At 54.3% G+C, this 71544-nt stretch overlaps 2 protein-coding genes across 2 annotated transcripts; one reads left to right on the top strand and one right to left on the bottom strand.

Moving 5' to 3' along the window:
• Positions 1 to 16875: 16875 nt before the first annotated feature.
• LOC119114905 (uncharacterized) lies at positions 16876 to 24525 on the bottom strand (the record flags this gene model as incomplete). The annotated part of the gene is made up of 8 exons (XM_037238966.1): positions 24364 to 24525; positions 22263 to 22467; positions 19649 to 19826; positions 18862 to 18946; positions 18339 to 18402; positions 17864 to 17977; positions 17448 to 17612; positions 16876 to 16968 (listed from the first exon to the last, which is right to left on the bottom strand). Coding segments are annotated over exons 2-8 (900 nt in total), but the record flags the coding sequence as incomplete, so codon positions are not given.
• Positions 24526 to 39504: 14979 nt separating this feature from the next.
• On the top strand, positions 39505 to 51885 carry LOC119090315 (uncharacterized). The gene is made up of 9 exons (XM_037213100.1): positions 39505 to 39636; positions 42137 to 42341; positions 45918 to 46095; positions 47596 to 47680; positions 48318 to 48381; positions 49289 to 49402; positions 49621 to 49779; positions 51014 to 51193; positions 51414 to 51885. The coding sequence occupies exons 2-8, from the start codon at positions 42141 to 42143 to the stop codon at positions 51155 to 51157; spliced, it is 945 nt and encodes a 314-aa protein (XP_037068995.1). The 5' UTR covers positions 39505 to 39636; positions 42137 to 42140; the 3' UTR covers positions 51158 to 51193; positions 51414 to 51885.
• Positions 51886 to 71544: the final 19659 nt, after the last annotated feature.

Consider the following 71544-nt stretch of genomic DNA (forward strand, 5'->3'; position numbering starts at 1 on the left):
AGAAGGTGTGCTGCCGGCGCCCTCGCTCCTGTCGCGTAATGCACACAAGCCTCACAAAAGGTCGGGGGCGTGGCGCCCGCCGGACGAGGGTGCCCGCCTGGCCGGAACGGCGCGGCGCGGGGCGGCTGGCGGCCGAGCGTGGCCCGCCGCCACCGCTGGGCTGGGGTGGAGGGGAGGCCTAGCGGATTGACCATGGACCGCCACCGCCCGTGAGCTGGGGTGGAGGGGGACCTAGCGGATTGACCATGGACCGCCACCGCCCGTGAGCTGGGGTGGAGGGGAGACCTAGCGGACTGACCATAGACCGCCACCGCCGGTGAGCTGGGGTGGAGAGGGAACCCGGCAGCTTGACCAAGGTCCACCGCCATCGGTGAGCTGGGGTGGAGAGGGGACCTAGCGGATTGACCACAGACCGCCACCGCCCGTGAGCTGGGGTGGAGAGGGGACCTAGCGGATCGACCATAGACCGCCACCGCCGGTGAGCTGGAGTGGAGAGGGAACCCGGCAGCTTGACCAAGGTCCACCGCCATCGGTGGGCTGGAATGGAGAGGGGACCTAGTGGATTGACCATGGACCGCCACCGCCCGTGAGCTGGGGTGGAGGAGGACCTAGCGGACTGACCATGGACCGCCACCGCCCGTGAGCTGGGGTGGAGGAGGACCTAGCGGATTGACCATGGACCGCCACCGCCCGTGAGGTGGGGTGGAGGGAGACCTGGAAGCTTGACCATGGACCGCCACCGCCGGTGAGGTAGGGTGGAGAGGGGATCCGGCAGCTTGACTATAGACCGTCACCATCGGTGAGCTGGAGCGGAGAGGGGACCCGGCAAATTGGGGACTGGACGATCGGGCGGCACTAAGGGGCTTTGTTGCTGCCCTGAGCTCTCCAATGAACAGGACGAGTCTAACCGGACCTTATCGTGAGTACAGCTATTTTTCACTTTCCATTGTCGTTACAATGGCCTTTAAAACATAATGATGTGAGAAAGGGCGCAAAACCGGAATGTGCTTGGATTTTAGTGTCAATCGCGGAATGCATGCAAATACAAAGAAATCAAATACAAACTGCTCAAAAGCCCACGGCGTCATCAGTAAACGGGCCGGACAGGTGGTCAGGTGAGCAGGATGTCGCGCACCCATCCGTGCTGCGGCCGGCCTTCCGACGCCGGGGCGTAACGGTCGGGCGCCGCCGCCCGCTGCCGGACGGGCCGCCGCCTGCCGCTGATGACCTCGGCACCTGCACCGGCGCCCACCCAATCGGAGGTGGCACTGTCAGCTGCGCGTCGCTGCGGAGAAAGTCCGCCGTGAGCGCCGCTCAGTAATGAGTGCGGCGGTAAAAAGCGCGCCTGGGACGGTCGGCGCCGCCAGCGGAGCTGACGCGCGCCTTCCGCGGACCTGGGTCACGGCGCGCCCCCGTCCCGTGCCGCCGTCACAGCACGTGGCTCGCCGCAAGATTACCTCGAGTTATAATTAGCCAGGCGGCGGGGCAGCTGGCAGGTGACAGGGGACGATTCGGCTGCTCCCGTGGTACGGAATCGGGTAGTTTGATGTAGCAGCCCTCACGAGTGCACTCGTGAAAATGTGTAAACGTGCGGATACCGGCTTCCCAACATACCTCTAAAAAGCCGAAGAGTGCTTAGCAGCCCTGGCTTCTGATCCCAGCACTGTAGCTGTGGGGCACTGACCGCGAAATCTTAACAGCGAGCTACTGTTCCAGCCACCACTTGTGGCATTCTCACGCAGCGTAGATTCGCCACGAGCCTCAACGGTGCACGGTATGATGATGGTGACCGTCACTGCGAAGTAGAAGTCCACGACATTCGGACGAGTCACGTGTTGGTGCCGGGGCGCCAGTCGAGTGCGGTGCGCACGCATGCGTGCATCGTAAGACTCACGCACCTCGGCATTGTTGCGCGCCTGATGACACCAGGTGATGTCAGCCGACCGAAAACAACATCCGCTCGGCGGGCTTGGTTTGCCTGTGATGTGGGTAAAGGTGCATGCACTTATATTGCAGTCGTGTGTGTCTCAAGCTGATAAGAGTACAGAGCTGAGGCTCGAGCTTAAGGCTGGTGCAAAAAACTGACCAACAGTTTCATGGTATGTCATGAATCGTGGCAAGCACAGAACAGTCTCGTTCTGTTTTTGGGCCCCAGAATGCAGAGTTGTTTCCAGTTTAGACCACCAGCTTTGATCTTATCCACAGGGCTCATCGTTGATGTCAGTTTCGGTCTCCCGGCGATACAAGTTTTATTTGAACTCAAATGCAAATTTCGACTGTTCTGTCAGTGCCCCTGAATGGTAAGCCGGGTTCGGAAATGAATGGTGAACCGTGCAAGAGGCTGTCTGAACGCAAGTAAAAAGCAACCCATCAGATCACTGGTAGATACATTTAACATCGGTCAGCGGCAAACACGACAGAACAAATCGAGACAGTTTATGTTTTTACCACTATGTTCACAGCGATGACAGTTCAGCATGCGCAAAAGCTACTTTTATCGCGTGATTCTGTTTTATGGCACGTGTAGCTACCGCGCCCTCTGCTACCCTAATCACGGAGGAGTCTGACGTCATCATGATGTATGATGATTGGTGAACACCCATTCATCATTCTCGCCATTATGCACAGCAAAGAGAAAACGGCAGCGAAGCAAATGGGTGGCAATAGGGCGGACATGTGTAAAGGCATGCGATGCGAGAAACATGCCTGCCGCATTATTTATCGGGGGACTTCTTCCCAGCTGATCCTAGGCCGGTGTATAGAAAGATAACAGGACCGCGCGTCACACGATGCATCAGAACCGCGTGCCAGATTTTAAAAACACTAAATTTTAAGCTTCTCTTGTTGTTGTTGATTGGAGTTTTAGGGCGCGCCGACTGCTGTGGTCATTTTGCGCCCTAAGCTTCTCTTAATGCCTGTTTGGGACACTTGGAATATAGTAGGCTACCAAAAGGAACGCGTAGACTAGCCTCGGTTGGCCAAAAGGCCTCTCATCCGATACGAAGCTAAGTAGGCACTATTTAATTGCACCCACCATTCTGCACGGATATAGCGCCCAGAGGCACAACACTTCTGATAACCATTCTGACGATGATATATGTTCCTGGTGCTGCTGTGCCCGTGGTGTTTCAGGCTAGCGTGGCGCGGTGAAGGTTTCTGTCCCAAAGCAGGCATGGCAGATGAGTGCTGGGGTCGTGTCTTCTATGCGATGCGTCACGGGCAGTGTAAAATAAAGGTGTCTGGTGAAAGCAACTTGAATACGCAGGCCTTTACAGGACCATGCTGCGTATGACAAAATAATGTGCGTCCTTAAATAAGTTCCTGAGGTAAAAAGCGTGGCGTGCCATTTCACTCCATGCGTCGCTGTTCGGCCTCTGATGGCTGGAGAGCGTGCGATCAGGTTCAGCGGTCTGCAGTACTGCAGCCGCAGGCAGCAGAAGCCGTCCGGGCGCGCTCTCCTCCAGCTCTGACAGTGATGCCCGCGTGCTGGCCGACCGAGGAGCGTGCGTGCCGCGCCCCCCCCCCCCCCCGCCCTGCACGGCTGGCGGCGGCGTCACGCCACGGCAGCGCCCCCTAGCGGCAGACGGCTCGCCGGTGTCGGCCGCTGCCGCGCGGAACCGGCCGGCCGGACGGGACTGACCTTGTCCAACTGGGCAGAACGCTTGAGCATGCGCCAGTGCACCTGGACGGCCCGCGGAGAGCACACCTGACACCTGACATGCAGACCTCGACTGACCTGCGATCTTAGACTGGGTGGGGATGGCGGACCTCCTGATCGGGGACCTCGACTGATCTGCGATCCTAAAGCTGGGCCGCGGTCTGGGGGCTGGGCAGAAACTGATCGGGGGACGCGTTTGACCGCATCATATTTAGTGGAGTCTGAATATGCGGCAGCGAGGAAGGGGGGGGCGGTTGAAAAACCGTCTGAGAACTCAGCGATAGGTGGTTAGATGTTGAGGGGTCTGGGGGGGGGGGGGGGCTACTGGACTCGGGAATAACCTATCATGGGGCTGACTGGCAAACTGAGGCAGCGGGCGGATGTTTTCAGCAGACAGTTCGTATGAACCTTCACATGGCATGCGGCATGCGGACACAAACTGCATCCTCTTCAAAAGTAAATTGTTCTGCATGCGGCGCTGACCAGCAGGAACGCCAGCTGCATGATACGGACTTTCAAAGTTTGTGCATACAAGTGCTTCATCTAAGCAGGGTAAAAGCTTACAAATATACTGTCCTGTTGAGCAATATTATTGAACTTATTGAACTTACACAGAATGCCACACTGTTGGACTCACAGCTGCTTCGTGGCCACAACATGGAGATTGGTGGCAAATCAGCCATTAAAATACAACGCGCCCTTCCGCTCATGGCTGTCCGTAGACACTGCCAGATAGACCAGCTGCCTTTTCCAATGGACGTTTGGGGCGATGCCAATTGGTATGGGCCGGATGCCGAGTCGGGTCCTGTTTTATTCCGCTGATTGAAGACGAACCTGTGCGCCTCGGGCCACCCTAACTGCCGATAATTGGGACTTGAGATTGCGCGCCATGTAGGTTAATGCCCTGGTGGGAGAGAGGCGGCCGCCTGCCCCCGACCACAAGGTACAGGGTGGTCACTTCAACTGACCTGTATTCGCTAAAGCTATGGCAGCAGCCCGGCTTCTGTTCGAACACCATGCGCTAATCGTCTCGGCGAACAGCTGCCTCGTTACGGCATATCCCCGGAGGTAAACGAGGGTATCTCAATATTTTATAGATTGGTCACACGGCTTCAGCAAATTCCCAGCCGGCTGTTATTGGGAGACTGCAGGTGTAAATCTGATGCAAGATTGAGTTAAAAAAAAAATACACTGATCATAAAACAAGTCCTCATCTCCTACTCCACTATTGTCTGCCATCGCTCATTTGCTTTCAGATCAGTGCGGAATAACTGACACATCTGTCACTCCTTGTTGAATTTATAGAGCCGCCAAGGTGATAAGTATGCCACACTGGTTTTACTGACATAGTGATCTGATTAAAGACTAGAGTTAGTGAGGCCATTTGATCATTTTCGAAATGGACAGCTTAGGGAAGTGGCGGGAGGTGCGGCAACGTCGCAGTGCAGCCTCTTTCGTCAGCTCAGGCTCGTCGGTCAAGTTAGGCCGGAGGAGAGGGGAGTCGGGCGGGATCCGGGACGGTGTCTCTCTCGTCAGCTCAGGCTCGTCTGTCGGGTTAGTATGGAGAAGACAGGCGAGGCCGAGGACAGCGAAACGGGGAGTCGGGCGGGATCCGGGACGGTGTCTCTCTCGTCAGCTCAGGCTCGTCTGTCGGGTTAGTATGGAGAAGACAGGCGAGGCCGAGGACAGAGAAACGGGGAGTCGGGCGGGATCCGGGACGGTGTCTCTCTCGTCAGCTCAGGCTCGTCTGTCGGGTTAGTATGGAGAAGACAGGCGAGGCCGAGGACAGAGAAACGGGGAGTCGGGCGGGATCCGGGACGGTGTCTCTCTCGTCAGCTCAGGCTCGTCTGTCGGGTTAGTATGGAGAAGACAGGCGAGGCCGAGGACAGAGAAACGGGGAGTCGGGCGGGATCCGGGACGGTGTCTCTCTCGTCACCTCAGGCTCGTCTGTCGGGTTAGTATGGAGAAGGCAGGCGAGGCCGAGGACAGAGAAACGGGGAGTCGGGCGGGATCCGGGACGGTGTCTCTCTCGTCAGCTCAGGCTCGTCTGTCGGGTTAGGATGGAGAAGACAGGCGAGGCCGAGGACAGAGAAACGGGGAGTCGGGCGGGATCCGGGACGGGGTCTCCTCGTCGGCTCAGACTCGTCCGTCAGGCTAGGGACGGAGAAGCGGGGAGCCGGGCGGGATCCGGGACGGGGTCTCCTCGTCGGCTCAGACTCGTCCGTCAGGCTAGGACGGAGATGCGGGGAGCCAGGCGGGATCCGGGACGGGGTCTCCCCGTCGGCTCAAGCCCGTCCGTCGGGTTAGGACGGAGAAGACAGGTGAAGTCCAGGACAGAGAAGTGGGGAGCCAGGTGGGACCGGAGTCCCGCTCCGTGACCGGATGGCGACAGCCGGACGACCCGGGCGGTGCAGCGGGCGCTGCAGCCAGGCGCGACGCGGCCACGTGCCGCGCGGAGACCGAGGTCCGAGGTCTTCCTCCGAAGTGCGGAGAGAAGACCGCCGGAGGCCGGCGGGGCGTTTTATCTCGAGTTATGAAGCCACGCGGTAAGGCGTCCCAGTGAGAGCACGTCTTGATCGCGTACGAGACCTCCCGCTGACAAACAACGCCGGCCGTCCTGTGTGATTACGGTTCCTGTGGAGACGAACGGCAGCGGCTTCCCCTGCTTCAGGCGCCGGCCGTCCCCCGCTCAGCCGCCTTAATGAACATCTGGCCATCCGATAATTGGGGTCCTTGTCCCTGACGTAACAGCGAAAACATCGCGGAAAGATGTGTGTGGGGATTGAAGGAGGAAGCGGCGTGTATTTCACGCCAATCAAAGGCTCATTTGTTCATGGTGGCTTACCAGTCGAAGGGGCACCCAAGCGCCGGCGGGGACGGCGTCGTGACGAATCCTCTCGTCATTTAGCACCTGGTGAACAGGGGCGCCAGTCCTTGATTAAGCCGAGGTCGGCTGCCCGCCCCCCCCCCCCCCCTCCCTCCCCAGCTCATCATCAGTGGTATCAAAATAATAGCAAAAATGTGCATTTAAATGGCTAACCCATGCTCGTGTGGCAATGTTCATCCCTGAGTCAAAACCGAAGAGTGAAAAACATTATACAACATAGCTTGTGCATGCGCGCTCGTAAGTTTGAGAAATAAAAACCCTGACGCCCGGCGTTGCACTCTCCGCGGGCCGTGCGGATTCGGGCTCGTGGTAAACATTAGGCGGCGGCGAACGAATAGACAATATTAATGAAGTATCTGAGGTAAGCACGTTTAAACTCTTTGTGGTGTCAATTCGTAACTCATTTGTTGTAATTAACTTTTTTTGTAATCGTAATCGTAACTCATTGTATGTCATGTCAATTCGTTTGGCAAACATGTCAATTCGTAACTCAGTGTAATTTGTGGATGAGAGGGCAGTCCGGACGTATGTTTCATTTATGCCTTTTTCGGCTGATGGTGGGAACGGATCAGCATTCACAGCGTCGCGATCTGGATCTGGAATCTGATAGTGGAACTAGACAAGTAAACGAAAAATATCTCTAATTTTCTTGGTGTTGTAGTTGTTTATCTGCTCAGAGGACAACATCAAAATTCTAAATGTGAAATACATACCCCAGTCTAAAATTTTACGCGGTACAAATTTATTTTAGAAAACTGCCGGAAGCATTATTTGCCCATGATCGTTCTCACGCGCCCGGCGCTCGCCGATTGGCGTGATTTGCAGCGGCCAACGTCGCTCGGCTGTACAGAAACTGCAACCCGGACATACTCGGGCTGTTATTGCTCCTAAGACTGCGAGCGCCACTGATCGAAGCTTGTTTGTACATTGCCCTTCTGGTCGATTCTGCAAAAGGACAAACGTTCTCAGGCAAATATGGGTAGTTATATAAATAACAATTGATTAATATATCATATAAACAAATATATCATACATTAATATCTATTATGAATATACCAGATATTAGATATAAGTCGTAAATAATAAATGGCAAATGCGTCAATTCTTTTTTGTTTTGAGCTTATTGTAATCCACACTTTTAAACGCTGATCAGACCCCTCGCGTTTTTCGGAGCATTGGGCCACCGTGCGTAAAAGCCTAGAGGGCACATTATCGTTTTCGGCCGAGGGCTGAGCGGCCCTTCCGTCCCAGCACGGGGTGCCTGCCGGCTGCTATTCTGGCAACACGGGGCGGAGTTCCCTAGTCGATCCGGAGGCCTTCAGAGGAATATATCATATATTGGTCCACTCCCTGACACGGGAGTCCCTCGACCCGGCAGTTGCCCCCACATCGACGCAGGAAACGTTGTTGACGCATTAAGATCCCGTGCCGCCGCATGTGGTCCAATAATTGCAATAGGGACTCCATTTTAGTTTATCGGGCTCTTGGCTGAAATGGAATGGAGGGCCCCACCGGTACCGGAACCCTGGCCGGCAGGACTCATGTCTCCTTTTAATATCAGAGGGCCCCGCCCAACGCGAGAGGCCTCCGGTATGTCTCTGTTTAGCAAATGTTCATCTGGCCGACTTGGGACCTCTTGCCGATACAGAACCCCCTGTGGGGCACTGTACGTCCCTAGCCAACCCAGAAGCTTTTTGCTGTTGCATGCCCCTGAGCAATACAAATCGCGGGCCCGGGCCTCGTTTCTGCCTGGGAAATAGAGTCTCAGGCCTGCCTTGGAAATAGAGTCTCAGGCCCAGACTGACACGGAGCCGAATGTTCGGTACTGGTTGTGCTTGACCGATATTGGATATTGGAGCCCTCATTGACTCAGGGGACCCAATCGGCGGAAAGGGCCATCTGACTGGCACGTGGGGGCCAGGCCCTTTAACGTGACTCACTGTCAGCCCTTTGGGCATTTGAGTCGGGTCCTCAATTGCCGGCCCCGGCCGGTGTCATTTTTTGTGTCATTACCCCTTGTGCTAAATTCGTCCACCACCCTACGCATAGGTGTAGATACCTGGCAGTTGTTGCAGCCGTAATGGGTACAGAAGGGCGGGAGGGGAGGGAGGGGCAGAGGGCACAGCAGCATGTTTTGGCAGCTCATACCTTTTCCCAAACTATGGACTTTGTAGCTACTCGCAAATTACAAAAACTCAGATCAACGAAACTCCAAAACTGAGCTAGAGAGCAATGAATCGGGCTCAGACGTTTTTTTACCATGAGACCACTTTTATGAATAAGATAGCCTAAGCCTTCAGGAGGGCACATGTGCTGTTAAGGAGGCGCCTTTGCTGGTCCGTGTGTCCCCTGTTATGACCTAAAAGGCCGTTGTGTTGGGTTAGGGGACATTTCTACATTCAGGACGCCCGTTTAGCGGAACAGGAGATCACTTTGGTGTATCAGATGGCGGCGGCTCCGGATCAGGATACGCTGTTTTGGAATAACGAGACCCATTTTCTAGCTCTGGTATCTCCCTTGTGAGTTGGGAGGATCCCCTCTTGAATAAGGAGGCCCCACTTTGCATCCAGAGGCCCTTTCTGAAGTAGGTGGTCCTATTTTGGGATAGCCAGAAGGCCTTTGCTGGATGATCAGAACCACGATCTTCCGGATTCTGTTACTGTCGGCATCAACTTACCTGGATATGACATGTGTAACAATTTGATAGTGGTGCACGTGGCCCCCGTGGCCCCATTAAATACGACCCTTCCGGGAGACCCCCTGTGAGGACAGAAGACTTCCTGGAAAACCCTGGACCCCCCAACTCAAAATCCATGGCGTCGCCCGTGGTTGCAGCTAAGCAGATGCTTGGCAGCTGTTGCAGTCTTAGACCGCGTGCTATTCACGCTGGCGACGGCCACTGCGCCAGTAACGTTCCCACACCAGCGTGGCGCCTGGAGAGAGTGCTCCTGGGAGGACAGGGCCGAATGCCTGGCGTGGCAAGGCGACCCGACCGCGTTATACGAACTTTCCCTCTCTTGCGACCGTAGCCGAGCAGCTGCGTCCAGCCGGTAACGCCCGGCAGGTGAAACTGACGTCACAAGATCAGGCTCGCAGCGGGCGGTCGGCGTCTGACACGCAGCAGAAATCGGCGGCGATGAACGCGGCGCAGGAGCACGCGGCGCTAACGGCCGCCCGAGCCGCGGCGTCTCTGCCCGCGCGGGAAAGATATAGGCCATGAAATTATAAATTACAGGTCGACCCTGATAAATCTCACTCCACTACAAAACATTAATTCAATGGCGCTTCCATTCAACGAGATGAATGTGGTATAGCGCCATATAAATGGTGCTTGTGCCAGCCCTGGAGCCATGGGCAGGGGAAAATCGGTTAATTACGCTACCTGCTCAGGCACCTGCACTAATGAGGCGCCTCCCGCCGCCTGTGCTTTATCAAACAGTATGTAAAACATCGACAAGCGCCTGTCGTGATCTCCAGCAGCATCCGCGTTGGTAACATTCTCGTTCCCGTGACTATCTCAAGTTACGCTGTCAGCCGCGCCAGGCAGCTCGTAAGCCGCCTCACTGGGCCAGATTTGCTTATCGCCCAGACTGTTAGCACGACTTAGCGAGCATAAACAGGCTACGAATAGGGCTAGTTTGGTCCGGAAATAGATCGTCAGCCTGGTAACTTTGCACCGCCAATCCCACGCACCGCCAGCCTGGTAACTGCACCGCCAATCCCACGCACTGCCAGCCTGGTAACTGCACCGCCAATCCCACGCACCGCCAGCCTGGTAACTGCACCGCCAATCCCACGCACTGCCAGCCTGGTAACTACACCGCCAATCCCATGCACCGCCAGCCTGGTAACTACACCGCCAATCCCACGCACTGCCAGCCTGGTAACTACACCGCCAATCCCACGCACCGCCCAGCCTGGTAACTACACCGCCAATCCCACGCACCGCCAGCCTGGTAACTACACCGCCAATCCCATGCACCGCCAGCCTGGTAACTACACCGCCAATCCCACGCACTGCCAGCCTGGTAACTACACCGCCAATCCCATGCACCGCCAGCCTGGTAACTACACCGCCAATCCCATGCACCGCCAGCCTGGTAACTACACCGCCAATCCCACGCACTGCCAGCCTGGTAACTACACCGCCAATCCCATGCACCGCCAGCCTGGTAACTACACCGCCAATCCCACGCACTGCCAGCCTGGTAGCTACACCGCCAATCCCATGCACCGCCAGCCTGGTAACTACACCGCCAATCCCACGCACCGCCAGCCTGGTAACTTTGCACCGCCAATCCCATGCACCGCCAGCCTGGTAACTACACCGCCAATCCCATGCACCGCCAGCCTGGTAACTTTGCATCGCCAATCCCATGCGCGAACTGCTCAAGTGCTCAACATAGAGGAGGAATGACTTCATACAGAGAGGAGATGAAGGATAGAGGGAGAGGAACAGGGAGAGGGATAGAGAGAGAAAGCAGGAGATAGAAGACAGATCATCCGTGTTTGTGTCGGGAGAAATACTTCATCGCGGTATTTTCTCTGCCTCCAGACGGAGGACTCACCTTGCCAGACAGCCCCGATTACACCGTCGGTGTCCCTGTGAACGTGACTGACACATGGTGGTCCAGCGCCTGATCACGATCTCTCCACCATAGGCGTGGGAATAGATCGGTCTAGGAGACCACAGTACCCACTTTTGATTAAGTTTTAAATTACTCTGAGGTGGGCTTATAGAAAGACACTGTTCAAGAGCCGGTGTAAAAAGAAGAGTTCGCCCCGACCCCACCGCAAACACACCCACACCCACGCCCACGCCCACGCCCACGCCCACGCACCCACACCCACACCCACACACCCACGCGCACGCGCACGCGCACGCGCACGCGCACGCACACGCACACACACACACACACACACACACACAACACACACACACACACACACACACACACACACACACACACACACACACACACACACACACACACACACACACACACACACACCAGTGCACGTTATGCCGCTTTCCTACGCCGCTGTTCGGCGGAGGGCGAAGCGCGCTGTTTCGTCACCTCTGCGGGGTGCACAGCCGTTACCAGAGCCAGATCAACGACATGTCAAGGTGTGACCGTGCCGGGGTTGCCGAGGACGCGACGCCGGCACTAAACAGCCGCCGGCCATCGCACCTACAGCCCTCTGATGAGGCTCCGCTCGTGACCGGCACCGGAGCCCCGCACCTACAGCCCTCTGATGAGGCTCCGCTCGTGACCGGCAACGGAGCCCCACATCGGACCCACGTGGTCGGGCGTCCTGCTGGTCTGACAGAGCTGTGGCGAGGCCCACCAGCTCTATGCAACTGTGTCAAACTCGGACCAGTGTCGTGGAGCTGTGTCGGCTTCCCAACCTGCCTAATAAAGCTGTGCCCTGCCCCCGTCCAGTCTGACGGAGCTGTGTCAGGATCCCGTCCAGTCTGACGAAGCTGTGTCAAGTTCCCAGCCAGTCTGACGGAACCGTTACAGGTTTCCGGCCAGTCTGACGGAGCTGTGTCAGGTTCCCGGCCAGTCTGACGGAGCTGTGTCAGGTTCCCGGCCAGTCTGACGGAGCTGTGTCAGGTTCCCGGCCAGTCTGATGGAGTTGTGTCAGGTTTCCGGCCAGTCTGACGGAGCTGTGTCAGGTTTCCGGCCAGTCTGACGGAGCTGTGTCAGGCTCCCGTCCAGTCTGATGCAGCTATGTCAAGTTCCCGACCAGTCTGACGGAGCTGTGTCGGGTTCCCGACCAGTCTGACGGAGCTGTGTCAGGTTCCCGGCCCGTCTGACGGAGCTGTGTCAGGTTCCCAGCCAGTCTGACGGAGCTGTGTGGGGCGCCAGCGGGCAGCCGGGGCCGTGTCGCCCAAGCCGCGTCTCCACGCTCCACTTGCCGACCGTGTCGGACGCCGCATTAGCTGCAGCGTGCTGGTCACCGTCCGACGTCCGGTCACGGCCGACCTGACGCCGCCGCCGGTCAGCGGCGCCGCCCTGCAGCCCGCGGCCGCAAGCACCGGACATCGGCGCCGTCCCAGCAGCCTTCCTCGCTTCGCCTCGAGCCACCACGTGGCCGTAATTGACCGCACGCGGAGTCGCTGACGCGGTGTTCTGCCGTAGCCCGCCTGGTGCAGTTACGCCACGTTGGAATGCGGCTGGCGCGAGTGTAGCTTATATACATCAGATTCAGGGTATGCACGGGTGGCATGAGGCCTAACCTAGGCTCAGCATAACTGAAGTCCTCCGCGGATGACATCAGCCTCAAGTTCAACGTTGGTGATACTGACAGGAAATTTGGGAAGGAACGGAATATTGGTCAGGGTAGGGAGGGAAATGGGCGAGGGAGACGGGCTGTACCCCACACCTTGGAGCAAGGCTGCAAGTGCGTCAGAAACCCGGCCCCTGCTGGCCGGCTCCGTGCCGTTCGAACGCTCGCTCAGCGTCGTTCGCGGCGAAAGCGTGGGCGAGCGCATGCCAGAGGTCGGGCAGCGAGCGGGAAGCCGACTGCACCTGCCCGGTAATTCGCGGCCTCCGGCAGGAAGGAAAGTCGAATGCTGTGATGTCAAATGGTGCGCCGGTGACTGGTCTTCATTAAACACACCTCGTCAGCACATGAGGCCAGACAACGGTGATCGGGGATGAAATAATCATATTGATCAAATAGAACATTAGGCTGTAAGCGCTTTCCTCAAACGTCAAAGAAACGGCACACTCAGAAAACCGAAATGTCGCTATAAATATTTTAAAAAATTGTTTCACGTCTTCTTCCAATGTTAGTACACCTGCAGCGAGTGACGCACCAAATGCGTATGCTCCGTAACACCACGCCACGAGCCACGAGCGTGTTCGGCCTCGGTGAGAGAGGTTCTCCGGGTATCCCAGAGCGTGCGCGCGGCTGCTGGCGGGCCTGGTGCGTCAGAGGCGGCGCCTCGCCGTCCCCAGCCGGGACTTCCGGCGGCAGCTCGCCGGCGTGTTTGTTTGCTCGTATCGGCGGGCCATTTGTAGCTGTGACGGACGTGCGGCGCGGCGAGCCTCAGCCGCCAGCCAGAGCAGCCACCGGAACCGCTGCAGCCAAGCTGGTCTGGTCGCGCGGGAAGCCGCACTGCACTGTGCTGGAGCCAAGTTGACGAGTTGTCAAGAACGCAGTGAATCTTGTGGTAAAGAAAGGCTTATCCGGCAAGTGCCGAAGAGAAATTCGCTTCATTATTGAATGTCCGCGACTTGGACTTGTCACCATTACCTAGTTGCTTATTTGTGGCTGTTGTTCAACATTAACACATGCACGAATAAGCAATGGACGGAATTAGTAGCCCTTTGTTTGCGTGCAGCTGTTCCGTTGTTTGTCAACCGGACTGGTGATCTTCAAATCGCTGTCCGCAAACACAACGGCATCGCTGTCCAGGACGTTCGGAGCACGGATAGCGCGCCACAGACCAGCAAACCAGTCCTCTGTCATCGCCGGCGAGACTGAGCACCTCCCTCCGCCATGGACCGTGCACACGTGAACATAGCGCCAAGATGACGCCGCCACACATCACGCGTGCGTCAAGATGTCGCGGCCACGCATCACGCGTGCGTCAAGATATCGCGGCCACGCATCACGCGTGCGTCAAGATGTCGCGGCCACGCATCACGCGTGCGTCAAGATGTCGCGGCCACACATCACGCGTGCGTCAAGATGTCGCGGCCACGCATCACGCGTGCGTCAAGATGTCGCGGCCACACATCACGCGTGCGTCAAGATGTCGCGGCCACGCATCACGCGTGCCTCAAGATGTCGCGGCCACACATCACGCGTGCGTCAGGATGTCGCGGCCACGCATCACGCGTGCGTCAAGATGTCGCGGCCACGCATCACGCATGCGTCAAGATGTCGCGGCCACACATCACGCGTGCGTCAAGATGACGCCGCCACACATCACGCGTGCGTCAAGATGTCGCGGCCACGCATCACGCGTGCGTCAAGATGACGCCGCCACACATCACGCGTGCGTCAAGATGTCGCGGCCACGCATCACGCGTGCGTCAAGATGACGCCGCCACACATCACGCGTGCGTCAAGATGTCGCGGCCACGCATCACGCGTGCGTCAAGATGTCGCGGCCACACATCACGCGTACGAGCACACATCACGTGTGCGACAAGACAACGTTGCCACACATCACGTATACGTTAAGATGGCGCCGCCACACATCACGTGTGCGTCAAGGTGACGCCGCGACATTCCGCCACACTCACGCGAGCGAAGCACCGAGATGACGCCGCCGCTGCCCGCTCTGGGCGGCCGCCTGGCTGTACAGCAGGGATCTCGGCAAGGCCGGGGAGAGCAGTCCGTCCTACATGAGCCCGGGAGTCAGCGGGAACAGAAAACATCCGGCCGTGCGGAGAGACGGATCAGATGACGCCAATGGCGCCCCGACCAGCTGCTCCGTTTCCGTCGACGTGTTTTTCTCTCCAATAGAAGGCATGCGCCAGAATCTGGAAGACCGTTACGCCGCTCTGTGAATGGACCATTCAGCTGTCGGGGCTGTCCTTGGGGCGTGCTGCGCTGTTTTTGGTGTGTCGACGTTTATTGGGCTGTAATTTCAATGGCAGCATTGATCTTTTCGTGTTCTGGTGCGTCATGCTCGGTGAGCACATTGCTCCCCCAAGACGATGAAATGCGAGATGGAATTTAATTCTCGGTGCTTGGATTTGCTGCATTCTTTCGAAGGCTTCTGAACTGTACAGTCTTCAAGTTGTGCTTTGGACTTTCCGAAGTCTGTGAACTGTGACGTAGACTGCTGTACTGTGCTCAGGTATCACGTTATTGATCGACGAATTCAGTTACGCTTGTATTCGCAGGCTACTGCTGACCGTTCCGTACCAAAGACCACCTCGCTACATTTGTGAATATGAAGGAGACCTCAGAAGAAGACAACGTATCGTCGCGTAGTCTCAAACCATTGCCACGTGGCCAGTTTTCCGCCCGGAAGAATGCCTGTCTATGGAACCCGATCAAAGTCGATGACGTTCATTTCTGGTAGGGATTACGCATTCCAGGAAAACGCCTCTCAATAAGCGCTCGCAGTGCGCGTCCGCCCCGCGGCGCCTCGTCCGGGGTCTGTTTTCCTACGCGTCGAGCCCGTCGTCGGCTGCCGGCGCCGACGATCGTCGGCTGTCGGCGCCGACGATCGTCGGCTGTCGGCGCTGACGATCGCCAGCTGTCGGCGCCGGCAATCCGCGGCGTCCCCGCGACGCGGCCAAGAACAATGGCGGCGCCGGCAAAATAAACAGGCCATTCCGTGTGTTTGTGAAGCGGTTTGCTGTCACTCTCGACAGGGGCTCAGACTGGCCGGAGCTGAGAGAAGATAATACCGGTAGCGACGCTCGCGTCGGTGGAGAAACAAACGTCACAATGGTTGCAGGCATCAAGGAAGGCAGAATCTGTGACGGCGAGCGGTGCCGCTGCAGCGCTTTGTTCTGTTCTCTCTGCTGTATGTCGGTATGCGGTAGCCGTTTACAGGCATCGGGTCAAACCATTTTACACTTGTTTAGACAATTATATTCCATGACTGATATAATGAAGACAAGAATATGCTCAAGTGACTAGATAAATGCGAGACTGATAAAATATGGTAGATGCCGCCGATAGTGGCTTCATTGTCACACTGTCCATCTCATGACTGAATAACAAATTAACACTGGGATATCGTCCTTCAATACATCAAACAGAAACACTGGCCATTTTCCACGGAACGAGCAACGCCAGTGCAACACAAACAGAAAACAGCAATTCTCGCGCTCGCATGCCGCCACCGCGCTCTACGCAGCGTCCTGGCACAGGGACACAAGGAGTCAACGGCGGCAGTCCTGCCCGCGACTCCAGGAACAGAGCGCCTCGTCTGGAGTCGCCGGAGGATGCCGCTGGCGGCGATGGCGGCGCTGGAACCCCGCCGGCTGCTCGGCCGTTCTGCAGGCAGAGCGGCCGGACCGCGCGAGGTTCTGAGCAGGGGTGCGACCACCGGCGCCGATCTGGAACAGCGGCCGGCACCCGGCGGTGACTGGCGGTCCGCGGCACGTGACGTCACACTCCCGCGCCGCGCCGTGACAAACCGACTCGCCTGAGGACCGATTCTCATCAGTTATGTGTCAGCCATGACCGGCACGCTTCTCAGCCACTGGATGACTCAGAGGCGTCGATGACGCGCGGATAGCGGGTGCTGCGTTCGCCCACCTTTGGTACAGTTGGAGGGTCGGCAGCTGCGACGCCTCAAATGTAGAGGAAGCTGTCGTGATCCTTGGCGAGAGCCAGTGAGAGTGAAGGGCGCGCGCAGGCTCCTGGAGCGGCGCTCCTCGCCGGCCTCGGTCTCCCGCCCGACCCGGCTCAGTTCGCGGCTCCTGCTCCAGTGCAGGAACTGTAGCAGACAGGGGCGGACCGCGGTGAGAGAGGGTCGGGTCACCACCCGCCACCCGCCACCCGCCACACGAGACACAACGGTGCAGAGAGGCCCGGACCATGACGGCGGCCTGTCGCTGGGACGGTGGTCTGGCGACAGCTCTAGCGGTTGTAACAACAGCTTGGTCCGTCTCAGCCGCTGCCGGCTCCAGCTTACTGACAGCCCGGGACGAATGGTGGGCCGCCAAGACCGGCTCCCGTCCACAAACAAGCTGTGCCCACTCCGCACAACTCTGCAGCGGCCACCCAGGGTGTGATGACGTCGCAGGCGGCATCTCCGGTCGGATGGTAACGCCCACTCCGGTGTCCCCTGAGTTACGATCTCATCGAACGGCTGCGCAGCAAGCACACCCCCGGAAAACTGAAGTACAAACAAGACCACTTCTCATTTGCTGATTTAATAAACGCTACCCACAAGGTCAGCCGAAGGTCACTTACCGATCGCCTGAGGGGGAAGTCCCGTCCGATGCGCGGGGTGCCCGGCGGCCGCTTCCTCAGCACGAAGCTGTAGTCGCTGCTGGAGGCCCACTCTTGCTGTATGAGCAGCGGACGGTCGTCCGGATGCAGCTTGCGCTCGAAGCTGATGCTGATTGAGCGACATATCTGCACGGAGCAAGAATATGAACCGGACGCACTGTCTAATGTCATCAATAGTCGCAATTACTGAGGCTGAGTTGCGATCGATACGAAAGCTTCTCGCACAAAACGACCGCAGCCAATGTTCTCCAAGAACTATGAGGTTTTTGTTAAAGAAACATGTGAACAAGGTACAGTTACCATGTGAACAAGGTACGGTTACCATGTGAACAAGGTACGGTTACCACCAAGACGGTGATGATTTTTTGTTTCTGTACCTCGTAAATGCTGAACAGGTTGACGCTCTCCGTGGAGTTGTAGCAGTTCAGCAGCAGCTGGATCATTTGATCCACTGTTGTTCTCTCCGAAACCAGCAGGCTCTTGTACTTGGACTGTAAAAATAAATGGTTGAGTTCATATGACGCCAGCGGGAAGGCTAAAGGAGTTGAGAGGGTAGTGAGCCGGGCGACATCACAATTAAGTGTTCGAATTCGAAACTCTTAACTTTGTCATGCAAACCATAAAAGCTGACGAGGCAAGGCTCCGAAGTACTCTACGACCAGACAACGAACTTTTTATCACCTATTCCTCATGTAACACTTGTTCCTATCACATATTAATCCTATCTAATATTAATCCTCACAGAATAAGTGATACCGAACACAAGCCGAACAACTGACAGCCTCCGCAGATGTGCACTCACAGACAGCACCAGACCGCTCAGACCACACGCCACGCAGCCACCAGACCCACCTCGGCCATGAGCACGCTGTCGAACACCTTGACCAGGCCTCCGTGCCGCATACGGACGGTAAACCTGCGGCACAGGGAGCCGACGGTCATGACTCGGCTGCGCCCCAGTTCCCACAGGCGTGCTCGCCCACGCTGTCGCACGCGAGGCACGCCCACGGCCAGCCGGACCGCGCTAGTACCTGGTCTGCGTACGGTCGCGGCGGGCGTTTTCACACGCGAGGTCAGTTCGATCTGCGCCGGGCAGAACGACGGTTTCCGGGGACATTTCACACAGACGTGGGTGGCCGGACGTTGTGGCCGTCGCGTCGCCGGCGTGTTGACCCCGTCGTTAGCGGGATTTAGGGCCCCAATGTGTGAGGAATAAGGGAAGTGAGGTTCACGAGGGTGCGCTGAGAGCCGTCCGCAACTTCAACAGCGCAGGCTGCGACGTCACGGGACCCGGGAACGTGGGAGCTGAACATTGGATGACCGGCAGAGGACGGCGCAATGAGACCTCTGGCAAAGATCACCCATCCGTACTCACTTGGAGTCGGCGCGCGGGTAGCAGGCCTGCAGCTGGGCTGGACACGAGTCGTCGTCCAGCACCAGGATCGTCCGCACAGAAGCACCTGTCAATAACGCAGCCGCTCAGTCCCCGCTGTCGTGATTGGGGCATGCTCCATTTCCCGGTGTCGGTGATAGTCGGCGGTATGAAATGTACGGAGCGCTATAATCATTTTACCGGGGAGCAGGCAGGTCACACCCTCAGTCACGTGATTACGGCCGAAGTAGTCCAGCACCGCACAGCCCAGCACTGACAAACTGTCCGCCATTCTTTAGTGGTGCGACCTTAATTGACCTCGGCCGACCCCATCCTGCCCACCCAGTGCACACAATGCCGCTGTCCCAGTTTCTACGGCCGGGCCAGACGAGCGGACGGCACGCGACCACCTTGTGGCACTGGTCGGCCACCGCGACCGGCGCTGTCACGCATGTGGCGCGACCGCGACGGCCGCGCGCGGCCCCGGTCCGCGGCGCGCTCTGGCAGGGCGCCGCACTCGCCGCAGCGTCCCAATCTCGACGGCAATCCCCCTGACGCGACCTGCTGCTCAGCCGGGCGCCACACCTGGCTGAGCAGCAGGGAGCCTGAGCCACCCGGCCTACCGTCCGCTGTCTGCTGGTGACCGAACCCCTTACCCGGCCCGCTGGGCGGGCGACCTCGACATCCAGCGGGCTCAGGCGGCGGAGCCGGCCCCACCCACCGGCCGGCCAGTCCACGCTCCTCTCTACGGCAAGACCAGCGCTGGCGAAGAGCTGTCACTTGGACTGACCTGTGCTTCTGGTGGCCACCTCCATGGTGAGGAAGAACAAATTGGGGTCGCGGTGCTTCATGCGGTATTTGTTGAGCAGCTGGTCCACCACGTCCCGGCACGTGGTCGTGTACTTGACGCACATGGTCTTGTACTCGAGGTCGGGTCGCAGGCAGCGCGTGTACACCTTCACGGTTGTCTGAAACGTGGAAATTGCACAGCAATTATTTTTTGCCAGCATTCTCCATACCCCATAGCTATTACAATGCCCTCATCTAACGTGAAGCAACGTCTCAAAAACTGGCGAGGAGAGGGGACACAAGGTCAACTTTGAAATGGATTTTTTCATGCGTCGCCACAGAAATAATGTTCAGCATTCTCGAAAATTAGGGGTGCCATGGCCACACGGATTCCCCATTTCTGTACCTATAACGCGCCCATTCCTGTGCCTATAACGCGCATGTTAAAGGGTACCGGTGATCTATCCCACCAGCCGACTGTTCTTCACGCGCTTATGTATGGACGCATGACGATAAGCGAGGTACGCATGTTCGCATTCACTTACCGGGGTGCGAGGATATGAGAATCTTACCGACTGAATAAATGATAACGTCATTCGTGTCCGAAAACTTTCAAAACATCTACCAATGGCAGGTTGACACGTCTCGGACACGTTGCTCATGCCCAGCTTACATTTAATTAGTAAATCTGGTAGAGTAACGAGACTCAAGCAAATCTCAGTGACACCTTAGCTGAACAACATTACATTCCAGAGAGTGTGGGAATGTAAACGCTTCGCTAGTTCGGCGCATTCCAAGAACAGCCTACTTGCAGCAAAAGGCGCGAACAAAGGTCCGGCAACAGTGGGGGACCATAAGGAATTACAGTGGATTTTTCCGAGGGAAAAGCTTGGTACGTATGTGGCAAACTGAGTCGACTGGGTCGCTGGATGGGTCTATATATTCCGTGTAAACGCAGGTCTGATATTGCTCGTCGAGCTCGCTATGTGAAATGAGACTTAGAAAATGAAATGATTACAACCGGAAAGTGTAAAGCGGTGGTTCAAACCGTTTCCCCGGAACAGGTGCACTGGGCTCTGATGAGTTAGCCGGCTCTTTACCGGACCAGCCAGGACGGGTTACGCCTGTTGATGGGTTAGCCGGCTCTGTACGGGACCAGCCAGGACGGGTTACGCCTGTTGATGGGTTAGCCGGCTCTGTACGGGACCAGCCAGGACGGGTTACGCCTGTTGATGGGTTAGCCGGCTCTTTACCGGACCAGCCAGGACGGGTTACGCCTGTTGATGGGTTAGCCGGCTCTGTACGGGACCAGCCAGGACGGGTTACGCCTGTTGATGGGTTAGCCGGCTCTGTGCGGGACCAGCCAGGACGGGTTACGCCTGTTGATGGGTTAGCCGGCTCTGTACGGGACCAGCCAGGACGGGTTACGCCTGTTGATGGGTTAGCCGGCTCTGTACGGGACCAGCCAGGACGGGTTACGCCTGTTGATGGGTTAGCCGGCTCTGTACGGGACCAGCCAGGACGGGTTACGTAAGCTCGGAACATCGCTCTGCCGCCCGATTCTCCTTTCAAAGTTAGTGGGTTAGTAAACCTGACGCTTTCCGATGAGAGCCCCAGAAACCACGAGTGTCGTAGTTTGCACCGCAAACATCGTGCCGCTGGAACAGTGCCACTACCAGCTGACCTTCAGACCGCCGCTGCTGTCGCTCAGCCGCGCGGTGTCGCAGCACCGTACGGTACGACACCCACCACTCTTCCATCTGGACGGAGGAGGCCGCCGCTGAGGGGAACCGAACCCTTTCGCCGCGCCCCGCGCTATTTCTGTCCCACCCTCGGGGAAACGCGCCCCGTCCAACGGGCGTGTCGCATTCCAGGGCCTGTTTTGGCGACGCAGTCCTGTCGAGGACATGTGAACCCTCCGCGACTGATCGAGCCGCCGCGCCGGGGCCCCTAGGCCCCGAGGCCTGCCCCGTACCAGGCTCGAGGCATACAACAGGGAGTTTTACCGACGGCGGAATGCGAAACGGCCGCCGCAGAATGGACCATGGGCCGGGACGGGTCACGATCCAGGATAGCGAGCTGACTGTCGCTGACGTAATCCGGCACCGAGGCGCCCAGACACGGAACACAACTTAGCAGGCCGGGATCCCCGGATTCCGCCGTGTATCACCGCGTAGGAACGCAGCGGTGAGCTGGATAAACACGGCAGCCGGCTCTGACCTCTCTGCGCAGCCCGGCCTGCACGCCGCCAGGTGTCCCCCAGCCATGTGTCGCGGACGCGGCACTAGCTGACACGGCTGGGCCACGACCTTTCACGCGCGCCTTACGCCTGGGTCGCAACTGACGCAAGTGGTGGCGCATTCTTCGTGCCCGCGGCAGTACGTTGGAATGAATACTCGCGCTAACTGCTTGGGAAGGTTTGGGTCTTGTCAAGACGTCCGCCTCACCGGAGCTGGTGCATTGGTTCCACCCGTGCTGCCCTCGCTCAGCCCTCAGTCTGGTCTGGATCTAGTCTGGTCGGGATCTGGATCTGGATCTGGATCTGGGTCCGTTCTGGACCTGCTCTGGGTCTGACTCTGGTCTAGATCCGGGCCCAGTCCAGATCTCCGTCTTACCGTGGGCGTGGCCGGCACGCTGGTGCTGCCCGTGCTGCTCTGGGTCTCGTTCAGCGATGTGTAGGAGGAGGAGCGAGACGACAGAGCCGGCTCGTGCAGTGAGCTGAAGCTCATGGTGGAGTTGATGCTCAGAGTGTCCGCCTTCTGGCCAGACCGCATCAGCGAGGACCGCAGCGGGTTGACTTGCACGTGCTTCAGCATAACCCTGCAAAGAACAAGTTACGAGTAAAATGACCGCAGCTTCTTATCATCTAAAAGGCTGGCGTTTTATTCCGTTTTATCTGTTCCGCTAAAACCTCCCAAAAAATGTATCGCATTGTGGGCTGCATGGGCTGAAATGATTAAGACAAAATCCACGGTACATTGGTTGGCTCACCTCAATGTGCCGTTTCACCTGATGCATAAGCATGAAGTTTACGAAAGGACAATTTAAATCCCGGCATAAATGGCGCTTTTGGAGGTATTTCTTCGGCACAGTGGAATCAATAACATGTTCCGCATAATGTTTGGCCAGCTGGAATCGCACAGCGCAAATTTGTAAGCACGTTTGTTTTCAAATCCTGAAAAACACTCTGAATTTAGGTACGATTAGGGCATGTGACAGACATTCTTTGATGGGACTGGAGATTATAAACTTTAAGTTTCCTCCGTTGTGGCCCTGGATGCGGTGCATCACGGACGGTTATCGGCACGACGCATCGCCGACTACATCTGTTGCATTGAAAGCATGTGGGGTGTTCCGATACATGATGACTTATAAATTTACTTCCATAAACATAACGCTTCAGCAGGCGACCAGCATTCACTAGTTGGAAATCAGAAGAGAAGTTTCATAGCAGATAGCACAACGTAAGACCACCCAGTGTTGGTTTCCTTGATCAGGGGCGTGTGCAGCAGAATTTCGTAATGTGGGGGATCGCACAGCTCACTGTTTTTCACCGATGACCCAGCTTAGAGCACCGCAGATGCGCAGATCTTGAGACCGTGGGTAAAATAACGGCGCATCTTCTGCATCAACCTGGTGTTACCTGTCCACTACGATTATTTTTGGCCGACATCTATTGGCAAGCATATTAATAAATGCAATTGTAATTTTGCAAAGTGAGTTGGGCGGTAAACCATGAAAGATAATGAAACTACCCCGATTTTTCTTTTTCCCGGATTTAGTCCACTTTTCTCTCGAAGTTGGGGGGAGGGGGCTGAAGCACTGGAAGGGGAGGTGACGCCCTCAACTGAATAGGAAACTACATACGCCTGTAATGGGAAATATGACTCCAGTGGGTACTATGTGAACAAGCCGCCTGCCCTCGATTACACGATTCTTTAATAGCGCTGATGCCATTCATCTTGTCCGCGGAGTGTTGTTGCCAAGTTAGTGCAGTTAAACTTCGCGGTTATTGGGGAGCGTACCTAAAGGCCAGAAATCAGGTCGGAGGGTTTCCGCAGGTCCGGAATGTCAGACACAAAACAGCCCACCACGTCAGATTGGCCGCGCATGGCTGAGTACGAGGCCGGATAACAAGCATCAGAGGACCAGACGATATTATTAAGTACGCTTTCATAACGCAGATTTCCAGCTTGGCAATCAATGAGGTTATCAGTTTTTTTCCAAAAGATCATGTTTTTAAGGTGTTGAGTCAAATCAGGTTTTCTGAGAAAGCAATCTTCAGTAGTGTGAGGCCTCCGACCGCACATTTAGGAGTCCCTTATCCTCGAAAACGTCAGTTGCAAGATTGGAACAATGTTCTCGTCATTTAGGGGCACGCCGCACATCCACGCCGATACATTTATCAAGGAACGCCAGAATGTTGAAGCTAACCATGTACCCAACCGTGCGCAACGCGGCCAATCCAGCAAGTGGTGTATGGATTACCTGCTAAATACATAATATTATACTTTCAGATTAATTATAAATATACTATATTAGCGGTTGGCATTAAGTCGAGAAATAAGATATGATATACTTCATCTACGGAGTTAAAAAGCCACAATCTAAGAATGCGACTTAAATTTTTCAGAAACGACACATTATGTAGATGAGCAATTCACAATGACCATGTCATTGAATACTTTCAGTCGAAAGACCCTCGCCTGAACACACCTTAAGGACAGTCGTCAGTCGTTGAGCAGCTGGCGAAATCCTGGCACGCACTTCACTTCAGACGGTCACTTTTCGTTCAGACCACCAATTCAGGAGGTCACTATCTGTTCAAATCACCATTTCGTCAGACCCGCTTCCTCGCACCCCGCCTCGACGGCCTGAGCTCCCGTACTACGGAGCGACCGGCCGCTGGCCGCACGCGCTACCAACACTGCCGGAGGTGCTGCGTGACGTCATGACAGCTGCGACCAATGACGTGCGGCCGTGCGGTTGGCGCATGCGTCGGCAAAGGGTGACGTCGGCAGTGACGCCTATTGCCGTCGGTGCCCGAGACGCGACTTTTTCCAAAGTGTTAGTCCGCAGCCCAGCCCGCTCAGGCCAGCTACGGATCTCCACCCGCAGAAGCCCGCTGTAATACACTGCCAACCGGCATGTACCGGCAAATATCAGAGTAACCGCAATAGGTATATGTTGTATCAAATATTAGCTTGGCATTGACAGAGTAAAGAAATGCTGTGTATTTCAAACGGTGGGGAGTCTGATCAATTCATTACGCTATACATGGACACGCATTGTAGGCAGCTCTAGAAAAGTGGAGACATTTTTCATCCACACTGCCCCTAAAATTCGCCGATTTCACTCTGTCTTCCTCACAGCTTTCGAATGTGTTGCAACAACTGCAATGCCATATCCATCTTCAAAAACCAAACTCCCAAACTCCGGCTCCTAGATAGCGTTACCTGTTCTCAAGTGGAGACATGATGCAACAGCGCAGAATAAATGCCTATGACATCTTTGATATTATTAAAATTGGCCTCCTTCACTATGCATGCTTTATTCAAGAGCATCCAGCACCGCGTCGGTTGTCATGCTGCTCACAAGCAAGCATAGTACTAGCATTTTGCCCAGAAATACTGTCTGCGCCTCTCGAGCAGCACTGCGCACATTTAGCAACGCCACAAAAACGCGAAATATTATGAAATGCTGGAGGAAAATGTTCGCGGAAAGAAAAATGAGCAATTTATGTGTAAGACCTCCGTTTCCATTTCACATAGCCTGATGACTGCAGGTTTTGAGTTTTTATCGAATACTTGATTGGCGTCATGTGCTGAGCTGGATTTTTTTTTTACACAGACTTGTGTGCATGTACATATATTAGAAGAGATAGAAAGAAGAAAAAAGAACAAAAACGCTTATGCAATATAAAGGCTGCAAACTGGTGACAATCGTGGTAGTGGTCAAATGCATCTGACGTAATAGCCTGTGCTATCGTGGTGAAAAACTGCAGGTTCCTGCACATATGAAAAATGCAGGCATAAATGGACAAACTGTACATTACCACAACTCCGATTTCGACAACTCTTGCGCATGTTATACAACGGCAACTGTGAGCTGTATTGACAAGTGAGCGAGGCTAGGACAATAAGGGGCACACAGATTCCCATCCATTTTATTGACCATTGGCATTGATTGTGGGACATGTTTTGCATATAACTAAGAAAGCTGAAGTGCACGGCACCCTCTCGATAACAGCCAAGCGCAGTATCCAACTGTGCATATAATAATGACCCATTTAATTACTGCTCGATGAAATCAGGCCAAGCTTTGAAAACTTGTTTGGGAGAAGTGTTTACTCAGCGTAGTTCAGTATGTGCAGCCTGGTTCCCTGGTGTGCCATCTCTGCCATGGGCTCTCTGTCACTTGGAGACCTGCCTTATACATATCAATATATTATCTTTTCATAGCTGTTTGGTAAAACACTCAGATCTTTTTGAGGTTTTGAATCTTAGATAATATCAAAATATGTATTATTTCGCAGCTGTGCTTCACGGACCGTACGTGTCAGCATACTTGTCCAGCACAGCAACTCCCGGCGGATCTGAGGATGAACAGGGGTAGTTTGTAGAGCGTCAGAATAAAGATCTCGTGGTCCGCGTTTGGTCCCTGGTTTCAGTAGGATTTTTGGCCGATGGAAGGAACGGTTTATTAAATGGAAGCGTGTTTAGGTTGTACATTGCCTAGTGCCTGTTGCGTAGGAGTTAATGCATTATATTACGTATAAGATTAGCTGTCTGTTTCTTAGAAGGGAGCGTTCCACATTTATATGGGGTTTTGAACTGAAACAGCCATCTTGAAGACCTTTCGATGCCGTTCACAACAATGCCCTTCTCAAGACCTAAGCTCCTCTAGTTTCTAAGCTACACGTCCACGAAAATGGGGAGAGGTATACCGGGAGATCACTTCAAGGTCACCTTGGTATTCATGACAACATCATAACATCATTCAAATCCTGCCATTTCATAAGCGATGGGGTGATCAAGACCAAACAATATATGATTGTCGAGGCGCTCATATTTGGCTTTCATGAGAGCGATTTCCACATGTAACAGCCGTCAATTGGCTCTCAATCAATGATGTGCAATGTACGATGACGCAATCAAACCATGACGTATTGAGAAAATAGATAATTGTGCTGTCTAGAGCAGCCTTTTTCACAATAAGAGATATGCCGTTGGTCGCAATTGAGATTGTTTCATCGTATCTGACATTTGCTTCAATATCCTCTCAAATGTAAACCATTCTATTCAACACTTTGACGCAGCTGATGTCTTATATCACAAATATTTGTACTGAAATGGTCAGTTGGGAAAACGTTAGGCTGAAGATATAAAGGCTCCTGGTTTCAGCAGGCTTTTCCGATCGTAGATGAGTGATGGGTTAATGGGTTAAGTAGATACGCGATACGTTGTGTTTCCATATATTCCATATGTATATTATATTTCCATATATTGTTCCCCGTCTGCAGGGGCCGTGTGAGGAGCTTTCAGTAGTAAGAGGCTTGGCACCCATTTGAGATTTGCAGCTCAACAATTTTGGAGATCTGCAGAGCGTCAGAATGAAGATATCATACTCCGTGGTTGGTCCCTGGTTTCGGCAGGCTTTTCCATGGAAGGAGTGGTTTAGTAGATGGAAGCGTGTCGAGTTTGTATACAGCCGAGTACCTGCTGTGTAGGAGTTGATAAACCATATCATATACTAAATTACTTGACTGTTACTTAACACTTTAACGCTGGTGGTGTCTCATATTTCACACATAAGTACCGGAATACCTCAGTTGGGAGAGCTCAGATGGGATACTAGAGATACAAGGTTACCTGGTGTGATCCCTGGTTTCGGCAGGTTTTTCCGTTCGTGCACAAATGACACGTTATTTGGGTAAATAGATAGGCGATGTTGTATTTCGATATAGCTTGATTCATCCTTTGTAGAGATCCTGTGACGAGCTCTCAAAATTCAGAGATTCGGTACCCATGTGGGATGCCGGGACCATGTGGAACAATGCAGGATCTGCGTTTTCAGGAAAGTGTTTAAGGCTCCGGTTTTCCGGTATTATGAGTTAAGAGCTCTCGATAATCAACCTCAGTTCACCAATGGATGATGCTTGAACTGGTTACGCAACGATAATAAGGAAGCGTCGGTTACCTTGACCAAGCAAAAACGTGTGGTTCTAACGTCTCATACCAAAACCAAACGTGTTATGATACATGCTCATGGGTACGAGTGGCTCACAATTCATAAGTCTTGGCAGACGGTCAAATTCATTTTTAAAGAGCTTATGACGGTAGTGTAATTTTTTGGTTTATTGGACATATCCTGGCTTTTCTGGGCTGTGCGTTTTGTTTTTCAGCATTGAAAAATGCATATTCATACATAATATATTCACAGATTCACAAATGTTAGAAACCCTGTCGAATTGAAGAGCGTTTGGGGCATTTAAACCCACACATCGAGTACATATGCTGACAACAAGCGATCTTGATAACGCCACAAAGCCCTGGCTAGCAGAGAGCCATTAATAGCTCCTCTATGCTAATATTTCTTGCTATGATGAAAATCGTTTTTTCCGTATGTGAGCTAGAATACGTATGTAGATACCACCGGCATTTCTTCCCTGGACGTGCGTTCGGTGATCTACCTATATTTGTACATCAACAAATATACATGGAATATAGTCTTTGGATACCACACGGCAAAGAAAACATTCAGCCCCGCAAGGCAGCATATATATGCTTTTGTTGAAACAAGCCTACACCAGCAGCGGGAGCTTATACAGTAGTAATTCATGCATATATAAACGCCCTTCATAGTCAACACTAGAGCTGACACTTTTGAGCCTACATGCCTCCAACGTGTGGGCATGGCTTTGCCGGCAGACGCCATGGCTGCATGGCCTCACATGGGCATTGCTGGCTACATAGCGGGTCAGACATAAAACTTACCACCTTATGTCTTCTTTAGCACAAATGTACAGTTAATCATCTAAAATTTGTGGCAACATATGCTGACTGAGAAAGGGATTGTTGCGCGAAAAGAAAAAAAGAAGAATATATGTTTATATATACATATATATGCATATGTGTGTGTGTGTGTGCAGAATAAATATACAGACAAAGCTGAAACAATCCAAAAGCAGTGAGACATGCTGTCAGAAGCATGGTTTCCTTTTCCATTGAGGCTGCATTTGCCCAACGCCGTATTGCGTTGTATGCCGCCATGACAGCCGCTCCGCCGCCCGCCGGCCGTCACGTGCCGCCGGCCGTGACCCCAGCGGTCAGCTGACAGCCGGCAGGTGCGCGCCGGTGGCGGCCAGATGGCCACGTGACGCGGCGGCGCGCGCCCTGACCACGGCAGCCGCGCCGCTCGCGGTGGCCACCGGAAGCGGCGCCGCCCGCCGCAGCCGCGCCAGATTTGTCGGCTCGGGTGGGCGGACGGAGGGGCATGTGAGGCGTGGACGGGAATTCGGGTTTGTACATCATGACGAACGGCCGGACCCAACCCACGGACGCCTCGGCGGTTGACCAGATGAACGGCTGCTTCAGTGTGGCCGTTTGGCTGGGGGGGGGGGGGGGGGCGGGTTGGACGTGCGGTGTGTTATACCCCAACGTCGCGCTGGAAGCCTACTGTGTGATCCAGACCACCATCGGTCCGGAGCACCCGGGAGCTCCGCCGCAGCAGCAGCTCCCGAGGATCTCTGGCAGGTGGGAGACCAGAGTCCAGACGGTGGTGTCGCCTTTGTTGCGGCGAGGATCTCTGGCCGGTGGGGGACCAGAATCCGGGCCGTGGCATCAGTTAATAGTGCTCGACAGCAGGCCACCGGGAGAGGCACTCGACGCACACCAGGTAGGTCTGGCCTTAATGGCTGAAAAAGTCCGCGGAGACGTATTCGAAGACTCGACTCGGCTTGAGGATGGACATCAGCGGCTCGCGCTGCTGGATAAACAGCCACTCACGCATGCCTGGCAGGAGCCGACGCGATCGGCGGCGTGGCGGTCGATCCCGGTGGCCGTCGATCCCAGGTGGCCGTCCATCCCGGGTGACCGTCGATCCCAGGTGGCGGTCGATCCCAGGCCAGCGCGCGAACTTGCGGGCGTGATGCCGAGTGCGCTCGATGCCTTGGTGCGAGTCGGCAGACGCTGCAGAGTTTCTCGCCGGAGACTGTGAGGGATGACCGGACGGGACTGCACATCAGGATACCGTTGTCAACAGCGAGGCAATCGCTCGGCCGCAGCTCGGTGGGCAGGCCGGACCGACGATCGGGGAAGCCGTGCAGCGCGGCCCCTCGCAGGGCCGTGTATTCGGCGTCGGCACGTGCGGCCGCGCGGACGCCAGTCAGAGTGGCGCCTGCCATGGGAGACACCCGGGGTCCTTATGGACCTAGCTGAGTCGCATCGCGCACGACGAGACTGTGAAACCCCAACGCGGAAACGGACGCATGGAAAACAGTGCTTCATATTCCGTCAGGACTCAGACGCGACTGATTGTCGGCCAGCGGCGTGGCGACGCTATCTGGCATGTCAGCAAAGGCCACTTCTCTTTTTCCCCGGCGTGCGAACAAAGGGTCACCCCACACCGGCGTGCCCGCGGCATAGGGCCCGGTCACACGGGTGTCACGGGCGATGGTAACGCGGTGACCGAAGGGGCTGGTGGAGGGACACGCTCGCCGAATAGCGTCGTCTCGCAGTGACGGCGGCAGGTTACAGCAGACGGTGGCCCGCGTTAGGGCTGTAACTGTGCACTCGATTTTGTGCGACGCACTTGTTTTGTACCGGCCTTGTTCATCCAGTCAAAGCTGCACCAAGTCACCATGCCAGTCGACGCTGCTTTGCAGATCAGGTACCGGGCTTGACGCGTGATCCTCGCCATGCCAGTGATAAGGACCGATCGGTCGGGCTGAGCTGTTCCAGTCGTCCCACGAATCAGTGCAGGCCTCGCACGACGGCCAGCCTGTATCAACGAGAACAGTCACATACCGAGGTGAACTTGCACGCTACAATTCTCGCGCCAGTACAACGGTACACAAATTGCAAAGCCAGCTACGAGAGCGCTTAATAAGCCGGGGTGACACAACATGGCCTGAGACTTGTGTGCAGCTAACGTGGCGCAAAACAAGTGATGCACTGTAATGCTGCGCTAATATATTTCTAGACATAATGACGTAAACACCGACTATATTATCAGGTGGTGCTATTTCATCGGAGTAAAATTTGACAGCACAAGAACATGGTACGCACATCTAACGTGGTAGCCGGCGATGAACCGAGCGACACTCGACAGTCCCGAGGATCCCTCAATTCGGTCATTCCGGCACTCATTCGGTGAGCCGGCACCTCCACATGGGTACCTAAGCACGTGTCGGTAACACTGGGATATTAGAGCGAAAGCCGGCTTCGCTTCGTTCCCCCCTCCCCCCGCTCTTCCGGTAGTAGCACGTGCCGTCTCCCCATCCCGTCCCTCCAATCCTCTGGCCCCACATGCGTTCGAGTATCACATGTCAACGGAGAGGGCGCGCGGTCGGCTGCCTTTGAAGTCATGCCTGCCCCAGGGCAGGCCAGAGGAGGAGCAGCCGGGCAGCGGCCAATTACAGTCTGCTGGGGCTGCCAGATGTGGGATGGCGCATGATTGGACAATCTGAATGATCACTCTGGCGAGAAAAGTTGCGTGCGAACTCCTGCAAACTGATGTCGAATAAATCTCAAAATCACGCATCAGTCACACATGTGGTCCTGAGAGATTTTTTCTAGTTATTGTGCTTTCTTCAACGAGGAGAGTGTCATGGTGCCTCATCAGCCTTTAGTGAGAAAAAGCACGTTTTTATGTAAGAGTTGTGTATGTCATGTGAGCACATAATACTATTATACTGATAACCCAGTGTCTTATTTGGAAATCTGTCTTGTTTGGAGCGAGCTGCAGATGTCAGAGAAGTGTTCTGAGTTCAGTGTGAATGACTCGTACCCTGTTTTGAGAGGTTGGGTCTCAATCGACCGTGCACTCATATGCAAAGGAAGCACAAATCCGAACATGGAGCGAGGTAGCGGTGGGGATTTCTGTCCCCGAACAACCCAATCCTGTTAACTGCTTTTCTGCGTGGTAACCTCACTGTTCGGCGCTTAGGCAGGCTGCCGATTTCAGCAGCATGAAAAACACCGCGTTTATTGAACAGCAATGCAAGGAAGGAAAATAAGTTTTAGTAAAACTTTTTCGAACAAGTGCGAGCCATATTGTAACGTCTTTCGAGGGCGACAACTAAGCGGCGGTGTGGCTTTGACTGCCGCCTCTGGGACATTGTACCGTTAGAAGCAATGTCCTCACCAACCGCATCGTGACATACATAGCACATTGTCATTGCATTCCACATGATGCTGTGCGCTCACGCACGGCTTGTGTTACAGCAGCATGTGAGTCAATTTGGCTATCGTGATGTCAAATCATGCATGACATTGTACTCATCAATGCCTGCAAGTGCTTCGGTGTGGAGGATCGAACTTCCAGCTTCCTCTGTCAGCATCGCACGCGTTTCACTTGGTGAGCACCAGTACTTTCAAAAAAAGTTTCAAAGAGTACTATCATCTGTAATATCACTTTACGAACTTGACTGAAGCGCCCTTGTTCCTTCAAACCATCGCCGTTCTTCATCCACTTTTGAAACTATTCACTCCACGCTTTCAGAATTTTGGTTTGCGTTTCAAATAACATCCGCGTCTTATGTTCCAAGGACCCAGTCCTTTTCAGAGCACCCATCTGGCAAGCAGCCTCTGCCCGACCCCTGTAGAATCCGTCGGGTCAACCCCTGCTGGAGGACCGCTTCAGCATCCGGCGCAGTCAGCAGCACCCCGCAGAAACCCGACCCGGGCCCATAAATTGTGTCCTGGTTGTGTTAACAAGCCGGCGGCCCACTTGTAGCGTGGCCGGGGGCGGCGGCGCCGTCGGTGGTGCGTCTCATTAGGCGCCGCCGGTGCACATTATCCACGCCTGATTGGGTGACGCCAGCCGTCGGCACCGGCGGCCGGACGGTCCCCCTGGCCGACCCGGGAGACCGCCGGCATCGACGCCCCACGATTGACCCGTCGCCGTCGGGATCCGGTCGGGGGCGTCGGTGCTGGCGAAAAAGCCGACCGGAACTCGTCGGCGCGGCGACGGAGAAGACGGTGCCGGCAAACAGGAATGGACGGAACATCGGCGTAAAACTCTACTGGTAAAATTCCCGCAAACCGCGCAGCGTGATAATTGTTGCTCGAAGTGCGCCCGGGTGGCCGGTTGGATACCCTTCGCTCGGGTGGGGTGGGGGTGGGGGGTCAGTTTGACCCCCTGAGGTCTCAGGAACTAAGAGAGCTAGAAATATCAAATTTACAGGGTGTGTTGACCTGTACGTGAGCCCACTTAGGTAAAAGTTTGAGACTCCTAGGCCAAACCTTTGCCCTACCTACTTAAACCTATAACTTCCTGACCTTTAGGTCAAATGAGGTCAGACAAGGCCAAATTCCAGGTTGGTCTCCAAAGTGCCCCTGGAACCTAGATAGCTGTTCTAAGCAAAAATTCGCTACCTCATCTAAGGTTAGTGACCTCGTTCGACCTTTTGCAGACCACGGTAACCAAAATCGTACAAGACCGCTTTGAGTTTTGCATTTGGAAAAGCGACAAGGATTGTGGCAGGCAGTATGTCCCTAAAAACTTGCTGTTGACGTGGGCCGTTCTAGGTCAGTGCCATGTTCTGACGTTTGATAATTCTATGGAAGGTGTATAATGCGGTTACTGTTGTCAACAAATTAGAAATGAACACCATAATCTACCCCATACAGCAAGCCCTAAAGTAATAAAACAGGTTGTTTGAACTTGGTCTAACCTTCATACTTGATCTTAGGTCAATGTAATTTGTTCATTCCATTGTTTTGTTCCTCAAGAAAGTATCTCAGAGGTGTATGGTTTCGTCTAACCATCCGTTGTTGGAGCGGGCTGAGCGATTCCCTAGAAATGGCGTTCGCTGAAACCATGGCTTGACTTTGACCTGTCATAAGTCAGCGACCTTACTAGGTACATCTCATTTGTTGTGTCAGACAATCCGCTATTTAATTGCCTACAGCTATGCAAAATTTGGCGCGGCGTAGCCGCGCCATTCGGAAACCATTCCGGAAAACCTTGGGGGGTTAATTTGACCCCACCCGAGCGCGTGTCAACACATAGTCTACACCAATTAAAATAGCTGAATATCTGCATAAAACCTCGAGTATATGAAATACGAGAGTCTACCGCAAATAAAGGCTGTACGATCGACGGTGGTCTGGTCGTCGAGTCGTGGACTGGCCTGACCGTTTGTAGGGTATTAAAGTTCCGGACAGCTGGGAGATGCCTTGTCCGGACAGTGGTCTTGCTCCCAATAAAAATTGCACGCACAACACTGCTTCTCACGCGTCCACCGTGAAGGCGAAGGCGCTGTTCCCTCCCGCGGCACCATAAGGCGCGCTGTGCGCCGTCCTCGCCGCCCGCTCGCGTCGGAAACGTCGGTCAACGTTGTTCGGGAATGTGGTTTGCTTTGACGCCATTCCATCATCATCTCCGGACATCTTTAGCCGCTGGCGACTTACGGGCATCACATGTGTATCACATTCATGGAAACTGTTTTCATTGCCCTAGCTCCCCGTATGGGATTGCTGAAACGTGCGTAAAATATCATGGTCAAAAATGCATTCTCCTAGTGCAGTAACCATCGCATGCAATAGGGCCAGCACTGAGCCTTAGCTAGCGAGGGCTCTCGTGCGAGGCGGCAGTCTGTTGGCCAGTTGGCGGAGTCAGCCTGAGCTCCGACAAGCGGGGAGCCTGCTAACCGGCTTTGTCTCTGGCGCGGCCTGCGTGTCCATCCGCCGGGTCCTCTGAGCGGAACGGCCGCCCCGCGCCAGTGAAGCCGTTCATTTCCAGTAATCGCTTTATATTGGGAGCGTAATCAACTGAGATTATCTTCTGGGGGCTTCCCGGCGCTGCGTCATCGGCTTACCTTTTGTTGGGGGTGGGGGTGGGGGTCCGGGGGGGGGGGGGGAGAGGGGGAGCGGTCCGGCCAGCGGCAGCTGAGCACTCCGCCTTTACCGCGCACTGCCAATGTGATCCCCGGCATCAGTTCAGGGAGCGAGCTTGTCATCGCCCATCGCCACCGCCCACAAGCCTGAATAGCTGGCCTCCTGGTATCTGCGTCCGCTTCTGGAGAAACCCGGCGGTGCTTGGGCAGCCTATTTAAGGCATGACTAGCGCATGATATGTGCTGTAAAGAGATGCATTGAGCTAGAAAGTGAGATAAAATGGAGCACGTATAAAGGGGATGACAAATCTGAAAGCCCCCAAGCTAAACAGAACCAGACATCTGTTCAACCTCTGTTAAAGTTGTTAAGTCATCAGACGGCAAAGTGGTCTGAATGCGTCAGTTGTTTAACTTTGCCGGCAGCAAATGTTTGTACTGATTATATACTGATGAGTCTCCGAATGCAGATACGCATGTGGCTGGCAACACAGCGATGCTCTCCGTCAGAATGCCATTGGACTTAAGCGAACAGTCGGCGCACTGGTGCGGTCTGGCATGTTTCACAGGTCATGCATCGGCTGCGGCCGGTTTGGTGTCCACCGCACCTGGCGTGTGACGATTTATCAGTGACTCTGGCGCCGGCGGGACCGGGCACACACGCACCGAACGGACAGCACCGCAGTTAGCACGCCCGTGTGGCAGACGTCCGCTTGGTAACCCGCTGTTCTGTCTGTCGGAATGATAACTTAGTCATGTCTGGGTCTGTTCGTCCACGCAAGCCCTCTGTCTCTCTGTGCCCAGGTCCGTCTGGTGTGGCCCTGCGTCTGCCAGTTGGTCCGTCTGGTCTGGCCCTCCGTCTGCCAGTTAGTCCGTCTGGTCTGGCCCTGCGTCTGCCAGTTGGTCCGTCTGGTCTGGCCCTCCGTCTGCCAGTTGGTCCGTCTGGTCTGGCCCTCCGTCTGCCAGTTGGTCCGTCTGGTCTGGCCCTCCGTCTGCCAGTTGGTCCGTCTGGTCTGGCCCTCCTGGTCTGCCAGTTGGTCCGTCTGGTCTGCCCCTCCGTCTGCCAGTTAGTCCGTCTGGTCTGGCCCTCCGTCTGCCAGTTGGTCCGTCAGCACATCAGATCGTCAGCTGACGCGCTCACTGATAGACCGCTCTCCCTGCTGGTATCCCACCCTGTGTCCGTTCGCTGAGCCTTCCGTCCGTCCGTTCTTCTGTCCATCCGCCCGTCCGTCCGTCCGCCCGTCCGCCTTCCGCTTGGTAGTTCACTGCATCCACCCGTCTACCCCCCATCCGTCCGTCCGTCCGCCCGTCCGTTCGTTCGTCCGCCCGCCCGCCCGCCCGCCCGTCCGTCCCTTTGTCCGTCCGCCCGTCCGTCCGTCCGTCCGTACGTCCGTCCGTCCGTCAGCCTTCCGCCCGGTAGTTCACTGCATCCACCCGTCTACCCGTCCGTCGACCACCCCTCCGTCAATCCGTCCGCCCGTCTGTCCGTCTGGCCACCCGTCCGTCGGTCGGCGCGCACGCGCCGGAAGCGGCCCGGGCAGACGGACGCCTCCCACGCGACAGGTGCTTCCGGCGTCAGCTGGTGCGGCGGCGCGTGCCTCCAATCTGGGCCGGGCCGGGCCGGCCGCCACTTCCGTCGGATGCACGCCGCGCTCCGCAGAGGCGCGGCCCGTGACCCCGACCTGACCCTCGGCGGCCAGAGGAACTGGGGGTGGGTGGGGGTCAGTGGGCCACTGTCGACAGGCGGGGCAGTAATTCTGATCCGCACATCTAGCACGCCGTTGGTTTTTTGAGAGCGTTGATTGCTGCGGGAGGGAGCCGTTCACGACGCCCACGGCGCCTCAGAGCTGCGCCTGCAAGATGTTTGGTGCTTCAGTCGCACGGCCGCAGACGAGTGTTGGGTTTCTATTGTGATGAGTGATGCATTAGTTCTGTGCAGTGTTTCCTCGCAAACAAGACCCAACTGCATCGCTTAGAAGTTTCGTGGCGCTTCGCACACTTGATTGGAACTGGCTGATATCGTCACTAGCACTCGTCACTTTCGTGCGTCAGATTCGTGCTCGTCAGATTCAGCATTGTCTGGGCTCGTTACTTTCACCACACAGATGGAACCCTAACATGCTGGAATGAAAGTGTCCAGCCACATCATGGACACCTGATCTTTGATTACATATCGTCGGATAGCGGGTGTCGCCGACATCTGGCACATGAAAGAAAGGCGATAATCTGTCTTTAAATCTGGCAACGCCAGTCACTTTCTTAGATGCCGCGGGTCTGCTACAAAAAAAAGAATTATGTTTCAGTTCCCCGAACGAGCCCAAATGGTGATCATGTTAGCATGCACCTGGACACATCGAATAACATGGAGATAATCCGGCAGGCGATGTAATTTTTCAGATAATATCGGGTCGCACAATGCAGAGTTCATCAGCCAGTCTGGGCACCGCATCTCTATGTCCAGGTGCCGGCGAGCAGCCGCCGCGCCAGCAGTCCGGACGAGTGGTCGTGACCGTGACCCCCTGGGTGACCTTGAATCGCCCCCTAGCCGGCTGACAATAAGACAGGTGCAGACCAGGATGCGCGGAGGGAGGGGAGGGGAGAGGGGATTACGGAGCACTGGACACCGTCGTGTTCGGTTTAGGCGAATGAGTGTGTGCGCCAATAGACGACATAAGCCCATACACGGATTGGATTAGACAGGGGTAAGGGACGACTATGAGTGAGAAGCCTGGCTGTTCACAAAGTGTGGACAAATAGAAGAAGTGTGACTGTCTGAAGGTCAGACACATACATGGAAGGCTAAACCTCGCCCTGATTCACCGTTTTTCATAACCGAACTGATGGGAGAGGGTCAATGCTTCCCCCCCCCCCGGCCCTTCCCAAACTAATAAGGATGGGGCCTTTCGGAAAATCGCTGGCTGGTATCAGTTAAATCTGGTGATTGGAAATAAGTCTGATATTGCTAGGTCAATAATTGGATCCACTATGCCATGTCGAAGGCAATTTTTTCTGATAATCGAACTATTTTAGGTTTAAATGTCAATATTCACGAGACCTTGCCTTGTGTCAGCATGAAGCTTACACAGACGTGTTTATTGCGCAATTCTGAACACAATGAAATTTAGTTTTGTGTATTTTGAGCATGTGTTTATGCTGCAGAGTTGCGTTACAATAACAATGGCGTCCTCATCACGCGCGACCGGCGGGTTCGTCGGTCGCTGCCCGTCGGCCGTAATTCTCCGTGCAGTGTTCCTGAAAAGCAATCCCTTCTCGGGAAGCAGCGATGCTTTAAGTGTGTTTTGGTGTTAAAGCACGTCCAAGAAAGGATCAGAGGCTCCTGAAAATTTTGTTCCGACTTCACGTACAGGAGAAATGTCCTTAGGCAACATTCCGGGGGCTGTATCGACCCCCCCCCCCCCATCTCAAGGCGAGCGAGTTAAGGCTAGTAAAGGTTCTATGGTGAACCGAATAAATAATGCAACATTTAGAGGTCTCATTTCGCAAACATTGAAACGGCTTTTCTGATACCACTTGTTGCCACCATCAACGAGTGGTTGTTCCAGTTGGTCTTAGGTGTGTGCCACATAAAATGTGGCACACACCTAAGACTTCTTCCGATAATCAATGCGTGAAGTTCTGATTATCATCTTTGTTGCCGACATACCTAAATCAAACTATTGCTGGCATTTAGGCACAACAAGCATTGTTTACACCGCTAGAGAAGATGACGCTCTACTTTATGCCTTCTTGAGTCAGGCCAGTCAGAAGTCACCATTTGACCCTCTCACCAGAGTGCTGCAGCATTGTTATAGACGGAAGAGCGGGGAATGCGCCCATACGTGTCATGACACCGCCAGCTTCCAAGCATGCTCAGCATTCTTGGAAACACTGAATGGCGACGCATGGAAAGAATTGACTCCAAAATTGATTGAAGTGACACCCCACTACCTGAGACCTTCCTTCACCAATGAGCGTCTCTACACCCGTGCACACGTGGTCCAAAGTTACCTCGCTGTGGAAGACATCTCAGATTACAGGTTTGGGATAAAAAAGACAAAGAGTCAAATGCTGAGATCTTAAGTAGCTACTTAGATGCTAGATGAATGTTTTCCCATAGTTACTAAGGCACGAACCTTCCAGTGTTAGGGAGTACTAGTGCGAATTCAAGCTCAAGACCAAGACATGGGTCTTACACTGTAAAGCTCTCTCCTTCTTGCGGCAAAACGGAACGGTGTTTGGTACGTCTTAGTTGTGAGGCGGTGACAGGTGCTAGTCACCCTCGCAGGCAAGATGAGCTCGCCCGCGGGGCACCGAGACGACCGGACAGTACAGTAACAGCTGGATCGAAGCAAGAACCTGGTCTGTGGCCATAGCGCCTCGTCTAAAAAGGATATAACAGTGCTTTCATGCACTCAGCCTCAAAGGCCGATAATGGCTTGCGCGATTGCGTCCGTAAAAAATTGGCCGAGACCAAATGTCCCAATGCGGCGCCTGCACGGCAGTCTGGCAATGGTCGCTGGTCGGCAGCAAACGACGCTTACCTAAACGCTCTGCACTCCGTCACGACCACATTCAGCTCTGGGTCGGCAGCCTGCAGCCGGTCAAAGGCAGGCCGGTCCGCTGCTCTAATGGCATTGCCGGGTAATTTTCACCGGTAGTCCGGCGTCGCTTCTGCACGATGGGACGCCCTCGAAGCCGGGCTGCGCTCCGCGGCCAGCCATTGGTCCGCGCTGGTGTGACGTCACAGGCCCGCGTACGCGGCACATAATCGCTTCCTGGCGAAGCAGTGGGCAGGCGGTGACCGGCGCGGGTGGTGCATGGGATAGGTGGCTGTCGGAAACCGGGCGTACGGGGTGTCACGTGACGGCCCGTGCGAGGTCACGGGGCGCGAGGAGTTCGACGGTGCTGATTGGTGGTCGTATATCTTCCAGGTGAGTTCTGGTTTTTTGGTTTGCGACTTCCCGGAAGGTGAGAAACGTGAACCCTCTTGGTCCGAGCATGTTCCCAACAATTGTATTGCCCGTGATGATCGGAGGCGTATCTTGGTAAGCAATCATTCATGACACATTGCCATCATATAACTCTGAGGAAACCAAACGACCAAGTGTCATCAATTCACTTGAAAGGAACCACGAGGTCAAGAAACATACCCCGTCCAGCGACCCGGCGACACCCACTGGCCAGGGGCCGTACCGGTCGGTTGACAATGTCAGCTGAGCAGCCCGCCGCCCAGCAGCGCCGAGGCCAGGGCCGGTCAGAGACCCGCCGCTTAACAATGGAGACTTCAACTGGGCCAGCGGAAGCGACAGCCGGTAACCGCCACAGGGAGCGAGGCACGAACACCGACGGCCGACCGCTTCCGGTGAAACGGCGCCCCTCACCGCTAGAACACTGGCGAATGATTGAGGACATAGTTGGCAGTAGCCATGTTTGGAAAAAGTCCGAAGATTTAGTACATGGGCTCAAACGTTCAAGCTTTCAGGAGCGTCGTTGCTTTGATGGTTGTCCCGCAGTTTGATCACTACCACTCACGGCGGTCCCGAGCTGCAATAGCTCTGCCTTTTGATAGGTTATCGACCATATTTTCTCGACTTTGCGCGTTTTTAAATGGGCGTTTATCAACACCGTCGATAAAGACACAAACCACGAATCAAGGGTGCTCTTGGATCGACGGTGGCAGCCGCCATAACTCACGGAATCGATCTTCAGCGTGTTCAAGGTGGTTTCGCTCATGAAGTGTGAACATCAAATGGCTATCCCGTATATCATTGCGCACACAATGCTGGCAGGCCACACTGCAAGCTGCGTGATTCTAATTCCAGCCGCCTTCGTTGAGCATACAAGCGATGCTGGCATTGTCTAAAAGATAACATTGTTAGCGCCAGACAATGCCTGGCGGAGAAGATCCCGGTGATGTAATCTCCAAGGTCAGACGCATTGACAGCCTGCTTCACGGTGAATGGACTCGTGCTGAAACCGCCTGCATCAAACTTGAATGCCTGCCTTATCAGCATTGTTCATGTGCGCTCTCTATTCAAATTTACGACTCGAAATGCGCGTCTTGTTTCTGTATCGGTCCCTTTTGCTTTCTTCTCGTATATCCTCTAATTGTGTTGCATGCCCCCTATCAAACGAACAAAAGTAGCTCACTGGGCTGGTGTGCGCTCCCCGCAAGGTACCCCGTCCAGAAATGTACGCGTAATGGCCGAGTGGTTAGCACCTTCGGCTCCCACATTGGGGCCCAGGGTCGAATCCCGGTAGATCCATGGCTCCTGAGCGCTAATAGGACCTCTGCAGTCGCTGACGCTTCATAAATATTGCTCGACAATGTGCGTCGTATTCCTAAAAAAATGAATCGATAGCTCTTTTACGTAGTTCCTTTCATTAATTAGCCCGGCGCCCCTGACGTACATATCAGATTACCACGTTACCTCGATTCTTGATTATACAGCTTATGCCTAACCTCACTGCTGTGGGCTTTACCCTTCCTCACCCCTCTCCCCCACTCTCCCCCTCCTTTCTCCGATACTTCAGTAGGACCTCAGGTCTTGCTCTTGAGTAGCGTTGTTGATCTCTACACGCTCTTACCAACCACCAGCGCTGCGCATGGCCAGGGCTTGAAGCGGAACACCCAGTCCCTCACCCTCCGACCGGACGTCCCACGGTCGTCGCAATGAACGGCCAGGACGCGGCCCACGGCCTTCCCGCCAACCGTGGGAAAACAGATCAGTCCCTTCCGGCGCCGCCTGTCCACGGCCGGTCGTTCTCACGGGCCCGGCTCGTCCCGGCCCTGGTCCAGGCGGAGCGGGTGTGGGGCGGCCAGCCGGAGCGGGTGTGGGGCGCCAGCCTGGACGGGGTGTGGGGCGCCCAGCCGGAGCGGGTGTGGGGCGTCAGCCGAGCGGGTGTGGCGTCAGCGAGCGGGTGTGGGGCGGCCAGGACGGAGGGGTGTGGGAGTCAGCCTGGAGCGGTGTGGGGCGCCAGACGGAGCGGGTGTTGAGCGCCAGACGGAGCGGGTGTTGGGCGCCAGACGGAGCGGGTGGGGGCGCCAGCCGGAGCGGGTGTGGGACGCCAGCCGGAGCGGGTGTTGGACGCCAGCCGGAGCGGGTGTTGAGCGCCAGACGGAGCGGGTGTTGGGCGCCAGTGGAGCACCTCGCCGGTTATGGCGTCATCGCAGGCGACGCGCACCTGGAAGTGGGACGGCGAGATGGCGGAGGCACGATTGCCAGTGGCTGAGCCAGAGTTTCTCTTCCTGTTCGTGGCTGCTGCTGTAACAGCAGTGTCACGAATAACAGACCGTGGGAGCGTGAGGCGAGGTTGACTTGTACGAGTTCTAGGAATGTGCATAAAAAGGCTCCAACCAGTGGACAACCGGTCAAACATGTCAGTCGCACCGCTTGAATTTACGGTCGATGTGTTCGTTCTCTTCCACAGGGTCATGCTGAAGCACGTGCAGATCAACCCGCCGCGGTCCTCGCTGATACGGTCTGGCCAGAAGGCGGACACTCTGAGCATCAACTCCACCATGAGCTTCAGCTCACTGCACGAGCCGGCTCTGTCGTCTCGCTCCTCCTCCTACACATCGCTGAACGAGACACAGAGCAGCACGGGCAGCACCAGCGTGCCGGCCACGCCCACGGTAAGACGGAGGTTTGAACCAAGCCTCTGACCACGCCCAGACCCGGTGACGTATTCAACTTGAGGACTGGCACCTGTTGCAGATAGGCTCCTACTGCCTTATCGAATATTAACGCGCATCAACATGCTTGTGAAGAAATGTCTACAATTCAAAGGGAATGTTTGAAGATATTCAGGCAAGCATCAGTTATTATGGGAAAACTCATAACTATTGAGGTGGTTTTGAATGTAAAAGAGTGTTTTAGACACCAAATTTTCACCCTGATAAATATTCTACTAAATACGGCATCGTTTGATTGTGTCATGGAACGTTTTCTTATGACGTCAGAGTCGCTGCCAAGCTGAACGCATCAGAATTGCCAGCGCGGTGTACGGCTAATTAACCTGTAGTACCTTAACTCGCTGCAAGGTACCTCATTCATTTATGCGTGCGAACCAAACCTACGGTCGTTGTGTGAGCTCGTTTTGGCACTTTCTCGTGGTGTTCGTGTCTTTTGTCCGTGATGGAATGAAGTTACGGCGCTATTCTTAAGCTAGTCTCTTCCCAGCCTCATTTATGCCAAACTAATAGGCCTTTCCAAATGCCTGTATTATTTACCACAAACGCGGTTCGTGTTCAAAACTAGTACTTAACGCGCCTAGCTAGTTGAAAGCTAACTGCTGTCCGTTGATGTGATGGCCGTGTATACGTGCTCCAGACACGAATAACTCGACGGTCACATTCCTCTTGTGGCCATTGAGTTCATCTTGACGTTGAACGCAGTATGGGAGGCGTAATTCGTTTGACGTTCCTTTGACGTCATGCCTGCCTAGTTGACTTCAAATTAGGCGACACGAAATGGTCTGCAGCACTTAACGTACTCCTAGCTCAGAAGCAACAGAACTTGTAGTCTGAAAAGAGGCATAGCTATGATTGATCTAAAGAGAATAATACGGAAAGGGGCTATCTAAGCTCAAAACCACTTAAAAAAAACACAAGGTTCTCTTCAAGAGTTCCATGTAAAAAAGAAGCGGACAAATACAAGTAAATAGCGATGTTGTCGTATGCCCTATTATAAATTTCACGCCTAACGAAATCCTGCCTACGCCCCTATCCAGACGTGGATCAGGCCAGGCCGCAGCCGGACACAGAGTTTCACCAAAGACGATTGTCGCTTCCCCTCTATCAGCGGATGTCATCGCCCTTTTCCGCCGGCCTTACGGGTCAGTGTCTGTGCATTCTCCGAGTGCAAGGCCGGCCTTACGGGTCAGTGTCCGTGCATTCTCCGAGTGCAAGGCCGGCCTTATGGATCAGTGTCCGTGCATTCTCCGAGTGCAAGGCCGGCCTTATGGATCAGTGTCCGTGCATTCTCCGAGTGCAAGGCCGGCCTTACGGGTCAGTGTCCGTGCATTCTCCGAGTGCGAGGCCGGCCTTATGGGTCAGTGTCCGTGCATACTCCGAGTGCAAGAGCACAGTGCGAGTCATACCCCTTGCTAAGGGCCATTCTGATCACAGACACAGCGAGCCACCGCCCAGCGGGCCGCTCAGCGGGACGCCGCTCAGCGGGCCCGAACGTGCGACTATTTTAATCGCGTCACATTGCAGCGGATGTTGTTGAATGGACCGGTTCACGATGAGAGGCTGCTCTCTGGTCATCACTTACAATGTGGCTGACTGGGCACATTTCACGTTGCTGTTGACGGCAATGTGACCTTATCAGCAGATGCCCGACCTTGATTTGGCTGTGGTTATGAACAATTTGAACTCTCTTATCTTTGAGTACTCATTTCTGCGGGCTGATCAAATGTTGGCATGAAAGCTGAGACGTTTGTTGATGCATTCGTTGGAGGAGACCTGCTTTATTTGTCTACATCATCAGCATGACAGAGCTGGCTGTAAAACAACGTTGTAGACGTAGCGCCGGCAGACATAAAGTAATGGGTTGAAAAGCTGAAAACCAAACTCAACAGCGCAACAACTTATATTTTTCATTGACTACACATGACACCTTTTGCTTCCTTGTACAGAATAGAACTAAGGTCTTTACACAACACCAAAAGGTGCGAGTGGTGTCCCGAACACGACATCCTCACCAGCACCATTCTGCCGCACTGATTCTGCGTGCGCATCAGTCTGGCTCCGGTTCGCTGGGTCACGCAGCGCAGGTGACGGTAGAGTTTTAGTAGCAGCCCATCGATTAGACAATGGCGGCGGAGAACCAAAAGAATGACATTTTTCACACTGATTGCGATTGACACGCGCCTATTGGATTTTATGACCCCTTATTGGGCTATACTTACGGGCTTAAGCCGTCCGTAAATATCATCTTGAACGCGTTCGGAGTACTCTTCCCCACTCACACGAGCCCTCTCTCCGGCCAAGGTCGTGAGCGTCGCAACCCCTGAGCGTCGGAACAGGTGCGAAACCTCTTTACGAGATGAATATTCACAAGCTATGAGCCTGCGGTTGCCGCTGGTTTCCGGCCGCTGCATGCTTCGGTTTGTCCCAGCCACTAAACGGCATGGCTCGCTGCTGCGGCACCAGCTCGCTGTTTCCTCGAACCCTGGCTGGGAGGGGTCGGAGTCGGGATCGTGCCGGGCCGCTCTCAGTATGGCCGGCGACCGCTGCTGACCACGCTGGACGGACCGCAGCGGGTCTGGAGCTGGCGGCGGCCGGCTGACGGCAGATGGCCAGCGTCAGCTCCAGGCGCAGCCGGCAGGATCAGCCGCCTCCCCGGGCATGGGATTATCTCCAGGTGTAGTTGGCAGGATCAGCCACCTCCGCCGGGCCTGGGATTATCTCCAGGCCAGCGCCAGCTCCAGGCGTAGTCGGCAGGATCGGCCGCTTTCTCCGGGCCTGAGATCCTCTCCTGGCCGGCTGGCAGCTGGCAGCAGCTCCAGGCGCAGCTGGCAGGATCAGCCACCCCCCCCCCTCCCTCCCCCCGGGCCTGGGATTATCTCCAGGCCAGCGCCAGCTCCAGGCGCAGTCGGCAGGATCAGCCGCCTCCCCGGGCCCGGGATTATCTCCAGGCGTAGTCGGCAGGATCAGCCACCTGCCCCGGGCCTGGGATTATCTCCAGACCAGCGCTAGTTCCAGGCGCAGACGGCAGGATCAGCCACCTCCCCTGGGCCTGGGATAATCTCCAGGCCAGCTTCAGGTCTCTCTGCCAGGCACACCGGCGTTGTTTTGGCGGTCGCCCAGCTGTGCGGCCCGCGCCGGCCGGGCGGGTGTACCGGCCGGCGGCGGAGCGGCCCGCTGTTGGCTGGCCAGATGGCCTGCCTCCCAGTGTCATCCTCACGCGACTGGCGCCGTGTGGGACAGGCCTCTGGATGGAAACGACGCCAGTCAATGTCCAGTTTGCTGGCATGTGTAATGTGGAAACTTTGGGACCGTGGAAGACTCGTGCTACCGTGGTTCCATGTTTAATGCAAGACATTAACATGACTTTTTGCGTCGATATTTATCTCAATATACGGTGTGTGATGTCATAGACGAATAGATTTATTTTCCGAGTGGTGGATGATGCACATGCTTTGCAGCACCCGGCGTAAATGGCCAATTGCGAGCGAGTCTCATGCCGTCGACCGACAATTTCAGACGACGGTGAAGGTGTACACGCGCTGTCTGCGGCCTGACCTCGAGTACAAGACCATGTGTGTCAAGTACACAACCACGTGCCGGGACGTGGTGGACCAGCTGCTCAATAAGTACCGCATGAAGCACCGCGACCCTAACCTGTTCTTCCTCACCATGGAGGTGGCCACCAGGAGCACAGGTCAGTCGAGGTCGCCACAAGAGCGTCGGCTCGTCCGGCTCTTTTGCCGGTCTGGCAAACATTACAGCAATGAAATATTCAAATCGTGATCAAAATGCATATCACGCAAATGGTAGCATCATGCATTTTAGTCTCATGCGCAAGGTGCCTTTTTCAAAATGGATGCTAGAATCAAAGCGTAAAAAGGTAGATCGCACTCGAACAATATGTTACGTGGACATGTTAGTTGTCACTTTGCCTCATCGTTAATGTGTGTTCGAGCCTGACGGGAATCGAACAAGCATGCTTTTTGAAGTGTTTAGAAAGCGTTCGTGATACACATGTCACCGCTACGGGACTTGGTAAAAGATCGTGCCAGAAACCCGGATATGACCTTACATTTGACTCGCGTATGGTGTCGCTTGGCTCATTGAGATGCACCACGGGAGTAGGGCCGGGTCCTACTCGCGTCGGAAATGTTTGCCGAACGGGAGGGGGCACAGACTCCGGGCGTACCCCCGGCTGCCGGGGTGTCACGTGCCGAGGTCACGGAGCTCGACCTCAGGGTCAATGCCGCTTGGCCGGCGGACTGGGGCTTCCTTCCGCCTGCCATGTTCTGGTCTGAAGCTTCAGCACGGGATTACCGGCTACTATAGAAAACGGCGCCCGTTAGTGGATACAAGAAGGCAGCGGTGATAAGAGCCGGAATAACGAGAATGCACAGAGGCGTCGGATTGATGGAATTGGGCGACATGCTGAGCACATTACACTCATAATTGCTGGTTGAGCGATCTGATACGTCTGCAGACGCCTGTGCACATTTACAGACACGTGTCACAAACGCCACATGCCGTATAAAAACATCTTGGGGCGGAAGCTGAAGGATGATAAATAACTGATAAAAATACAAACAGGTTCTTATCCATCTCGGGTATGATCTGGTTAGGTACTGCACGTCCCTCCCCCCCCCCCCCTCAGTGGCCCTGTTGGAGGAGACACTGCCAGACAATATGGGCGTTGTGAGACGATTACGGGTGACACCTTCGTGTGACCCTGCTGTCGGTGCGTGCAGCTGGCTCATCGTGACCGCGCGCGTTTCCGTCGTTGTGACGCAATATTCGGAGTGATTCAGTGCTGCGTGCTCGCCCTAATCGGCACTACTGGTCTGCTGCCTTCTTGTGCGGTGCTCCACTGTGAGCTGCGGCGTTGCACGCGCCATGTCATGCTGCTGAAATGATGACGTCTCTTTCGAAGCCGGGAGAGCGACAGCTAGCATCGTGTAAACTCAATTAAGGTCATAGTCGCACCACTAAAGGATGGCGGACAGTCTGTCAGTGCTGGGCTGTGCGGTGCTGGACTACTTCGGCCGTAATCACGTGACCAGGGGTGTGACCTGCCTGCTCCCCGGTAAAATGATTATAGCGCTCCATACAGTTCATACCGCCGACTACCACCGGACACCGGGAAATGGAGCATGCCCCAATCACGACAGCGGGGACTGAGCGGCTGCGTTATTGACAGGTGCTTCTGTGCGGACGATCCTGGTGCTGGATGACGACTCGTGTCCAGCCCAGCTGCAGGCCTGCTACCCGCGCGCCGACTCCAGGTGAGTACACCGCACTTCGCTGAATGTGGGCACCGCAGCGCGGCGCGGGGTGAGCGCCGGTAGCCGGCACCTGCTGGCCGCCGTCGCGTCAACGTCACGTCACGGCTCCCACGCCGCGTCACGTCCGGCCAGCAAGTGGGCCGTGCCATGCCGTGCGGACGAGGCCGGCGCGCGCGGCCGGCGGCGCTGCGCGTGCTTACAGTGGTCGCCTGTAGTCCGCTGCGGCAGTGCCGGGCCCCTGCCGGCGGCGATACGGCACGAAAGCGAGCGCCGTTATGTGAGGTGGCGAATGAGGAAGTAGTGCATGGGACGGGCGGTGTCCAGCTAACGTTACCGGTGCGGTCTGGGCTCTTTGTTGAAGTGATTATAGATATTGGCGTCGGCAGTGCCAGACAATCAGTTCTAGTCGGTGTTATTAGGCGCATTGGCACGACTGATGGTGCCAGGACAGGCCATGGAAAGAGTGTCTGGCACTGGCATGGCCGTGAACAGATCTGTCAATCGTGACCCTGAGTAATCTGTGCACATGTCTTTAGACCCAAACAGCGTTCAAAATAGCGCTGATTACCGGTTGTCTCCCGCTGAGATGACGAGCAGCCGGCCGGCCGTCACCGCTGCTGGTTTGCCTCTGCTGCAGGTTCACCGTTCGCATGAGGCGAGGCGGCCTGGTGAAGGTGTTCGACAGCGTGCTCATGGCAGGGGTGAGTTAGCATGGCGACCGGACCTGCCCACCGGCACGGTCGTGTCGGCAACGGTACAGCCGCACGCTGTTATTACCTGGCGGTTTTAGGAGCAGTACTGCAGATTGTGGCAGGCGTGCTCGTCTTTCTAACACCGTCGCCGTAGTATGGAGGCTGAACCCGGCCCCAGCGAAGTACGCTGGCAGCACGACCGTTTCATGGCATGCCTTTTCTTCTACCAGCTTATGATGATGGTGATTTGGGGTCCCAGAGGTTGTATGCAATAATGGCTCAGCATTCGGGGATCTTAAGATCAAATTTTATCCTGCCGATTTCGATGAAGCCGGCATGAAATATCAGATGGTTGCTTTACCTTGCGCCGATTCAACGGCGATTTTCTGTAGAGAAGCCCCACTCTCGCGGCGGGCCGGGCGGTGTTTCCATGCACGGTGCGCTGATAATTTTCCGACTTTTGTGGTGCGTCGTCCGGTCTCCGCTCGAGATCGCGCCAGCCCATAACTTTTCTTCCATTTCCCTGTGTAATATGATGAATTGTCTGCAATCATTCGACGCATGCTATCAGTGTAATCCGGTATTCATATTCTTGACATTTCCTGCAAAAAGTCTAGACACAACATCAGTTTAACTAAAAATGCATTCATTATTGTTACTGAAGCGTCTGCGTCTCGCTACTTCCAATCACAAGATGTGAAATGCTTAGTGGAAGCTCAACTCATAGCGCGTAAATGCGCATCTAGTAGATTTCTAGTATTATGCTAAAATTACCGGACGTCGTTCCACCCGGCTTCTATTATCCTGGGTTTAATTGGCACGTCAACACCTGAGAACCACACATCGCATGTGCGCCAGTAATTTGTGCCGCCGACGGCCGATCTGATCACACCATTGTTTGTTGTTTGCTTTGCAGTCTAAGTACAAGAGCCTGCTGATCTCGGAGAGGACAACTGTTGACCAGATGATCCAGTTGTTGCTGAACTGTTACAACTCCTCGGAGGGCGTCAATCTCTTCGGCATTTACGAGGTACGTCTGACTTCAACAGCGTTTGATTGGGATTTAAATCATCTGCCGAGTAGTTCTAACACATCAAGGTTATATTTGGAGCAGTCTCTGTGAACCGCTTTGCATTCTACCGATGTTGCGATACACACTGTTCTTGCACTGTCACTCGACAAGCCACTTCTAGTTCACCTTGAAACTGCCCCGCCGACCGCGCCTGACTTCCCGCCTGTATCTCACAGGTGGGCCGTACAACGGGCTTCGAGCGCAAGCTGCATCCGGACGACCGTCCGCTGCTCATACAGCAAGAGTGGGCCTCCAGCAGCGACTACAGCTTCGTGCTGAGGAAGCGGCCGCCGGGCACACCACGCATCGGACGGGACTTCCCCCTCAGGCGATCGGTGAGTGACCCTGAGCTGACCTTGTGGATGGCGATTACCTCATCAGCAAATGAGAAGTGGTCTTGTTTGTACTTCAGCTTCTCGGGGGTGTGCTTGCTGCGCAGCCGTTCGATGAGATCGTAACTCAGGTGACATCGTCTGAGTGGGCCTGATTCTCATTCGGCCTGACATGCTGTCTGCAACGTCACCACCCCCTTGCTGGTCACTGCAGAGTTGTGCAGAGGGGGTACAGTTTGTTTGTGGACGGGAGTCGGTCTCGGCGGCCTACCATTTGTCCTGGCCCGTCAGTAAGCTGGAGCCGGCAGCGGCTGAGACGGACCAAGCTGTTGCAGACGATCCGAGGACGATCCGGCGAAAGGCCGCAGTTGTCCTGACCCAGGTCTCTCTATCAAATGTATTAATAAGCAAAAAGGGAACATCCTCTTTTAGATTCGTACATCTACATTATAGCAGCAACAACCCTTAGTGATGTCGGAGTGTAGACCATTAACTATTGGAAACATCGGAATGTGCGTTGTTAAATATTTTCTGTGAAATCAAACCAGCCCAAGTAGGCGCTCTTGTCTTGTCTAGTTCCCGGAAATGTCCTCAAGACCACTTCATAGGGACCTTTTGCCCATGCACATCGCTGACGCGGAGCCAAGTCATGCACGTATGCCTTCACCTCGCTTCTCATGAGATCCACACCATCGCTCGTATGCCTTCACCTCGCTTCTCATGAGATGCACACCATCACTGCGCATGACCTTGCTGTAATGCTGACCGTTTGAACATCTTGCTCAGGCCCTGTGAAGAGCTGAAAACCTTACTCGTAACCCACTGCGCGGATCGACAAGATCAAGCGCGTACGTGTCATGGCGTATAAAAAAACGCACACACATGCCTCAGTATGTGCAGAATTCCACCAAAAAAGTACATTTACCGTCCGAGACTGCCAAAAGCTGCAGGGCAAAGGCTTTCACTATTGATCAACGGGGTCCTTTGAAAAAATCAGGCACATTGGAGGGGTGGGCGCCACACCGACCTCTTATGAAGAGAGGTGGGGTGTGATGTTAAGCGCTGCCATACCGCCTGGGGGGGGGCAATTGTTTTGTGCAACTTACGCACTATACGCTGCGGCGGTAGATGACTCGTGAAAACCACGCTGCCATGCCACCAAATCACCAGTGACACATGGAACTGTGTCACTGGTGGCAGGAAACATGCGGTTTCTGACGTTCGGTTTCATTCGCAGTTCCTGCAGTGGAGCAGGAGCAGGGGACTTGCTCGGCCCGCCCTGGAGTCCGGCGGAATGGAGGATGTGCGCTCCTCGGCTTTCCACACCACCTCTCTCTCGTTGGCACCCTGCAAAGACTACGAAAGCTTTCTCTACATCTGAACGGCGAGACTTAACTCGCGGACGTAAATACCAAAGGTACTTTTCATTGTTTTTGTTGGGCATTTTGAACAGGTATGGCACACTCGAAGAAAATGCAGCTGTTCCTTTAAGTAAACACCTTTCGAATATGCATGTACAATGGTAAACATTGTGCACCCTTTAACGGCGCCAGCATTGCAGATTAACGCTTGCTAGATCACACACATTGACATTGTTTTTGTCAGTTTGGTCAGTCACGAACTCACCCTTTTTCCAGAGTCTGCTTCTGTTCACCGTGCACCCCGGCCAACGCCCGTCACGACTGCTGTCTGGGCGAGGGATTGACCAATGATCACGGCGGGCGCACAGCGGCATATTTTTGTAGGCGGACGAGGAAAACAGTGTTGGCTTTGTCTTTGTGACCTGTAGCCCGTTTGTGATGTTAGCTTCGGGGGTAGGTGAGCAATGGCTCTAGCACTGTCAGATGCTCCTCATGTGGTGGTGTGTCTGAACGATGAAGTTTTTATCGCAGATCATGACTTAATTGAGGCAGTACTGTCATGATTTCGTTTTCAGGTGGTTCCCATACACAGACTTGTTGCCGTGCGTTCAAAAGTTCCGTTTTGAGGCCTGACCCGTTTTCTGTTTTATGTGCCTTGTTTGTCATTGTCTTATATCTAGTCAGTGAATGAAGTGTAAGTTATTGACGTGTGTAGGAACAAAAATATACCTGTAAGAACATTTTGCAACCGGTAGTTTTATTAGACTATTATATATAGTATTCAGGCACGTCGTGAAAGAATGATTCATTGTGTCGGGGAAACTTCTGTCACGGATATGTCGATTTCAAACTATTTGGGCCCATGACTTAACAGGGCCGAATTCTCTACTCAGAGCGTGGCCCAGAGCCTTTTTGTGACCTCGAATTATCTATCGCACGCCTTAGGCGTGTTCGCAGTTTTGAGGGATCCAGGGATTGTCCGGATGCTCCCAACTGCCGAGGATCTCGAGTCCATGACGCCGCCATTGAAACTGACTATCAACGTGCGATTTTGAGCGGTTGTCAATGACGTCTTCAGGGGTTTTTGCATTGTGCACTTCGCATTTTGCATTTTTCTTGCACTTTGTGTCGCTGATCGAATTCTTAAAGGGAAAATTTTGGCCAGCAGAGAAGCGAGACACCAAACAGTATAAAATGGCAATGGATTCCATGCCTAGTGGGGCAATTAGGTCCTGGCTTCGATGAGCGAATCACCAAAAGCCTTGCATATCGCCGAAGTTTTCAATATCATTCGCACCGGATGCCTAATTTTTGGAATTCCAAAGTTTCAAAGCTTTCTTTATAGCTGATACCATTCTTTTGTGTCGTAAATTGGTACGCAACTCAACATATTTGATATGGATGCATATCACACACCCCGCTCTGTTGCTTTCTTTCCATTAGATGCAAGTGAGGGAGTGCGGTGGTGCCAGTAGTGACTGAGGTTTCTGAGGTTGTTTGTGATAGATATCTGATATAAAATATTTGACATGTTGGGCGACCTGATTTTTAGACGCTTTTAGAGGGACAGCCGGCTCATCCTCTCACTTAGGATCGGATGATGGACAGGAACTTCTAGGGACTGGCGCTTCTAATGCGCACACAGTTAAAATACTCACAACATGGCATTCGACCAATGTCAGGATAACTGGTACCCAGGGATGTCACCTTCTAAAATCGGCTGGGGGACTCAACCAAGAAGGCTGATCTAATTTATCCCAAAACCCGATTTCTCCCTGGATTATGTCCACTTGAATTGGCGTCCTCGATGATAAAGTTTGACAACAACAAAAATTAACAGACAATATTTCGTAGTTTTAAAGCTACTTTTCTGTGGAGTAATCACATCCCGTACATCCCGTTTCAAGTCAATGTGCACTTTGTTTTTCTGAAAACTTAGATTGGGATGTAACTCACAGAAAAAGCATCTTAGTAAATCTTAGTTAACGGTCACTGATGACCAATGTCGCTAATCTTGTTGTATAGCCACATCAACCACAAGAAAACGTCGGTTCACTTTTCTCTGCGCCGCCCTGTACTTTTAAAAACAGTCATATGTTGCAGTCCATTGTTCTTTACCCTAATCCAGGCGCTAACGTTTGACTAAATTGTCCAACATCTGCAGACTGGCTGAACATATCACGAAATTAGCACGACATAAACACTAGATACCTTCGGTGTGCTATTTGGCATGTAATTAACTTGATACTCCTAGTCTGATAATAGCGTTTTTAGACACCTACTATCTAGAATACTACTAGTTTAGATAGTTGTCCTGCATTTATTTAGCTCGGCATTTCCCCTTTGCTCATTAACATTGAGGAGGCTCAGAATGGCATAAGGGGAGGGGTCTTAGGCCCCCCGAAAGCATATGAAGCGATACACCTGCCGCTGGGAATGCATGTGCAACGGCCCTGGGTTAGGAGATAGTCCGATCACGAAAGCAGTCTTCTTCGGCCCTCGGTACTTGTCGGGGATTCACGGTTAAACCCGATCTGCCGCTGAATTTCCTTCGTTTGAGCGCGAAGGAAATGAAGATGGATCTGGACAGCTGCGGCAGCTGAGTATATCGCAGCATTCGAAACAGTGGCAAGCGGCACTGGAGTGCGAAGTACAATATGTAGGTCTCCCCGAGGCCAAGTCCCCTTACGAAAACCACGTGAGCGGCCGAGCTTATTCCCAACCATCATCATACTCCCCACCGTATCTTGACGTGCTCCAAGCCTGCTTGGGCCTGTGTGGTCTGGCGACTGTCTTTCGTTGCACCGCATAGTCGTTATGCAGATCTAAACTGGATGGCTGTGCTGCCTGGAACGAAAGGAGGAATGTATTGGGTTCCGGGTTGGGCCCAGATTGAGGTAAAGATGGCTGCACAAATGCTGGGCAAAAGGAAGTGATAGTGTGTTGTAAGAATGCCACATTGAGGTCACGGCAAATGGGTACTAAGGGACTTTTTGAAAATACCAGTTCTTCTGCATCATTGTTTGTGTCCTGTTGTTTAAAAAGGCAGTCTGGACAACCACAAGTCACCTTCTACCTCGATCGGATCATCTCGCCATCTTTCCCTGAAATGTCTACGCCTCTCGTCGCTGAAGACAAGACGCGTCGTGTTGTCCATCGATATCGTGCCGTCATCAATGAATTCAACGAGCCAAAAGATCTGCTTAGGAATTTATGCAACAGCGATATAAATGCCGCTTGCGAAGTCGCAGAGCATTTAGCCACGGGGCGCCATACTTTAGTCACATGGCACGGTTGAAACGTGCCTTGCGATCAAATAAACTGTCACATTTAGATCCTTTTCGGTATTTTCTACTGTCTAGTATGCGACACCAAGAATCGGCTGGTAAAAACAGCGAATTTGCGGCCCGTCTGGACCATTTTTGTCGCCGAGTTGGGATGAAACACACAGCAGATACCGTGATGCTAAAGACTACGGCACAGGGTCTTTACGGGAAGGTCCGCTTGTGTTGCGTGGCGACAAGCCCTACCACGAAGGCCTCATGTTAGCTTGTGCGGTATGAGCTGCAATGTTCGTCACGGCCGTCACCAAATGTTTCGGTCCAAAGTACTGTGCACACCAAGCATCAAGTGAAAATGGACATTTCTTTTCGCTGAAGTTATCCACCACTCGGGGCGTTTTGACAACTATGGACATCTTTTTCTATTCTCATTTGCGCGCCTCTCCCTTCCTTATCTATTCTTAGGTTTCTCCCCCCCCCCTTTCTCCAGAGTAAACAAGCTGACAAGCCTGTGTGTCATCACAACTAACCGATCGCTTGCACAACTCTCATGAACTTTATTTTGGTGGGCCGTTACCGACGGCCGGTAATCGTCGTTCCCGACGGCCGGGGATCGTCGTTCCCAATGGCCGATTATTGTCACTATCGACGGCCGATAATCGTCGTTCCTGATGGCCGGTGACCGTCGTGACCGACGGTCGATTATTGTCGTTACCGACGGCCGGGGATCGTCGTTCCCGACGGCCGGTGATCGTCGTTCCCGATGGCCGATTATTGTCACTACCGACGGCCGGTAATCGTCGTTCCTGATGGCCGGTGACCGTCGTGACCGACGGTCGATTATTGTCGTTACCGACGGCCGGGGATCGTCGTTCCCGACGGCCGGTGATCGTCGTTCCCGATGGCCGATTATTGTCACTACCGACGGCCGGTAATCGTCGTTCCTGATGGCCGGTGACCGTCGTGACCGACGGTTGATTATTGTCGTTACCGACGGCCGGGGATCGTCGTGACCGACGGCGGGTGATCGTCGTTCCCGGCGGTGGTACTATCGGCAGGTAACGCCGTGGTGGGCGTTACCTGCCGTGAAGGGCGTCGTGGTGACACCACGCCGGCGGATCATCCAGCTGCTCCACGCCGTGCCGGGGTGTCGAGCAGCGGTTCGCTCTCCCTTAAATCATCATGTCAAAGTCGGGCGACGCTTAGGTAGGAAGCCTCAGCCATGTCTGGTTACGATTCAACTAAACATGCCATTTTTGTGAGGCTAGCACATATTTTCCGAGATCTTCAGCGGAGAAGCACACGATATTGACACACGAAGAGAACCACACCGTCCCTTCTGTGGAGGGGGCCAACCATTTGTACTTCATCTCACGCAGCTGTCTCGACGGCTGCGACCCACGTGTGCCAGACCGATGCAGAAGACGGAGAAAAAACGCCGTCAGCGGAAGCGGGCGTAGGGGCGACACCCGATCTCCCCCGTCGCCCGTCGCCGTGCTTTCTTTTGGGCGACGCGCCCCCATGTGCGTCGTTTCCGTTGGAGGGGGAGCGCTTCGTTCCCCGCGTCTCGGTCCGCGCCCAGGCACTAACCCAGACACGTGCTCCGGCGCGCTCGTGGCGCCGCCGGCACGTGGTCCTCCTCGGGCGCGGCACGTGACAGGAAGGCGGGCGGCCAGCGGCGGTGTCGAGTGCATTGGCGACGGGCTCCGGCCAGCTGGTAAATAAACAGGCGGCCGGCGCCATGCCGGAAGTCGTGAGAGCTCAGAGCTAGACGGTCACATTGTTTGCGAACGGGACTTCGGCTTTGTGGCCTGGGGTGTGGATCTGAGGGCTGGGAGCGCGTACGTGGCGCTTGTAACAGACCTGCTCTTAATGTCGAACACGATCGCAAAATGGATGAAGTTCACGGCCGATGAAATTTGCGTTTTGTTTAAAATAAGTGGAATTATTAATGCTTCTAAAGATGGATCCAATGTTCATGACGCTTAGAAGTCCTTACAACAGAGCAAATTGTGTCGCTCGGCGAGGCCCAGATTAATGGGAAACGAGGTATTTAGTGTAGGTACCATAGTTTCCTGTTTTCCCAGAACTCACTAGACTGAAACAAAGCCGCAGATGGGGGGCGGCTGCCAGCAGTGTGCACCCACCATGACACCAGAAGTAACTGCATCCAAATGAGTCTCTGATCACCTTGGTCACATCGCACTTACTTAACGTGGGACTCGAGCTGCGCCGTGTCCGGAGCGTGTAGAAATTATGGCTATTGTGTTCAGCGTTGGCCATGACAATCTCAGCGCCACGTTGTTCAAACAGTGGGGGAGCTTGAGACCAGCTTGTGAGTCATGCCGTATTAAGTACGTGGCTGCTCTGTGCCACGCTGCTCAATGGCACGGCCACCTTTAGTTCCGGCAAATGTCATTATCAAAACGGTTCGACATGGAGGTGCGTGTGTCCTCCGGTCGTGATCACAGTCATGGTTGGAAACACAATGAGTGCAGTTCACATCGTTCAGTCCAGTCCACCGGTATTCATTCGCCAACCAAAAGGGCTATTAGATGCAAAATAATCCTCTATTTCACGTGGACCGAAGTATCCCACTGGATGCCAGACACATTCCCAGCAGCGGTCTGTTTTGTCAACATCCCGACGCGCGACGCAAATGCCTGTGACGAGTGCTGTATGCCAGCACACGCTTGAGGATGTCCAGGCAGGACGCCGGGGCGCGGTCAGTGAGGAAGTGCTGAGAGAGGATTCGATCGGGGAGGCAGGGGGACGAATGTTGGCTTCTAGCACTGCTCTTGCCGTTGGCTGCATCAGCCCGCCCGTAGAACGTCACAGTACAGCTAAGCTTTTTTGCCATCTGTCGGTGCATGCAGCGTGACCAGATGAATCTTAAAATGAATGATTCCATCGAAGCCGCCTCACCTTACGCCGGAAACTAGAGCTGCTTACGGATTGGGATTAGATCCATCCGCGGATGGCGGATGAATCGGTGGAACGGATTGGACCGGATCTGAAGATTTGGCGTTATGAGTTGGAAGTCGTTATGTTCATCAATATACCAGGGGGCAGTGGTCAAACGGCGTTGTAATGCCAAGTCATCTAAGTTAGCATGACGGCTCTTAATATTTCGAGCTGTAGTCATCCTCAATAGCGACAAGAGCTTAGAAAGAGTGAGCGAAATATTGCACATTACAAATGACATACGTAAGCCCAGAAAATGCTCCCAATCTGCGCGGACGCTGTCACTAAAAGATGTAAAAAGTCATCCAAGCCCACAACACACCTTATGCAGCCAACGTTAACACGCGCCTGGGCGGGGGGGGGGGGGGCGGGGGGCAATTTGATCCCCCGAAGGTTTGACGGAGCAATTTACGAATGGCGCGGCATAGCCGCACCAAACTTTGCATGACTTTCGGCAGTTGCATGGTGTCTATGTATTAAAAGATCAGTTGTACGTGACCAGGCTGCTCACCTATGGCAGGTAAAAATCAGACCATGGCTACCAGCAAAGGCAATTTCTGGGGAATCCTTGAAATTGATGAAGAGTGTTAGACGAAGCTATGCACATCTGAAATAGCTTTTTTTGTCAACAAAACACTTGACTTTAGGATTGTAACAAATACCGTTGATCTAGGGTCAGGTATGAAGTTCAGACGGAGGTCTAAAACAACCGGCTTTTTTACTCGAGAGCTCGCTGTGATTATTAATTGGTTTGTGAGTCAATCAATGTGAGTTTGTGAGTCAATCGCTTTGCGGTGAGTTGTAAGCTGAGTCGGCACACCACGAAAACTGATGCTTTGAGTCACGGGCTAAATCGCATTCTTCATAAATTGCATGACCTGGATCGTTAGCCGATCGTTTTTGACTATGTTGTGTCAGTGAGTCTTATGGCTCAAATGACAATGGTAACATGAGGAAACACGGCACACCACAGAAAAATAAACGGACAATTTCAAAGTGTTGAAAAGAGTAGCATGAAGCATTGGTCGTAAAGCTCTTTGCAAAATTAGCACAAAGCTTGCTATTGTGATTTTTAAGCAGCAAACACAGTATTGTTAATCCCGAATCAACAGGAAGATGTCACATGGTGCACGCGCCCTACATTCCTACATCCCGCGCTAAATTCGGTGAAAAATTGTCCGGTACTCAAATAATCCAAGAAATGGCCATATTTTCATGGCGAATCGCAACAACAATGAACTAATCCATACCTGATGTCTCATTTACTATTGCCTGAACTGCTGTAAGCATGCTCTTGTTGAGGCTATATGAAATAAACAGCAATGGTGGCAAGGTCGTCTCGTCTCATAGGCGGACTGCATATCGCACATAGCCTCTTGGGGGTTGCATCAATAATTATTTCCACGCAGCACGCAAGTTACAAGAATTTGGCCTCCAAAGTAAGTAATCTTGAATGCGGCTAAAGTGGCACACAGCACTCTTATCTCCAAGCAGCACTCTTATCTCAGGAAACCTATTTTGACTCTGAACTCGTCAAACAGTGACCTGATGGGATGAGTTTAAGGTATCCTGGTGGAAACGACAGTCGGCACCTGCATTAGCCTATCTCTAGCTCAGCTGTTCAGAGCTCAGTTCAGTTCAGTTCAGGTCCTTGCCGACCAGAAAACGGGGTCGAGTGAAGTGGCTTTTTGCTAGGCCTGTTTGTGAGAAATGCAGTCGTAATTTGTAGTACTTAAAAGTTCAGGTAAGCTGATAAGTTCATAATATGTTGGTAACTTATACTAGCTAATCGCTATTGCAAGAACTGCGATGCGATAGCGCATCGTTGCCATGCCATCGCCGATGGCATGGCCAGCACAAGCTAGTGAGAATGGGATAACATACGTGTGAATGCACTTGGCTGGCACTTGGCAGGCGCAGACTGCGAAATGTCGGGTTAAGTGCGGTCTAGTCCACATTGCATGCTACATTACTAATGGGTCTGGGTCGTAGGTACCAGGTAGAATATCCTCGATTAGAGCTGATACTAGAGACAGCTGGTTAGTAACAGGTCACAGGAAACGTATTGTTTGCCGCACTGCGTTTGGTAGGTTCAAACTACAGGCTTGCTCCCAGGCTATTTTTACCTTTTTTGGTTACCATGATATATACATATATATATATATATATATATATATATATATATATATACATGTATATATGCATACATATACGCATATATGCATACATATATGTATATATTCATATATATGCATGTATATATACACACACATACATATATATACATATATAAAAAGCCAGGGCTGAATCGGATTTTTGATTTTGCAAGCTGCATGGGTCAGGCCGTTAGCAAGCGTTTGCGATTTGCACACGTCAATTGGTTCTGGGCGAATTTCCACTGACCAGGGATGTAGCCAAGTATGGTGCCAATGGTGGCACGCCCTCGCCCTGGGAGAACGGCTTTACACTACATATGAGCTGGCTTTGCAGGAAGCCAATCATAATTTGTTTACACATTTGGCTGCCTCCTGCGGATTACGTGCGTAAATGAGACGCATAAATCGTAACGGTTTACAGGGTATGCATGATATTTTTCCCTGTATACATTTGTGTGTAATTAAACGATTGGCTCGTACGACATCCCTAGCAATTTGTGGTATCATTTTCTTTGATTTCCTTTCTCTCTCTGTTGGTGGCTTCAGGGAGCGCTGTCCTCTCCATGTGTTTGTTTCTTTGGCAGGCTGGACGCGCACCGGGCCTGTCCCGAGGCCAGGCCAAGCCAGGCCAGACCAGGCCTCAGGCCAGGCCGTAAGCAGGCCACTTGTGCCGTTCAGAGGCGCAGTCGCGCACACCGCCTCATTGATCATGACTTCCAACTTTATAAATCGTAACTGCTGGACGTCATCCGACAATTAAGCCAGAAGTTGGCCACGTGATGAACAGATCACAGTACCAATGCGTGGTCTGCTACCGGGGAACCATTTATATTCCAGTTAGATCGCATTCTTCAAGTTCCGGAGAGGCATAATTGAATTAATCCATCACGCCTGGAGTGCTATTTATCAAAGGCGGACTGCGATTACCGATTGCGTGGCCCACATCTTTTTCGGCCTGCTGACTCGCACGTGACGGAGGGACGGTAGCGCAGTCGTTACCTTCGGCAGCCGTGTGCCGGCGTGTCGGCCAGTGGGCCGCGCGCGGAGGGGCGGCCGCCGCCCGCACCACCCGCTGCGCTTCTGCCGCCCCCGCCCGCGGCCGGGCCTCCTCCCAGATTCCAGCCCGGTCGGAGGGGCAGAGGGAAAGCTGGTTCGGCCGGGCACTCGACTCGCGGTGAGCTGCAAGCGATGATCGCAGGTATGTGTATCGTCCGAAGCCAGACTCTCGCCGTCAGTCACTCCCGCCCGGCCGGCCGGGGAGCCGATCGGTTCTATTCGTGTTATGCGGCCAGAGGCTGATCGAATACGGGGTGACACTGGAAGGAATTGCCTATTCGCACTGTCTCACAAACAAAAACAAAAACCAATCACTCAGCTCACATTGTGCAAATCGCTGAGCATCGGCACTGATCATAAAAATAATTTCCTTCGTCAAACCGCCTAAGCGCTGGAGCACGCTAGAGCGGCGGCTGGTGTTTTTGTTGGCTGAGCGAGTTAGTAACCGCCGGATATCGACAGAGCATGGCTGGAGGTCAACAGGGGTCAAGCATAATCGCGGGCATAAACGCCTCTCGTGACCGCTCACGTCCCAAACAGCCTCGCAGGGCCACTGCAGCGGCAGCCCGCTCACACAGAGGTATGGTTAGAAGCCGCGCACGCGATGCGCACATTTTTGTGCCGGGACATGATCACAGCTTTGGACTGCTAATCATGGGACGTTTTCGGCCCCGCGACCACCACGATCAGATGGCCAAACCTCGCGCTCAAGTGGAACCAAACCCCGCGCTCACGTGGAAACCTTGGCGGATCTTTGCAATATGATCCGCATTGTTGGAGAATTAACTGGGCTGGAGGAGAGCGTAGGTGCAGACCCGCTGCTTAGTGGGCACCCAGTGGCAAGAAAAGATAACACATTGTAAGTGGCCAAGTAGTTAAGCTAGTAGTCGAGACCGTCGTACCTTGGCGGAAATATCGCGAAATTCATTGTCAACCGCTACCCTTTTAGCGTCGTCTTTGTGGCGATATTACTTACTTTATTGTCTTAGTTGGTCTGCACTGAATATATGTCATAGAATAACTCAGTCATTCAGTTGCTTTGAATTAACAAATGCCAACAACTACCACCTATAACATCTTCACTATGGTTTGAAACACCAGCGATTGGGTGAAAGAATTCCTCTATGGCAACACAAATTCCTAGGCTCCTTACGCTTAGACCGAAAAAAACATGTAACGAGATCATATATTCATTTTTGAGAAGCGTAAGTTCGAGCCAAATATAAGTCTGTCGGAAGCCAACCGTCCGAGGTCGATGCAAGAGCGCCGAGCAAATGGGCTAACATTCCCATCGGCTTCAAATGATAGGGAGTGCATCCCAGGTTTAATTATTTCACCCTCACAAATTACAGTTGAATATCGCTCGCTTCTAGCCTCAAGCATTAACCCAGATGGCTTTCCGTTCCCTGGTCTCAATTACTGCATCTAATGGCTCCTTGTGGGACACAGCCATCGCCTGTTCGATTAGCCCAGCTAACTAAACCGCCATTTTTCAAAATTATCTCACTTTCTAGGCGCAGACGCTTGCGCCTCGGCACCGGGCAGCAAACAGCCTCATAGACTTGTTACAGCGTTTCCCCTGTCGGCATTGTGGCGCAAAGCGAAAGTGTTGACACCATTGGCGGCGCACATTCCGCCCGGAAACGATGAACGGGGCGGCGGTGCCGTCTGTGGTGCCGTCTGGGGCGCCGTCTGCGGCGTCTCGTTTGCGGGCGGACGCCACGCCTGTGCTTCAACCGCCCCTCTCTCCGCCCCCTTCCACACCGCCCGGCTAATGTCTCGACTCAGGAGGTGCTATATGCTATCAGCATCATCCAGGACACTACCTTTTTTGTCTCATACTATTGGTGACGCTGCTGAGACAGCAGTAATATGGCAGCAAGGCGATGAAGCCGCTATGCCACCATCTTACATTGTGAACACTGATGCCAAATTTAATCAGCAAATGAAAAGAAAGGGATGGACATTGGAGAACCACTCCTTACCAAGATTTACCACAAACTGTATCCCTGCACCACATCTCAGTAAACCCTGGGCTGGGTCTTCTCTGCATCAACTGCCGGCTTGAGACTGACAGAGCGTAAATCAATACTGGACGTGTAAAATCGAGGAAATTCTCCTCAGCTCATTTTTACTGAACATGACACAGCATGTTTACAATGTTAGGAAAGTGTCCGCAAAAGGGTCTGAAGTGTCTCAGGAAAGTGTCTTATCTGGTACTTCAGCTAGGCTTGAACATTTTCAGCATCTCTATAACACAGAAAGCTAATGCGTTACAAAGGCTGCAAAATCATTAACCGGATTCCAGACAGAAAAGCTTTTACGGTGGTGTTTGCTGTCCTAAAGTGTACTTCTGGGAGCCAAACCCAAGAAGTATAAAAGTGCTTTACATGGTTTCAAAATGTGGGTATGTTTTTCTACCGGAACAATTCGAATCCCCTGGCAATGAATATTAATCAGCGGTCCCTCCCAGGCAGGTGTGCCCTTACCCTCAACCGCTGGATTTAAGTGACTGCCTTGTAGTCCCAAGTACACATTTGTTTTCCTTATCTGACACAAAATCTGCTGAAGTTCGTAAAGCTGGCGTGTTTTGAAGCTCGTGAACATCACCATCGACCGGCTACCCGCTGTGCGGGCGAGGACGGCTAGACTCGCAGGGTGGGGATGTAGATGAAGAGATGACCATGTACGCCTGGTCAACTTTGTCAGGTTTACTGCCGACGGTAATGCAGCCCGAACTTTATTCACAGACGAAATGTACCGGCTATATGTATTTCACGGTTTGGAGCCGAACTGTGTAGGAAACGGTGTCTGTGTGTGCTCTTTCGCTCTATACAGGCACCTTCATCGAAGCCAAAAGCCCACCAGAGTTTTAATGCTGTGTTTTGCTGCTAGCCAACACAAGTACGAGCGAAACACTGTCATCATGTTAACGAAACAATGAAAGTTAACAGCACGGCAAAAATTATAAGTTCATCTATGCCAGATCAAAAGCGAAAAATTACCAACTTGGTTACATCGCCAGGGTCCCTCTGCTGCGATCTCTTTCCTTCACATAAATGAAAAAAAAATATATGATTTCATGCATCGAGTATTCACCTTTTCGAGCCCACGCCATTGCCTTCAAGCTAGGAGGGTGTGGCGGCAACAGACCAAAACTGAAAAGCGTTCTGACACGGGGGGAGTGGAAACTTGTGCGGCGCACCACTCACGGAAACGGCGCACCACTCACGGAAACGGCGCACCACTCACGGAAACGGCGCACCACTCACGGAAACGGCGCACCACTCACGGAAACGGCGCACCACCCACGGAAGCGGCGCACCCCCCACGGAAGCGACGCACCACTCACGGAAGCGGCGCACCACTCACGGAAGCGGCGCACCACTCACGGAAGCGGCGCACCCCTCACGGAAACGGCGCACCACTCACGGAACATCGCGTATGTGTGGCACATGGCTAGTGGGCGCCATTAAAGATTACCGCCTGTAGTTTCCCTTGCCCACAAGACAGCCGCCTTTGTTAAAGGTTTGGCGACGCATGTCAAATGTTTGTTTTGAACGTGCTTGTTTTGTTAAAGGTTTGGCAACGCATGTCGAGTGTTTGTTTTGAACATGCTTTCCAGTGGCTGTTCTGTTTGAATATAGTGATGTAGCAAAATATGTGTCACCTTAATGATAACTATGATGAGCTCCGATGATCCGCGGCATGCGCAACACATGTCAAAAGATAGTCTTGAGCGTTTATCCTCCGGGGTAGGAATTCTGCTCTTCCCAAGCATCAACGCTGCGTTACTGTTAAACTTTCCAACAAAGTGGTAGGGCCATGGTCCCACCCGCCCCTCCGGCACCCATGCCTTTGCGCTTAATTGAGTAGGTCCTTCGTAGAGGGATGTTGTCAAGTTTGACTATGTTTGGTGTATCGTTGGGTCTTTGTATTCCACATACGAAGTTCAAGCTTTCGTTCTCTTTCCCGCACTGCATATACGCTGCATCACGCCTATTTTTAAGCCAACTGAATTGACGGTTAGTGCTAGGGATAAGAAAGGCTCCTCATGCAGATAAAGGGAAGATGCGTAGAAATTTGCAGACGCATGGATGCCACCCAGGCCACCCAGCCCTCCCTCCTCAGCGGTGCGGTGTGGGTGCTGAGGCCCGCAAAAGTAAGAGGAGTAAATAGCGCCCTCCTCCCCGCATTCCTCTTCAACTGGGAATGTTTGGCACGTGGCGCAATGTTATTCACTTGTAAATGTTCGTTAACCATACTTATCTTTGTTGTTTGCCACGCTGAAAACTGATCTTTAAGGTACAAAATGGTACTGATTAAATTAAGATATCAAGCTGCCATTGGGAGGCATGGTTTCTTTGACCTTCATCACCTGTCATGCATTGCCTCGCTACGACGAATATTCGTGTGAGATATCCCAGTGATGGCCTCCTGCCTCCGTTCAGTCAGTAAGCTGCATTTTTTAGAAGCTTGAATACTTCCGATTTAGAAGCTCTTAATGCTGAAAATCGGGCGCTTAATGCTTTACTCGCTTCTATCAGGCATTTCTTTGGCACCGAGAAGTCGATATCCTATCAGAACCCCAACAACAAAGATCTCAATGACGCATGCATTTCGCTCCACATGCTAAGCGTTCATCAGCATACCGTTAAGCCGACCGAACTGCATACAAGCCCATAACCCGCCGTTTACACTGATCAGCGTGAGCGCTGAACACCGGCGTAATCACCTGAACACTCCAGCGGCAGTTAACGGCCATCCTAGACGGCTGCACGCCGCCAATTACCGCGCGTTTCCCGCTGATGTATCGGCGAGTTACCATACGCTGACTGCGGCCGCCCTGTGTTGGCGGCCATTTCAGCCTTCTGTTATACAGCCGCGTCGGGCGCCGGTGGTGTCACGGTCCGCGAGCCGCCGCTAGCCGGCCGACCCGCCGCGCCGCGAGCCGCCGCTAGCCGGCCGACCCGCCGCGCCGCGAGCCGCCGCTAGCCGGCCGACCCGCCGCGCCGCGAGCCGCCGCTAGCCGGCCGACCCGCCGCGCCGCGAGCCGCCGCTAGCCGGCCGACCCGCCGCGCCGCGAGCCGCCGCTAGCCGGCCGACCCGCCGCTCCACGAGCCGCCGCTAGCCGGCCGACCCGCCGCCCCGCGAGCCGCCGCTAGCCGGCCGACCCGCCGCGCCGCGAGCCGCCGCTAGCCGGCCGACCCGCCGCCCCGCGAGCCGCCGCTAGTCGGCCGACCCGCCGCTCCACGAGCCGCCGCTAGCCGGCCGACCCGCCGCGCCGCGAGCCGCCGCTAGCTGGCCGACCCGCCGCGCCGCGAGCTGCCGCTAGCCGGCCGACCCGCCGCTCCGCGAGCCGCCGCTAGCCGGCCAACCCGCCGCGCCGCCGCCCTGCAGGGACGTGGTAATCGGAGGAGCAGCGGGCTTTCGCGAGACGGCCTCTTACGCTGGGGCTGCTCTTGAGCCCGGCACCTGGTGGACGTCGGACGGCTAGTGCTGGGGCTACTCTTGAGCCCGGCACCTGGTGGACGTCGGGCGGCTAGTGCTGGGGCTGCTCTCGGGCCCTACACCTGGTGGACGCCGGAGGGTTGGCTGTGCACTGGGCGATCGGTCTCGTTTCGTGTCTCCATCGAATCACATGTTTTGGCAGAGAGGGTGAATCGAGGGGCAGCCACATGCAATGGCTTGACGAGTTAATACACGGCAGGGGTCTGCGTGTTCCATGTAAGCCATGTCAGTCTAGCGGATGGAGGCTCCTGTCAGAGGTGTACCACACGTAACCGTCACAGATTTCAGTACTCCCACGTTACGCTGTTGGAGAACGTTACATCCGTCTGCACGGTACTTGTGTACGCTACACACTGTTCTTGACCTGCTCACAGTATCGCTACATCCTGTACATGTCGGCCGGCCACCACTCAGTGACTCTGTGCCGTGGAATCAAGGCATAAGCATTCACCGATTCTCTGTACGCAGCGACATACCTCGATCAGCTCCGCATGAGACAGCCCGCACTAATGAAGACTCGAATAAGCGGAGAGAGCCATCGCCAGGGAAACGCGCTCCGTGCCCCGGCCGGCCCCGCGTCTCATGCATACCGCGCGAGGGCTGGATGGGCCTATCAGCGTGATGGGTGGCGGCTCGGGACGGGAATGCGACGCCATCGTCTCTGGACTCCGCCTGGACGTGGCCAGCCCTCCCGCCGAGCTGGCGCCCCGTCTGTCGAACGCCGGCCGGCAATAGACAGCTCAGAGGCACTGCATAGCCACATGGGATGCTCGGCAATCTGCCGGACAGTGAGCCGGGTTTGTGGGCATTGGGTTTTATGAATCGCTCGCCCTTGTATCGATTTCGTGTTAGCGAAAGCAGTCACGCTGGACTGAACGAGCTTTGATGAACAGACACAGACAGACAGACAGACAGACAGACAGACAGGCAGACAGACAGATACAGACGCCAGACAGATAGACACAAACAGACAGACACAGACGCCAAATTTCCATGCCAACCAACTTGGGCAGTCAAGAACACGGCCACCACGAATAGTTTATTAAAGTTGCCGAACAGACCGGAACAGGGTCACAGAAGAGATCGGGGGCGTGTACTCATGTAGCCCGCCAGAATTCGTCCGACTGCAGACCCCCCCCCCCCCTCCCGTCGTTGAGAAGCCATCCGACTGAAGCACACACCTCTCCGTTCAGATATAGTCCGACCGTAGCATACACCCCTCCTTCCAGAGGTCATTTGAATGAAGCACACACACACACACACGCCCAGAGGCCATCTGACTGTAGCCCCCCCCCCCCCCCCCCTCCCCGTCCAGAAATCACCCGACTGTACCCTCCCCCCTCCCGTCTAGGAGAGATCCAACTGTAGCACATACCCTTTCGTCCACAAATTACTGGACTATGGCCCACTGTAGCACACACACCCTCCGCCCAGAAGTCGTCCGACGGTAGCCCACACTCCTCCGTTCAGAAATCATCCGATTGTAGCACACACCTCATCCATCCAGAAGTCATCCGACGGTAGCACACAACCTCCGCCCAGAATAAATCCGACAGTAGCACACAACCTCCGTCCAGAAGTCGTCCGACGGTAGCACACACCCCTCCGCCCAGAAGTCGTCCGACAGTAGCACACACCCTCCGCCCAGAAGAAATCCGACAGTAGCACACAACCTCCGTCCAGAAGTCGTCCGACGGTAGCACACACCCCTCCGTCCAGAAGTCATCTGACGGTAGCACACACCCCTCCGTCCAGAAGTCATCTGACGGTAGCACACACCCTTCCGTCCAGAAGTCATCTGACTGGTGCCACTATGCCGTCTGCAGTGACGTGGCGGCCAGCTGCCATACGCTATGTCGTCTGCAGTGACGTGGCGGCCAGCTGCCATACGCTATGTCGTCTGCAGTGACGTGGCGGCCAGCTGCCACACGCTATGTCGTCTGCAGTGACGTGGCGGCCAGCTGCCATACGCTATGTCGTCTGCAGTGACGGCGGCCAGCTGCCACACGCTATGTCGTCTGCAGTGACGTGGCGGCCAGCTGCCACACGCTATGTCGTCTGCAGTGACGTGGCGGCCAGCTGCCATACGCTATGTCGTCTGCAGTGACGTGGCGGCCAGCTGCCACACGCTATGTCGTCTGCAGTGACGTGGCGGCCAGCTGCCACACGCTATGTCGTCTGCAGTGACGTGGCGGCCAGCTGCCATACGCTATGTCGTCTGCAGTGACGTGGCGGCCAGCTGCCATACGCTATGTCGTCTGCAGTGACGTGGCGGCCAGCTGCCATACGCTATGTCGTCTGCAGTGACGTGGCGGCGTGGCAGTGACGTGGCAGTGAGGTGGCGGCGTGGCAGTGACGTGGCGGCGTGGCAGTGACGTGGCAGTGACGTGGCGGCCACACGCCAGTCAGCTTGCAGCGCAATTAGCGACGCTCGCGGGAAAAACCCGCCTCGGGTGTCCAGCCATCCGGCCGGTACTGCTACACTCACTGCCGGCCAGAACAAGAACCAGCCGCGCCGTGGATACAACTGGACGCACGCTGTAATGGGGCACCTCCAGAGCCGTTAACGACGCTGCCCGGCGCACGAAACGCTGGCTAACAAGATCAACTGGAGCCGGCGTTGGAATGCGAAGTGGATATGTTAGACGAATGGGCTGGTCGTCTTCCGAACATATTGGATAGACATGTTCCTCAAGGCCTCGACACATCACAAAGCCTCGTTCAGCGTTCCCATGCAGCCAGGAAATGCAGTTGTGAAAGTACCTGTGGGACGGGCAACATCCCACCCCAATTTCGAAAGCACGCATGTCTCTGTTCCCGGGAGGGTAGCACTAATTGAGTGATGTCAGTCCACCGAATCCCTTGTTTTACTGGCGCAGATAGAATTATTTGTGTTTGTAGGAAAATGGTTAATCACGTCACGAAAGGTAAAGAAACGTCATCACCGGCACGTTTTGCTCGCTACTGGCCCCACTCCCTTATATAATTCACCCAGTTTTAGAAGAGGTAATGAAAGGACCGCTTCCGTTGAAGACTGCTTCGCACAACGCTTTTCTTGATGATTGGCGCTGCGCCACGCTAGACTCTTTATTTAGAATAAATGTGTTCTCATTCCTTCGTATGGAGTATGTCTCCAATGGATGCGCATGACATGTTTCTCAGAAGCCCCATGACTCTAACTCACTCTCTGATAAACGACGCCGAGACTAGGTCATTGTTCGTACTCGGGTCGCAGCAAAGGTCAAATGGTCTTCATGAGCGTCTCCCATCAACACGTTAATCAGGACATAATATTCGGGTTATCTGTGGGATGCCAATGAATTAATCCAGCTCATAAATTCCCTAAGGAGTTTCACGACATCAGTCAGCGTCAACTCCAGCATTATCAAGAAATTTACAGAGGCTGGGCGAGCACGATGCATACGTTTAATGGATCGGAATGCGGCGTTGTTTTCATTACAGGCACTACGTGTGACCCACGTAAAAGGCACACGAAGGCAATCAAGAACTAGTCGGCAACTTGGCCATACGAAAGATAAAGCCGCGGGAAGTGTCGGTCAGGGAGCGCTGTTCGGCGTCCCCGAGCTCCCCGTCACTCAGTCAGGGAGAGTTGTTCTGCGTGGTCAAGGAGCGCTGTTCGGCGTCCCCGAGCTCCCCGTCACTCAGTCAGGGAGCGTTGTTCCGCGTAGTCAAGGAGCGTTGTTCGGCGTCCCCGAGCTCCCCGTCACTCAGTCAGGGAGAGTTGTTCCGCGTGGTCAAGGAGCGTTGTTCGGCGTCCCCGAGCTCCCCGTCACTCAGTCAGGGAGCGTTGTTCCGCGTGGTCAAGGAGCGTTGTTCGGCGTCCCCGAGCTCCCCGTCACTCAGTCAGGGAGCGTTGTTCCGCGTGGTGAGGAAACGTTGTTCGGCGTCCCCGAGCTTCCCGTCACTCAGTCACGGAGCGTTGTTCGGCGTCCCCGTCACTGGGAATGAGCGTCACAGCCCACAGTGAGCCCACACCATGGCACACGCTCCATGTTGGCATGATGGGCCAGGCAGGCTACATCCTGAACCCGTGAATCCGCGCACCTGTTCAGGGCCATTACGCCTCCTGTTCCGTTTCGTTGCCGCCGAGTCACCTGCACCACATCCGCGGTGGTGGGGGGGGGGGGGGGGGAGAGGACTGGCGGGGAAACAGGTGGGAGGCGGCCATGTTTTTGCGCAGGTGCAGTGTGTGGCGGTCCAGCTTGCTGCTGGTCCTGACCTTGCTGCTGCTGCATTCTTGCTGGTCCAGACCACGGCAGAAGTGTATGACTTTCAGAAAACATGTAAAGCACATTGAATAAGAGTTGGACATGCAGCAGAGAGCAAAAGAGCCGAGGCATTCCATGGCTGATCCATGCCGAGTAGGTCTTCTTGTTTTATTTGAACACGCTTTGTCAGCGGGACCGGACAGAACAGCTCGCGTCTGGCAGCACTGGACAGAGTGAAAACTCGCGCTCACGTTGTAATAAACCAAAGCTTGAGCCTCCTAGCACTCAAATAAGACTGTAAACACAAATTAAACAGTAAGACAAATTAACAACAAGACTGTAAGGCAAGCAAAGAATAAGACTGTAAGGCGAATACGACTTGCGAGAAAACAGCAGTCGTTCGTGAACTGGAACTCGTCGTTCGGGTTCTGGGCCTATAACCACAGAAGTCTTGTGGATATGAAATTTTCATGGCTGTCAATCGCATGATCAACACTGTCGCCAGACCCTGCTGCTGGTGCGGGCCGCGGGTCTGGTGGGATGTGCTGCTGATGCGGACCGCCGGTCCGGTGGGGCCCGTTGCGGGTGCGGGCCACCGGTCCGATGGAGCCTGATACTGGTGTGAGCCACAGGTCCGGTGGGGCCCTCTGCCGGTGCGGACCGCCGGTTTGGTGGGGTCCGTTGCTGATGCGGGCCGCCGGTCCGGTGGGGCCCGTTGCTGATGCGGGCCGCCAGTCCGATGGAGCCTGATGGAGCCTGGTGCGAGTCACAGGTCCGGTGGGACCCTTTGCTGGTGCGGGCCGCCAGTCCGATGGAGCCTGATACTGGTGCGAGCCACAGGTCCGGTGGGGCCCGTTGCTGACGCGGGCCGCCAGTCCGATGGAGCCTGATACTGGTGCAAGTCACAGGTCCGGTGGGGCCCGTTGCTGATGCGGGCCGCCAGTCCGATGGAGTCTGATACTGGTGCGAGTCACAGGTCCGGTGGGGCCCTTTGCTGGTGCGGGCCGCCAGTCCGATGGAGCCTGATACTGGTGCGAGTCACAGGTCCGGTGGGGCCCTTTGCTGGTGCGGGCCGCCAGTCCGATGGAGCCTGATACTGGTGCAAGTCACAGGTCCGGTGGGGCCCTCTGCTGGTGCGGGCCGCCGGTCCGATGGAGCCTGATACTGGTGCGAGCCACAGGTCCAGTGGGGCCCTTTGCTGGTGCGGGCC

The sequence above is a fragment of the Pollicipes pollicipes genome, unplaced genomic scaffold (genome assembly GCF_011947565.3).
Source record: "Pollicipes pollicipes isolate AB1234 unplaced genomic scaffold, Ppol_2.1 Scaffold_3087;HRSCAF=3621_pilon_pilon_pilon, whole genome shotgun sequence".
NCBI classification, from domain to species: Eukaryota; Metazoa; Arthropoda; class Thecostraca; order Pollicipedomorpha; family Pollicipedidae; genus Pollicipes; species Pollicipes pollicipes.

Excerpts from the sequence above, each read along its gene's own strand:
- LOC119090315 (XM_037213100.1), top strand. The coding sequence starts at position 42,141 with ATGCTGAAGCACGTGCAGATCAACCCGCCGCGGTCCTCGCTGATACGG. Across the intron at positions 48,382-49,288 it reads ACAGCGTGCTCATGGCAGGG|TCTAAGTACAAGAGCCTGCT; the intron begins GTGAGTTAGCAT and ends TTTGCTTTGCAG. Across the intron at positions 49,403-49,620 it reads ATCTCTTCGGCATTTACGAG|GTGGGCCGTACAACGGGCTT; the intron begins GTACGTCTGACT and ends TGTATCTCACAG.